The sequence below is a fragment of the Triturus cristatus genome, chromosome 2_2 (assembly GCF_964204655.1).
Source record: "Triturus cristatus chromosome 2_2, aTriCri1.1, whole genome shotgun sequence".
In the NCBI taxonomy this organism is placed as follows: Eukaryota; Metazoa; Chordata; class Amphibia; order Caudata; family Salamandridae; genus Triturus; species Triturus cristatus.
The window spans coordinates 973,399,002-973,471,090 of record NC_140582.1 but is presented as its reverse complement, the minus strand read 5'-3'; positions in this window follow the sequence as shown (position 1 = coordinate 973,471,090).

The window sequence follows — 72,089 nt, the reverse complement described above, 5'->3', positions numbered from 1 at the left end:
ACTAAGATACACTTAATCAGTCAGTTATACAATCAATTTTTTTTTTAAATCATCCATTGAGGCACTTATATACCTATTTATTCTTCCATCGACCTTAAGGTATACATATATAAAACATATTTAATTTTCAGAAAAACACACATTCACTGGATGATGTCATCAGTGATGTCATCAGTGATGTCATTTGAGATGTCATGAGTGATGTCACTGACCATGTCATGAGTGATGTAATATGTGACGTCATCAGCAGTGTATTGCGGGCACGCAAGTTATAGTTAGCTGAACTAACTATAACAGGATAATTTCAATGGTTTTGTACGAGTGAAATGTCCAGCTAACTATAACGCCCATGAAACCTATGGTTTTTTTCAGTGAATACATATATATATATACCACAATCCTGAAACACCAACCTCTCAGCGATAATCAGGTATGGACCACAGCGTACATTTCAACAAGGGATGTGCTTTATTCCAGTGATATGTGGCATCAAATCCAATCAAATGTAACGGCAAGTGCCCAGCATTACGTGTTTCGACCGCGTTGCCAAGGTCTTGATCACATGACGCGCTGGACCTCATAGCAACAATAAATAGTAATCAGGTGAAATTGATTAGGTCACTCCCCTCACACAATAGAGCTAGAAGATACTGGGCAGGCATGAGGTTTAAAAAAGCACACTCAATGCTTAATACCCAATAATTCTGCCATAGAAATAAACAAATAATTGAGGATCAATACAGTGGAGTCTTAATGTCAGAAAAAAACAGCAAATAACATATACATGTAAAAACAATGTATAATTAATTAAAACCAAGTGGTTGGTAGAGGCATAGTCCCACATGTCTCTCAAGTTAATATAAGAGGTAAAGATCCAAAATACATGTTAAAAATCAGTACTAATGTCATCCTTGGTAGCTCGTAACAAAATAGAAAAGTGCCGTCCAATAAAGAAAGTGCGAGTGCAAAAATAACAAAATCAACATGCGTTGTCAGCTATTACCCATCATAGTTGACAACAAGCAAATAAACAACGGAAGCCAGAGGTACGCCTTATTCATATGTACACTAAAGTGCAAGTGCACTGTAAACATATGTCAAAGTGCAAAATGATGGCAAAGAAGGGTATATACAAATAATTCCAACCAAAAAATGCAACTAGTATAGAATATACAAAGAGACAATGCAAGTGCAATATTTGAAACAAGATACTAGTGCAAACTATTGGATGTCAAAAACTGTTCAACATGAAAAGTGCAGGAAGCATACAGTACAAGGATACAAGAGGGATTATGATACAGCTTAAAACCCATTTAAAACCAGCTAAAACCATGTAAGACCAGGTAAAACCGGGTAAAAACTAGGGGTGGGCGTAATTTGCGTAGTCCCGCTACACAAACCTCTGTGAAACTGTAAAAAATCTCCGCGAGCATGCAGAAATCCCGTAAACATGGAATTGCTTGTTCGTGATGCTTTTTTCCTGTTCGCGAACGCTGTTTGGTGCTCGGGGGGGGGGGGGGGGAAACATCTTGCAAACACGCATTTTGGGAATGCGAACAAGCAAATAATTCCGTGAAGCCGCGGAATGCAAAATTTTGGGCAATTCCGCGTTCTCCGCGGAACGAAAAATTACCCAAATTCCGCGAGCGGAACGGAATTTACCACCCAGGCCTAGTAAAAACCAGGTAAAACTAGGTTAAAAACCAAGTTAACAACTGGGCGAAAAAACTGAAATCTAAAAGCCAAACTCCTACAATATTTAGAAGAACACCATAAAGTCACAGTAACACCAACCTATCAAAAATTATGCATGTCCTCTCCTGTGTTGAGGCCATACGGCATCTTGGTGTCTAATGTTAGAATATATTGGGACTCTAACTGATGAAGTTTCCTTTCTCTGTTCCCTGCTCTGAGTGACTTAGGTACTGAATCTATTACAAAGTAGCTCAAGGCATTAAGATTGTTATTATTTACAAGTTTAAAATGATGAGCGACAGGGTAACTAGAATCCGAATTAACTACTGCACGAAGGTGTTGAAGTATGTGATTAAAGACTTGCAGCTTAGTGCTGCCTACACACTTCAGATGGCATGAACATTCCAATACGTATACTGCAAATTCGGTTCTACATGTAAACATCCCTTTAATCTTAATGGGTTTTGGCTCAAAAGCAGCAGTGTATTCACTTGTATTTTTTCCAAATTTGCAAGCTCGGCATGAGCTACATTTGAAGAAACCTGTCCTTTTGGATAACCAGTTACTAGATGCATTCACCTCAGGGCTTGTTTTGACAAGTGCATCCCTCATCGAGTGCGCACATCTGAAGGTTAAAGATGGACGTTCTGGCAAAGTCTGAGACAAAGTTAAGTCTGTCTATGATTTTCCTTACTTGCTTCTCCTGGCTACTATAGGTGGTTTTCAGTCTCACTGAGTCACTCGATTTAGACAGATTATTTGAAATCTCAGGGTTGGTAGGATTGGTGTTAATAATGGTGTTCTGTAAACATTCCTCTCTTGAATGGCTATTGGCCATCACCAAAGCAGCCTTCAAATCTTTGTTTTGTATCCATGGGCACTAAACCTTTGGAGAGCTTCTGTCTGACAGAATTTCAGATCTGTGTCAAAGCTACAGATTCTCCTTATTCTTCAAAACTCCCCATACAGAATGCTTCTGATAAGATGGCATGGAGTACAGAATTGCCAGCTGTGCACTTTCTGTGGAGTTTAGTGTGGAAATAGCGTCATTTTCAACATACAACTCTACATCTAAGAACTGTACACATCCTTAACTTATGTTGGCAGTGAAATTCAAATTCAACACATTATTGTTAATGGTGTCAACAAAACACTTGGCCGATTCAATAGATCCTTTCCAAATCACACAAACATCGTCAATGAATCACCACCAATAAAGTATATGAGCATCATACAGTTCCTTGTGGGTGTTTCTGAGGACATGCTCCTCCCACCAGCCAACGTGCAAGCACGCATAGCTGGGACAGAAGAATGCTCCCAACGCCACACCACGTAGCTGTTGATTGACCTCTTTGTTAAACATGAAATAATGATTCATGAGGCATTGCTCGATCATTTTCAGAAGCATGGCATTGTGTTGGTAAAACTCAATACAGCGTTGGCCTAAAAAATACTTCACCGCTTCCAGCCCATCAGAGTGATGAATACTCGGATATAGTGAGCAGATGTTCATTACAATAAACAGACAATCCTCACTCCATGTAACAGTTTGTAGTTTGGACAGAAAGTGACCCGTATCTCTAATGAAGGAAGGAAGGTTCTCCACCAAGTCATGCAAAAAATAGACCACATATTTCGACATTGGTTCTAAAAGGCCTTGCTGTGCTGACATTATGGTCTCCCTGGTACTGGAGTAATGTTCTTGTAAACTTTGGGAATGAAATCGAGTATGGGTGTTAAAGGGTGATCGTTCATTAAAAAGCAGCATTCATTCTTACTTAGTAATCCCATTCGCTTTAATTTGGCCAGTTCTTTAAATATTGAGTCTTTGATTAGCCTGAGGTCAATAAAAGTAGCTTTTCTATAACAAGACATATGGTTAAGGTGACGTCGTGCTTCCTCCAAATAGAGGGCCCTAGGCCATAACACGATGCTGCCCACTTCATCTGCCTTGTTGATGATCACATTGCCTTTATCTTGTAACTCGCGCATAAGGTTGGTATATTGTATTTCTGAATATTTTTTGTTTATACAAAACCTTTTGATTATGTTTCTTTAGATCTTCAATGACACAATCGCTAAATGTATCGATTGCGTCTTTAGGCATTAGCGGGATAAAGGTCGAAGGTGGGCGAAAAGGGCTAGGTGAAGGACAAATTCCTCGGATGCCCATTTCTTGAAGCTCCTCTTGTGTAGAGCTAGTGATGTTTTCTTTATTCTGGGCCAACGAGTGCATGGATCTTAGTACGTGTATATCAGATACTAGAAGGGTTAGACTAGTCACGTCATGCAGCGCAATTTGAGAGGCAGCTTCATTTGCTTTACTCAATTTGAAATGTTTGAGGAGTTTGAGTTTGCAGATAAACTTAAATCCACTCGGGTTTGCACATATTTGAAACCATTCACAGGGCAAAAATAGTCCCAATGAAAGCAATTGTAATTCCGCAACTGTGAGCTCTATACCCGAGAGGTTGATGACAGTGTTGCCTGGATTTTTAGGATTAATCATCGTTGAGGCCATCTCTTTGCTCTCCCCCCTCTCCCTCTGTTGGTGCCTCCTGAGTTTGCACCTATGTTTCCTGCGATTGTTTCTCCTTCGCTGGCTTTCTTCACAGGGTTGCGTGGCCGCAATGTTTGGCTTGGATTAAAAAACCCAATTCTTCTGATGGCGAGAAGTTAGTGGGCAGCTCTGCCTGCATGCTGCCTCCCCTGCTGTCATCAGAATCAGTGCTGCTGCCCGCAGAACTGATAACTGTGTTTGATAATTCAATGCCTGGTTGACAAGGTACAGAGATACCAGAGGTTCTTGAAGCGAGAGCTTACCTTTTCACTGTGTCACATTTCCTCGAAAATGTAAACACTCTGCCCATTTCGTAATCTTGCTTGTCACGGGCAAATTTGAATATTACGCAAGCCTTTATTGTCTCTTCATGCTTTTTTAAGCATACATCAATTTCCTCTCTTCCCTTTTTAATTAGAGCCTTTTCTTCACGCCCTTCCAGTAGCTGGTTAGTTTTGTCAATTTCCTTTAGAATCTCAATCCTATCAATTTCCGCATATTTGATAAGGATGGATACCATGTTCATGGAAGCTTCTAGGTTACTGGTGGCACACTCCTTTAACATAAGGGGGTTAGGGTTCTCGAATGTTGGCGCTATCAACACCCTTAAACCTCGCGGTATCCTGTCCACTTCTTTGTATTTTTCTAAAGATTTTTTCTCTCACCATTTCGTCAGCTGCGTACGGAGCAGTTTTTCAAAACTTTTTAACAGCGTTTTGACATCATTGTTGTTATTGGTATTCTTACTTTGCCCCATTTGCCCATCCTCAATATCTGGCAGATTCAGAAATAAGGCATTAGCTACGGCCTCCCGGTCCCGCAGCGCGTCTGCTGAAGATGTCATAGTTCGATGCTCTGCACCGTATTGATATGCACGTCGGTGCCTGCTGAACCTGAATAGCAGACTCTCAAATAAATATGCACAATCCCTTCCACCCGCAAATGTCCTTGTTAAAAGCGATGAACCGGCTTACCGCTACAGAGCACGACTAGCTCCTCGGCGTCCCCTGACTCCTCTGAACCACTGAAACTCCCCAGGACACCACGGTTCTTTCGAATCCTGACTGCGGGGGGGGGGGCTGACATGAAAAATACTCCTTCCGGGTTAAGCATCAATAGCGTCCGCGATGTCGGCTGCGTACCGGTCAGCCACAGGTTGGAGGCAGGGTCTGTATGAACGAAGACAGCCGTACTTTGCCAAAGTTCAATGTAGAAACCACAAGTCGTTCACCGCTACCAAGGCACGGCTGCGAGACCTCAAAATTCCCTACATGCTTCTACACCTGGACCGCTTGAGAGTGGTCTTTAACTCTCGCACCACGTTTTTTGACACTCTGGAGGAGGCTTTTGCTTGGACAGACAAACGATGACCGGTTAAACCGCAAACTCCACCACATTGGGACTCTGACTCCTCGACAGGAGATCCCGGCCGCACACAGCTGAAACCCAAAGACAAAAGGTGCACAGATCCAGATCTACATGGCAATCCAAAAACAATGAACAAGATCCAGAGACCATGCTGCCCTCCAAGAAATAATGTTGTTATGTTTATGGTTTGGACTCTAAGGGACGATAACCTGGGTGCTCCTCTTAGCTCTACACTGGTGTTCAGGTTTAGCCTGGGCCGACTGCAGGGGTTTGCTCCAATCCCCCCAGTAGGACTTGGGACACTTTAGGGACTACAGGGATCCCTTGGGCAGGTTGTACCCCGTTCTCCTGTTGGGGGTGGAATGCAATACTTCCCGCGACAGATCCTTCTACTGTTTTGAGGTATTGAGGTAGGATGGGGGGGGGATGTTGTCTATGTTCTGGCTTGCCTTGTTCTCTCAGTTAAGTTCTGCGCAGCTGAAAAGCCCTTAGAATTATTTAATCCAGGTTAGTTTGATACAATGATTTACCTCATCATGACACAATGGCTTCAGAACCTATAGTACACTCCTCGGGGCAGCAGCTTTACATAATGAGCTGGAATACTAGGGGCATGCTGGACAAGATTCCGCAGGTGCAGTCCTTCGACAGGCCAAGCACATTGGGGTTGATGCTCTCTTGTTGCAGGAGACACATATGCTTGGCACTAAGGCACCCCTGTCTAACTCAATAAGGATTCATACATGCTTTTCATGCAGGATTTATTAGGTTTTCTAGAGGTGTTGCCATTCTGATTCATCATAGGGTTGCGTTCACACTGATACAGAAGTGGGCTGATATACATAATCGCTACATTTTTGTGCCTGGGGCGGTCGCTGGGGAGAACATTGCATTTGGCAGTGTTTACGCCTCCCTGCCCATTGGTTGGAGCTTTCTAGGCCACCTGATGGGGGTTTGGAATGCTCTGCCAGAAGGATTTTCGGTGTTTGGTGGTGATTGGAATGATGTCATGTCCTCAGTCGTTGATAGATGGAGCCCGGCAAGGGCGATCGTCTGGACCCCGATACTAAACTACAGACCCTAGCAAACATGGTGGGATGGGTTGATCCATGGCGGGTCCCTAATCCCACGAAGTCTAGCTACACCTACTTCTCCCACACACACACTTCATACTCTAGGCTAGGCTATATATTTGTTCCAGGCACATTCGTTCACAGGGTGCCGCCAGCAGCGATGCTACCTAGGGGCTTGTCAGACTTTCTCCTGTAGCCATTCATCTTCTGATAGGTCCGTGCAGGCCCCCTTTCAGGTGGCAGCTTTCAACCTGGAATTTACAGAACCCAACATACCGTGCTCAAGTCCATTGCACGCTCTCAGAATACGTCTTCCATAATGAAGGGCCGGTGACTTCGGCATGTACTTTCTGGGTGTCTATGAAGCCCACGCTGATCACCCGGGGGCGATATTAGTTTTTGTACCACTGAACGCAGACAATGCAGAAAGTCACCCATTCAGTTAAAAGCGCAAATTATGACCACAGAACGCCGAGCCCGTGGTGAAGACGGGGCCGCGGTGCGCCGGCAGCTGCGCCTGTTTCAGCAACAGTATAATAACGTATTGATGGAGGAGGCGTGGATGGCATGGCTTGCTACGCAAAGCAGAATATATCAGTGGGGTGATAAATCCAGGAAACTCCTGTATAGATTATGTCAACAAGCACAGGCGCATATTCCAATTGCAGGACTCCGAGTTTCCATAGGGGCCCTGGTGACGGACCCAGCGGTGCTTGCAGATAGCTTCGCAAGCTACTATTGTTCTCTATATACGGCCCGTGAGATTCTCGATACCTCTGAGATCGAGCAGTTCTTTGTAAAATTCCCTCCACGTGCCCTTTCTGAGGAGTCTCGGAACTCACTTGAGGCTCCGCTAATGCTGGAGGAACTAACCACTGCGTTGGCCGACTTACACTCAGCAAATGCGCCATGCCCCAACGACCTCCACTGCGAATTCTATAAAGCCTACATGGCCCTATTGGGCCTACATTGACTTGTGGCTATCCTAGAAGCCGCCCAGACCACATTCATGCCCCCAGACTAGAGGCATGCAGAAATTGTCGTGTTCCATAAACTGGGGTGCCCGACGGAACTCCATGCTTCCTATCGACCAATCTCTTTATTGAATATAGAAGAAAAGCTCATAGCCAAATTGCTTGCCACCAGACCACTGGCTCACCTCCCCGACCTGGTCCACCCAGATCAGGCCGGATTCATGCCTCGACATGCCGCACGTCACAACATTAATCGGGTTCATAATGCGATAGCTGCCGTGGACCGTCTTGGTCACCCTGCAGTTCTTCTTCTGGCCGACATCGGCCGTTCCTTTGATTCGGTCAGTTGGACTTATTTGTTTATCCTTTTGATGCATGTCAACTTTGGCCTCAAATTTCTGTCATATATGTGCATGCCATATCCTGAGCCAACCGCCTCTGTACGTATATCCGGCAGGGTGTCTTCCCCTTTCCCAATTAGTCAAGGCACCAGACAAGGATGCCCACTTTCTCTATTAATGTTTGCTTTCGCCATCGAGCTGCTGGCAGCGTGGGTTCGCATGAACGCCATCATTAGGGGCTTTGAGTGGTCAGCTGGGATCTCTGACAGAATTGCACTCTGACCCTCGGAGATTGGGACCTCGTATTCTACAGATTATGCAAGGTTTTGGTGAGACCTCTGGGCTTTTTTTTAACGTTAATAAGTCTACACTATGGCCTCTCCACAGGCCCATGTCTGATTACACATGGGTCTCGGACCTCTCTCAGATTCGGGAGGGCATGAAATATCTGGGGGTCTTTATAACCGATCGGAAGGAGATATCTAGAGCATGCAACGTTGATACGGTCCTCGCTAGGGTCAAAGTGGAGCTAAAGTCATGGGCTGGTTTGCCCTTATCCTTGTACGGCCGCTAAGCCATTTTTAAAATGATATCCCTTCCTCTGCTTTTATATAAACTACACAACACCCCTACCCTATTCCACAGACATGGTTCAGGCAACTGAACACTATGCTTAATGAGTTTCTTTGGGGTGGAGGAGCAATTAGAATAGCGCTCCGTACATGTTTCCTCTCTACCTACTGTAGGGGCATTGCGACCGCCGACATTCAGTCTTACTATACTGCTTCTCACTTACAAGTGCTTAATGATTGGTGGTATTGACCCAGAGACGAACTGGCCTACACGCTGGAACGATGGCTACTAGGCAATCTGTCACTCTACAAATACTTGTACGGTCATACTAACCCCTAAGCTCTTCCCCTGGCTGCTAAAGTGGTACGGGCACTATGGCAACAATCTCTTTGCCGTGTATGTTGGCTAAACCGTCTGACAGGCACAGCCTGGTATGGTGCAATTGTCTTCTTCCTCAGCTGCGACAGCTACAAGGGTTCCAGGGTTGGGACGAATTGGTATCGCCACACTAGCAAACGTTCTCCAGGGTATCTCTCTCAAATCCTTCTCGGACCTTCAAAAAGATTATTCCATCCCACGTACCCAGTTCTACAAATATCTACAATTCCGTCATGCTATTACTCCCTACCTCAGGGATCTTACCGCACTCCCCGAATTTAGTCCACTGGAAAGGAAGTTCCTTATGGGCGACCTGGTTGATCACAAAATATCTAAAATGTATCAAACACTAGTCACCCATAGTGTATCAACACTGGAATCCCTCAGGGAAGCCAGGCAAACGGATCTGGGTCCTATTGACAACAATGATTAGAGGGAGGCGTTGGAGTCACCCCCAGGGGCTGCTGTCTCCACGTGATTACGACTAATACAGTTGAAAAACCTACATAGAAAATGTTTACCCGATCAAAGCTTCACAAGGTAGGTGTTTGTTGCCTCCCCAGAGTGTCTCCATTGTGGAGTGGAGGAGGCCACCTTTATTCATACAGTGTGGACATGCCCAGTCCTGGACAGGTTTTGGAGGGGTGTGAACAGATATCTGGCTGAGGTGCTGGGTTGGGTTATACCAAGTACATCACGGCTAGCGCTACTACACATTGCAGATGTAGCGATCCTCCATTGTTACAGACATGCCTGAGTGCGCCACCACCTCTATAACACTATTAAGGACCCTTGGGGGAAGAAGAGAGCAGGGTGCAATACGACGGCACTACAACTCCCATAACACCACGGGGCACCGCCGAGAAATCGAACGGGAATATGAAACGACCCGCCCCTATATAAGCTCCACCTTACTCGTTGGTCAGTGCTTGACAATCCTACCAGAACCAGGAACTTCGCCGACGCTTCATTGCCGCTGTGTTGACCACAACGCTTCGACCACCGTTCCGCGGACGCTTTCCTTCCCGCTCGAGCCAGACTTCAGGACCTTCTCGAACCCGGAGCCTCCGCTGTGCGCGGACGCTTTCCTTCCCGCTCAAGCCAGACTTCAGTGCCATCTCGATCCGCAGCCTCCACTGTGCGCGGACGCTTTCTTTCCCGCAGGAATAGCGGTAGGCGTGGCTACGAATTCCGAGGGCGGACGCTTTCCTTCCCGCCTCGGAATCAAGAAACCCTACCCGCTCTCTGCTTCCGAAGCGGACCGTTTTCCAGGGAGACAGGTAAGGAGTGCTGAGGGCGTGAATTAATGCTCTAAGTACTCTCACAGACACGCCTTGCGCCAGGACGCTGATGCTTCCTTTTACCCTTGTATCGTAAGGGATTAGAACACAGACAGCGAGGTGGGAGGTCACGAAAGACATTGACACTTGCTTTAGACACACTGGTTGTGGTGTTAACAGCCAGGTGGAAGGTCAACACTCACACGTGAGAACTCCTTGACTCCAGGACGCTTCCTACCTTCTTTGACAATTGGCGCAGGCCACCCAAGAAAGAAGGGGAACCCCAAACACCCTAGAGATCACCTTCTGACGTAGGGTGAGTAAGTGGAGTACTCCCTACCAGGGAAAATCGTATATATAATGTAGTGTCTGCCGAGAAGGTATTAATACTTGTCTTCTACCCCTCTGCAGCCTCCTCACGGCCGTGTGTTCCCGGGACCTTCTTCCTCCACACACCTCTTCCCATCCCGAGTGACTCCCCTCTTCCCTGTTCCCCGAGGCGCTGCCCTCCATACAATTGTTCACTCTTTGGTGGGAGGTAGTGTCTAGGCGAATAGGGAGGCCTCTCTACAGGCTGTCGTCCCTGCTGGCTGTCACGTAAGGTTAGTAGCCTGCCTGTTACCTTGTGCTGCTGACATCCTGACAGATTGTCAAGCCCAAGTTAAAGGACCGGCCTGGACAATGGACACCAATGCGGTCTTGTCCTCCCTGCTGGAGAGCCTTACAGCACTTCAGCAGGAAGTACAGACCTCCAGGGGAGAAAACCAGGACCTGAGAAAAGAAATGAGCACGTTGCGTAGAGAGGTGGCCGGACTGTCACGTAGAGGCCCTGGGATAGGTTCCTATATTCGTGAAGCCACCCTTCCTCCGCCAGGGGCGGTTGGTCCCCCTCCTGTATCGGTCCCCGCAAGTGAGGGTGGGTTTTTTGTGGTACCTCCTGTTTCATCATCATCCTCAAGCCCGAACCCTACGGTGCACGTGAAACAAAACACAGGGATTCCGCTGGCACCTCCCGAACGCTTCCATGGAGACCCGAAGAAATTTGAAACTTTCCTCAATCAATGTAGACTCCACTTTCTATGCAAACCCACAGTCTTTCAAAGTGATGTAGCGAAAACAGCTTTTATGATGTCATACATGGGGGGAAATGCGGCCAGTTGGACCATACCGCTAATGGAAAGAAATGATCCCGCATTGCATTCCTTCCCTGACTTTTGTGTGGCAATGAGGAAGTTGTTTGATCGCAAATCGCACATGTTATCCCTTGACCGAGAACTGCTGACCCTTCGACAAGAAACTGATTGGCCGCCAGAAAAAAGAACCACTCTGTTCTATCAGGGTTTGAGGGGTGAACTAAAGGATGTACTCGCACAAGTAGTGCAGCTACCTGCCACCTGTGAGGAAATGATTGACCTCACCGTTCAGTTAGATCATCGGGTGCAGGAAAGGAAAGGTGACAAGAGTAGAAGTGACCCCCGGGGTTGGTACACTAAACCAAAACAAAGGACGGAAGAGCATCCTAAGGCGGTAGATGGGGCAGAACCGATGCAGATTGGAGGTATTCGCGGGCCCCTAACCACCGAAGAAAAAGAGAAGAGACGCAAGATGAAGTTGTGCCTGTATTGCGGCAAAGGAGGACACTTCATTCGAGAATGTAGAGCCAGAGCCCAACTACCCGAACGGCCATTAGCACCGAGACAACAAGCCGTGATGGGAATACAAGACTCGGCGGAAAACTGAAGAGCCCGTGCCAGAGGGAGATCACTGGTTCAGGTGAACGACGGAATCCGATCTCTTCAGTTCTAGCCAATACCTTGCAACCAGCGGTTGCGCATATCTGTGTCAATGTTACCTTGTGGGTTTCCACTGACGACCCCCGCGATGTGGATGCACTGTTAGATTCAGGTGCAACGGGCAATTACATGGATCACGGGTATGCATTAAGCATCGGAGTACCTTGGGAGACGAAGAAAAAACCAGAATACGTTAAGGCGGTCGACGGATCCGCGCTGACGTCAGGACCGGTTACATCGCATACTATTCCCATGTTAATGCATTTTAACGCCTGGCACCAAGAATACATCCAGTTCGATCTGATAGATGCCCCGCAATTTCGTCTCATCCTTGGCATGCCATGGTTGACACTCCATGATCCCACAGTGAGATGGGCGGAGAGAATAGTGTCCCTTGACTCAGAGTACTGCGCAAAGAACTGTCGTAACACACCATCTTCGGGGCACAGGTTCCCCGACACCCAAGCCAGCCTCCTTGCGATAGCTACTACACAAGAACGGATCTCTGTCACCCGTACACTGCCACAAGAGTATGAAGAATACCGACCTCTTTTCGATAAACAGACGGCTGCGCGGCTTCCTCCTCACCGGGAATACGATTGCCGCATCGACTTAATACCAGGAGCACACATACCGTGTAGCAGAGTGTATGCACTTACAGAACCCGAGACACAGTATCTAAAAAACTACCTGAAGGAGAACCTGGTTTCCGGCTTCATCGTCCCGTCCTCCTCACCAGCCTCTTCCCCACTTTTTTTTATACCGAAGAAAGACTGCGATGAGTTGAGACCCTGCATAGACTACAGAGCTATAAATAGCATAACCGTGAAGAACAGATACCCGATACCTTTGATTCCCGTCTTGCTGGATCAGCTCAAAGGAGCCCGTTATTTTACAAAGTTAGACCTCAGAGGAGCATATCATTTAGTCAGAGTAAAGAGTGGGGATGAATGGAAGACGGCTTTCCGGACAAAGTTTGGACTCTTCGAGTATAAAGTAATGCCCTTTGGTCTCTGCAACGCCCCGGCAGCCTTCCAATATTTTATGGACGAAGTGCTGAGGGGATTACTGGATACTATATGCGTGGTATACATAGATGACATACTCATTTATTCATCTAGCCTCCAAGACCATGTGAATCATGTGAAAGAAGTCCTTAAAAAACTACGTCAGCATGAGCTTTACGCAAAGTTGGAGAAGTGTTTTTCCACGTACAAGAGGTGGCCTTTTTAGGGTATATTATCAATGCCCAGGGCTTCCAAATGGAAACAGGAAAAATCGAGGCCATCACCCAGTGGCAAAACCCCCAACATGTAAAATCAGTGCAGAGCTTTTTGGGGTTTGCTCATTACTACCGTCGTTTCATTAAAGATTTCTCCAAGATAATACATCCTATTTCCAGTCTATTGAGAAAAAACACGCCGTTCAATTGGAGCAAGGAAGCAGAAGATTCCTTCCAACTTCTTAAAACTCGATTTACACAAGCCCCCATCCTGCGACACCCAGACACACAACTCCCCTTTATAGTCGAAATAGATGCCTCCCACAACGCACTTGGAGGGGTGTTGTCCCAAAGACATCCTCAAACTGGACAAATACATCCTGTGGCGTATTTCTCGAAAAAACTCACCCCCAGTGAGGTAAATTACTCGATAACCGACAAGGAGCTCCTGGAGATAAAAAGGGCGTGTGAGGAATGGAGGCACTATCTGTTAGGGGCCCATCATACAGTCAAGATCTACACCGATCACCGAAATCTGTTGTTCCTGAAAACCGCCAAGGCCCTCACCCCTCGCCAGTTGCGTTGGACTCTTTTCTTCACAGACTACGACTTTGTAATAAAGTACCGCCCGGGGCCTCAAAACGGCAAGGCCGATGCCCTTTCACGTAGCATGAATACGGAGAACGAAACACCTGATAGCGTCCCTGAGACTCCATTGATTTTGGCGGAAGGAGTGTTCCGACAACCATCCATCGCTCTCTTAACAACGACAGACTTCGTAGAAAACATTAGAACCGCAGTAAAGGGTATAGATGAACAAGAATGGCTCAAGGAAAACCCAAACCATAGGATCATGAACCTTGGTTTATTATACCCCTTCCATGCCTTATATGTTCCTATCCCTGATCTACAGATCCAGGTATTGCAGTGGGCACACGATTCCAGCCTCGGAGGACATCTAGGGATCCGCAAGACGATCGCCTGTGTAGAAAGAGCCTTCTGGTGGAAATCACTGAAGGAAGATACCAAGGAATACGTCCAGAACTGTTCTGTGTGTGTACAAGGGAAGGCGATACATGAAAAACCAACAGGAATGCTTCAGCCAATTTCCATCCCTCCTGGACCATGGCATACAGTGTCCATGGATTTCATTGTAGAAATGCCCCCCTGCCAAGGATACACAACGATACTGGTAATAGTAGACCATTTGACAAAGATGGGCCATTTTGTACCATTGACAGGACTACCTACATCCTCCGCACTAGCCCTTTTGATCCTACAGCACGTAGTTCGACCTCATGGGATTCCCAGCGTCCTCATCACGGACCGAGGAACCCAATTTACCTCCCGCTTTTGGAAAGCCTTATGTACTACTATGGGAATAGAAGCGCGCCTTTCTTCCAGCTACCATCCCCAAACGGATGGAAAAACGGAGCGCCTCAACCAGACTCTGGAGCAGTATCTCCTGTGTTTTACTCTACAAAACACAGCAAACTGGGTGCCATTAGTGTGGATGGCGGAGTTCGCCTACAACAATGCTGACCATGCCACATTGGGATGCTCCCCTTTCTTTTGTCTCAACGGATACCACCCAAACATGCTTCCTTTTGAGTGGCCTATTACCACCAACCTTCCGAGCATAAGGGAACATCATGAACACCTTAGAGCTGTCTTACTCGACGCCAAACAACATCTCATCGCAGCGCAAGCAGCACAGAAACGCTTTGCTGACATGAAGAGAACGAGAGAACCCGAGTATCACGTAGGAGACAGAGTATGGTTAGCCACAAAAAACCTACACTTAAAGGGAGTGGGGAAATTAAAGCCCAAATATATCGGTCCTTACAGCATTGAGAGAGTGATTAATCCAGTTGCCATGCGATTAACTTTACCTGTGGCATGGCACATACACCCTGTGTTCCACGTGTCCTTACTCCAACCCTGCCCCTCTACAGTGAGGTTGCCAGACAAGCCTCCTCCCCTAGATATTGATGGACAAGAAGAGTATGAGGTCCAACAACTCTTAGATTCCCGATTGGTGCGAGGGAGAGTACAGTATCTGGTAGAATGGAAAGGGTATGGGGTGGAAGACAGGACATGGGAACCCATACAGAATCTCAACTGCCCTGAATTACTTGAACAGTTTCACAGGAACCATCCAGGCAAGCCTGGTCGCCCGCCGGGTCGGCGGTCCTTGAGAGGGGGTTCTGTAGCGATCCTCCATTGTTACAGACATGCCCGAGTGCGCCACCACCTCTATAACACTATTAAGGACCCTTGGGGAAGAAGAGAGCAGGGCGCAATACGACGGCACTACAACTCCCATAACACCACGGGGCACCGCCGAGAAATCGAGCGGGAATATGAAACGACCCGCCCCTATATAAGCTCCACCTTACTCGTTGGTCAGTGCTTGACAATCCTAGCAGAACCAGGAACTTCGCCGACGCTTCATTGCCGCTGTGTTGACCACAACGCTTCAACCACCGTTCCGCGGACGCTTTCCTTCCCGCTCGAGCCAGACTTCAGGACCTTCTCGAACCCGGAGCCTCCGCTGTGCGCGGATGCTTTCCTTCCCGCTCAAGCCAGACTTCAGTGCCATCTCGATCTGCGGCCTCCACTGTGCGCGGACGCTTTCTTTCCCGCAGGAACAGCGGTAGGCGTGGCTACGAATTCCGAGGGCGGACGCTTTCCTTCCCGCCTCGGAATCAAGAAACCCTACCCGCTCTCTGCTTCCGAAGCGGACCGTTTTCCAGGGAGACAGGTAAGGAGTGCTGAGGGCGTGAATTAACGCTCTATGTACTCTCACAGACACGCCTTGCGCCAGGACGCTGATGCTTCCTTTTACTCTTGTATCGTAAGGGATTAGAACACAGACAGCGAGGTGGGAGGTCACGAAAGACATTGACACTTGCTTTAGACACACTGGTTGTGGTGTTAACAGCCAGGTGGAAGGTCAACACTCACACGTGAGAACTCCTTGACTCCAGGACGCTTCCTACCTTCTTTGACAATTGGCGCAGGCCACCCAAGAAAGAAGGGGAACCCCAAACAACGTAGAGATCACCTTCTGACGTAGGGTGAGTAGGTGAGTAAGTGGAGTACTCCCTACCAGGGATAATCGTATATATAATGTAGTGTCTGCCGAGAAGGTATTAATACTTGTCTTCTACCCCTCTGCAGCCTCCTCACGGCCGTGTGTTCCCGGGACCTTCTCCCTCCACACACCTCATCCCATCCCGAGCGGCTCCCCTCTTCCCTGTTCCCCGAGGCGCTGCCCTCCATACAATTGTTCACTCCTTGGTGGGAGGTAGTGTCTAGGCGAATAGGGAGGCCTCTCTACAGGCTGTCGTCCCTGCTGGCTGTCACGTAAGGTTAGTAGCCTGCCTGTTACCTTGTGCTGCTGACATCCTGACAGCAGAGGACATTGAGATCAATAGACATAAATGACATTTAATGTTCCTAGGTTTGACAGTAGCGAAACGTGACATAGCCCGCTTATGGAAGGCACCATCCCCCCTTTATTAGGGGTATGGAAGCGTGGATTTGACTTCTGCATGGGGTTAGAGGAACCGGTCATCAAAGCTTGTGGCTGCCCCTACAAACACGCATGCATATGGTAGCGCTGGGCAGATTTCAAAGGAATTATTCTGGCACCACCACTACAGCCCACTCTATTAGACTTGGAGGTTCAACCCCACAATTAAAAATGGCTTATACACACTGATACCGAATTGATGATGGGACTGTAACATCCAAATAGCGGATGGAGACCTGGACATTTCATAGGACAATACTCCGACCCTCTGTAACGCAGACGGTTTTTTCCTTATACCTAGTTTTGTTTCTTTCTTAAAATGTATAATATTGCTCATGTATGCCAATACTATATTTCACTTTATACACATACGTCATTGGTTTTGATTATATTGTGAGCAAGGAAAACATCAATAAAGTTTGTTCTTAAAAAAATGTGTAACCTTACTCAAAAGTTGAGTTTGTGAATCAAGCTTGGAGTTTGTGAATACCGAAAAGCAGTAAATCTTGTCATGATGTACTTTAGTTTCAAAGTTTGCCCGAGGCATAGTTGAAGGTAGTTTCCTAAAGAGTTTCGATTTAATTTCCTGATTTGTACTTTCCCCAATTCTCACTAAGACCTATAAACATGACAACGACTGTGGGCTCCTTTGAGTACATGTTTTCATTTGACCGGACTGTCTTGTAAAATGTTGTCAGTAAACCAACCTTCCGTATCAGTCGAGCGTGACTCAATCACTTGAATTGCTTCCGCAAAGCTACTGTGAACAATATTGCTTGTTATCCAAAGGATGAACTTTCTGGGAGGACATTCAGAGCATATTTCTTTTAAAACAAAGAATATCCCTGTTGTTCGCAGGTCAGTCGGTGAGGTACACAAGGTCCTGTGCTTGACTCTATCTTCCACAAAAGCCCTTTGTTTGAGTGCAGTCGCTTAAGTAACGGGAGACCGTGAACCTGATGCGAACCTGCTTGAATCCATGCTGATTGCTCACATGACTAAGACGCATTAGGAGAAGCTGAGGGAGAAAGTGCAGTTTGGATTGTAAACACAACGGAGTAAACAGCAGGTATTTCTTAATTGTGTCTCTGTGAGCAGCAATACCGCTCAGCGCCAACAATGTGTTTTGGTTTTATCCTTTCTTATTACAGCAACTGGCCGCTACAGCTGTTGCACTGCGTCCCCCGGCGGTGCCTGATTTTGTAAAAGAATAAGTGCCAGGGCCCGAAGTTTTGCTCGCAAGCCCGCGGCCGGTGCTCTTGAATGTTGGGGTTGCCGAATACCACGTCTGCCTAGTCTTGTTTCACTCATACACCATGCACTCTCTGCCGCTTTATTTTATTGTTTCTGGGTCTTCTTGCTGTCTTTATTGTCACTATTTTCTGTTTTTCACCTACTAATTCTCTCCCTTTTATATGTATTTCTCACTGTTGATCTTGGTCAAAGCCTGATGAGATAAAATAAGGGCCAGTCACAAAAACGGATGTCGATGGGCCTCACCTGCAACCACTGGCTCAAATCAGTGGCGGCTGGTGACATTTGAAAGTCGTGAGCCGTAAAAGTTCAGGATGAGTGCCCGGTGGTGAGTGAGCGTGCCAGAACGCCATCAGGGGGGTTCTCCCGTTGAGAAATTTTGAAGAAAAAAAAGTAAGCAAGTGGTGCATTTTCAAGCATATTTGAGAAAAGCAGGAATGTTAGTAAATCGATAGTGAAAGTGTAGTTATGACATCAATAAAGAGATTTCATATGATAATAATGTAGGTAGCTGCTTATTCAGCATAACCACAGAGGGAACCCACTGTCCAAAGAACCCATTCTTTCCCACTATTTTGTCCATCCGATCAGGCTGTGCCCCCCCAAGACATGTAATCCAGGCTCTATGCCCATCCAGTCTTTGGCCTCTCTGTTGAGTGCTAATATATCACAGCAGATTGGTAATCAGCTTGGCACTGCAGCAGGGTAGTATTGGTCCAATGCTGCCCTGCTGGTCGTCATCACAATTCATCAAACACATGGGCATGTGGGCACTCGGATAATGGGCCAGGAACTGAATAGCAGGGAGCTGTGGGCCACTTTTTTGCCCAGCATGGTGTTGGTTGGTTTGGCCTTAGGCTGTGTCTGTGCTGTTCAGATGGCACCAGCAGCCCAGCGTAAGGGCCTGAGCAGCCTTCCCAGACGCAGATGGGCCTCTGTTCTTATCTCCTCTTTACCAATCAGGAGGAGGTGTCATGTTTCTCCCTGAGCCGGCCCATTAGCCCAAGCCGGTTATAGAAAAGTGTGTGCGGAAGCATCGGGAATGCTTTTTTTGTGCAGTGCACACTGTCTTATGTTTGTGGGACGGTGGGTCTCCTTCGTATAAGGTTGCTGCGTGACCCAATTCTAGCGCCTTGAAACCAGTGGAGCGCTATGAAAATCATGCTTTAACTGATAGTGTTCTCAACCCGGTTAAATCACCTCGTTAGCACAACATAGGGGCCCATGTCATTCTCTAAACACCAAAAGTTACACTGCAGATCTCCATCTGCACGCGTGCTCGGCCGCTTCCACACACATAATTGCGGAACAGCAATCCTTCAGGGCAGCTTCTGAACAATGTGCCAACAGACTAGGGCAAATCCTATTAAACAAGGCACAGCCTCTCTGGCTGCCTCTCTTGCCCGCTTTCTCTCTCTCTGCCCCCACCCCTCTCCTCTCTCCCTCTGTGCCCTCTACAATCTCTCTTGCTCTCTTTCTCTCTCTGTCTCTATCCCCAACTCTCCCAGTCTGTCTACCTCTTTTGTGCCCTGTCCTCTCTTTCTCTTCTGTATCTCTCTCTCAATGTCTCTCTCTGGCTCCCTCACTCCTGCCCTCTAGTCTCTCCCCCACCTCTCTTTCTCTTGCCCTTTGCCCTCAGACTTGAGATCTTTCTGTTTACCATCTCGCACTTCACTAGTTCTTTCTCTCAATCATTCACCCTCCTCACTCTGCCGCCTCTCACACACACAAGCATACAAGCGTGCTCTCCTACTTTCCCTTCCATTTTGCTGCAGTCCGTCCCCACATTCACTGCCTCTAGCTGGTGAGACCTCCCTACCTGCCCTATGGCGTAGGCCTCTCTGTATACAAATTCCCGCTGCTGGGTTGCAGCAGTGGCGGGGTGCACGCACAGTTATTCACGCACACATCTTGTGCATCACTGAACCCTTGTGCTGCTGCGGCTTGAGACGGGCCCACCTTTCCTGCTGGTGTTCCGATCCCAAAGGCTGTGTGTGCACTGTTGCGTTGTTATGCAGCGCGGGCCTAGCAGCAACAGCGCGCAATAACGGAGACCACGCCAGTTTGATGGGTCGGTGCGCGAGTGCCCAAACGGGGCACGCCCCCTTTAATTATGCTTCGCGCGTACGCCACCGTCGTGGCGTACGCACGTCATTCGTGACATGGGCGCTCTAGCGGCAACTGCTAGAGCGCTGACTGCAACATCCCTATCCAACTTGGATAATGAAACTCGGATCAGGAGTCCCTCTTTTCAGTCACTTACTTGGCAGGCAAAGTCTTTGAGACGGCTGCTTGGCAGAGGGTTCCGTCGCAGCTCGTACCTGGCCGTCGCTCGGGTGTTGGTAGTCGCCAGGCCGTCACGTTCCGCGTCCTCAGCTTCGGAGCTGGGCCCGTCCCGGGCTGCCATCCCTTCGGGCTGGTCGGGCAGTGGTGACTGTTCTCTCACGGGGACTCAGACGTCCTCCTCTTCCTCTCCCCCGGACTCTAGTCGTTGTCTTGTGGCTGTGGGGATGCGTTTGAACCACGAGATGTTTCGGGTGGCTGATTTGTTTCCCCGGCGAGCCGTGACCATTGTCCCCCGGCGGCGTTCTACCGTCCAACTTCCCGGCTCGTATCGTGGCTTGAACTTTCCCCCCGGTCGTCGGTCCCTGATGAGGACATTGTCCCCTGGCCCAAGGGCACGCTCCCGACACCCTCTCGCCCGGCTCACTTGCTGGTTTCGGCGTGATCGTCGTCGCAGCGCTTGTTCCGCCTCAAACGGTGGGGGGGCCCACCCTGGGACTGTTGGTAGACCATCCCGGCGGGTCCCCTTCAGCATGAGGGCCCAGGGGGCTTGCTTGGTGGAGCAGTGGGGTGTGCTCCGATACTCTCCGAGAAAACGCTGAACTTCTCGCTCAGGGTCCAGCCGCTCGGCACTGGCAATGCGGAGGATCTTGTTTAGTGTCCTCATAAAGCATTCGACCTCGCCGTTTGCTTGAGGCCACTGCGGGGTGATCCGCCGGTGTCGTATTCCTTGGAGGGCGAGGAACTCCTTAAACTCGTGGCCTTGAAACGGCAGCCCATTGTCACTTTTTAGTTCTGACGGGCGTCCGAACATGTGGAATATCTTTTCCAGTGCTGGTCCTACAAACGTGAACGCGGTGGACGGCAGCGCCTCCACCAGGGGGTACTTGGAGAAGTTGTCCATCACTACTAGCGTTACTCTCCCATCGGGGAGGGTCCCAAAGTCAACGCTGATTTTGTCCCAGGGGTGTCTTCCTGGCTCTTCAGTTGCGATGGGGGCTGGATGTTCCGGTCCGCTCGTCATCTGACACGCTGGACAGCTCCTTACGATGTCACCCACCAGGGCGTCCAGTCCCGGGAACCACACCTTTTCTCGCATCCTGGCCTTCATTTTCTCTGTCCCTTGATGTCCCTTGTGGGCAAGGAGGGTGGCTTGACGGCGCAGCGCTGTTGGCACGACGATCATGGCTCCTCTCAGGACTATCCCGTCTCTGGTGGTGCTGAGCTCGTTCCGTACTCGCCAGATCTGCTGCAAGTCCGCCCTTTCTTCCTGTGTCCACGTGTTGGCAGACTGTAAGAAGTTGGCCCACGACCCTCGCTGTAGGGCTTCCCTGGTCTTGGTCATCACGGGGTCTTGTTCCGCGGCTTGCATAATCTCCTGTAGCGTCAGTACTTGTGGGCATGGCAGTGCCGCGATGAAGTCGAGGTGTGCTTCGGCATCGTCTTCCTCCGTTGTCCCCGCCGGGATGTGTTCGCGATGGCCCGGGTGTCTGGACAGGAAGTCGGCCGGGTTCTTGGCGCCAGGCCGGTACGTTATGGCCATGTGGTACTGTTGCAGTCCGATGGCCCACCGTTCTATTCGCGGCGGGGGGTGTGGAGCTGTTCCTCTGAACAGGGGTACCAGCGGTTGATGGTCCGTCACGACCGTGAACGGATGTCCACAGACGTACAGGTGGAAATGTCGACAGCCCCATCTTATGGCTAGTGCCTCCCGCTCAATCTGGGAATATCTCCGTTCGGTCGCTGTGAGGGCCTTGCTTGCGTAGGCCAACGTGGCCCACCGGCCTGGTTCTTGCTCTTGGGTGAGGACTGCCCCAAGTCCTACTGGGCTGGCGTCAACTATCAGCTCTGTCCTCCGTGCTGGGTCGAAATATACTAAGGTGGCCTGGTCGAGGAGCGCTGTTTTGACGGATTGGAACGCCGAGTCTTCTTGGGGCCCCCATTGCCATGGGGCGTCCTTCTTCGTGAGTTGTCGGAGTGGCTCGGCAATCGTTGCTAGGTTCGGAATGAACCTTCCACAGTACGTGGCCATCCCCAGAAAGCTGCGTACCTCTGCGGCGGATGTGGGTGCAGGAGCGTCCTTGATGGCTTGGGATTTTCGGGGATCCACTTGAATGCCGTCGTTTGTAAACGTGTACCCGAAGAACTCTATCCGCTGCTGAAACAGCTGGCACTTGTCTTTGTGGAGTGTGACTCCGTACTCTCTGAGGCGTGTCAGTGTGGCTCTGACCCGCCGATAGTGTTCGTCTACGGTTGTAGAGTGAATCAGGATGTCGTCACTCACATTCATGACTCCAGGCAGGCCTTGTAAGATGTCTCTGATAGTGTTCTGGAAGATCTCCGCCGCTGACGATGACCCGAAGTTAAGTCGCCGGTATCGTCTCAGTCCTAGGTGTGTGCTGAAGGTGGTGATGTACCTACTCTCATTGGCCAACGTTAGCTGGTGGTAGCCTGCGTTTAGGTCCAATTTGGAGAACCATCGCGCGCCGTTAAGATCTGCGATGATGTCATCCATGGTAGGCGTGATGTGCCTCTCCCTCTTGATGGCTTTGTTGGGGAGCCTCATATCGATACACACCCGGATCTTGCCTGGTTGACGAGGTTTTTCCGCGATTACCATCGGGGACACCCACGGAGTGGGGCCGGTGACTGTCTCTATGACCCCTTGTTCTTCCAGTTTCTTGAGTTCTTCCTCTACCAGAGGTCGTAGACAGAACGGAATTCGCCTGTGCTTCAGGGCTGTGGGCCTGACGGAGCGGTCGATGTGGAGTTTGACCGGTGGGCGTTTGATGTTCCCTAGGCCGGTGAATAATTCGGGGAACTGATCCAGAAGGTCGGCCGTTTGTGTATCTTGAACTTTCCGGAGGAACATCAGGAGCCCCAAGTCTTCAGCGGCATGCCCGCTCAGGAGGGTGTCTACCTCTTGATTGATGATGTGCACCTCAATGGTGATTTCGGCATCCTCCGTTCCCACCGGCACTGTCATTTTCCCTAGGAGGGGCAAAGGAACATCGCTGCCATAGGCATAGATCCGGGCCTTCGAGGTTTTGAGTTCTGGCTTTGGTCGGAGGCGGTTGTACTGCTGCACTCCCATAACAGTGACGGATGCTCCTGTGTCGATCACGGCGTTCACCTTTGATCCGGCGACCATGATGTCGCACCGAGGCTGAGGACGTCTTGTGCTTTTTAAGGCCCTGGTGAACGAGACCACGTACGTCTCTTCTTCGTCGTCGGACTCCGAGTCGTCCTCTTGTAGGGCTTGCGTGTGTCGAGGCCCTGTGTCGGTTCTGGAGGAGAGGGATAGTTGGGATAGTTGCCTCACCATGCCTCTTGTGGGCCTCTTCCCTCGAGCATCCTTCCGTGTGGCGCGCTTCCTGCAGACGGAGGAGAAATGGTTCAGGGTGCCAGGTGCACGTCTTCCCTTTCGCTGGGCAGGTTTTCCCTTGATGTTCTTCATACCCGCAGTAGTCGCATTGCGTCGGGGGCGACTGTCTAGCTGCTGGTCGGCGTTTCTTCTCGTGCGTCCGCACTGCGTCTGCGCGCTCCGTTTGGCCTGTAGGCGGGTGGAATGGGTGGCTAGGCGGTGGGGGGTTGTCATCCCCCATGGCACTGTAGTGGAGGGTGGCTCTGGGCGGTGGAGCAGGTGAACCAAGGCTGGACAACGGGCAGCACAGCCGGGGCCCCAGGCAACGGCTGGCACGTGAGCCTGGTTAGAAGTAGTGGCTTGGAGATGCAGGCCTGAGGCAGGGCTGGAGGGCGGGAATCTTCATCCGCTATTCACTGCAGGCAATGATTGGTGCACACGTGCTCACCTCGAGGAGCAGGCCTTGTCGGCGCCGGAATAGCTGGTGCGGCCGCAGGGCAGACTCGAGGGGGACCACTCGAATCAGGCGCGCGATCGCGGGTCTGCCGCGATGCGCTCAGCGGGGAGGTGGCGCCGTCAGCGGGTCACGCGGCGGGTCCGGCCGCCTCGTCGCCAGTGTTGCGTTGTTATGCAGCGCGGGCCTAGCAGCAACAGCGCGCAATAACGGAGACCACGCCAGTTTGATGGGTCGGTGCGCGAGTGCCCAAACGGGGCACGCCCCCTTTATTTATGCTTCGCGTGTACGCCACCGTCGTGGCGTACGCACGTCATTCGTGACATGGGCGCTCTAGCGGCAACTGCTAGAGCACTGACTGCAACATGCACTTAGAACCCATATACAGTATACACGCACCGTCCAGTTACAAGTCACACATCAGATGGGTCACATGTATATACCAACTCCAAGCCCCCATTTCATTTATTTACATTAAAGCTTTTCACACTTACGCAAAAATGAACATGATTCAATTCACTTTCATCTAGTCAAGCTATGCGCACACTCCTTTATTTAAAAAAATATGGAGCACAATAAACGTAACTGTAATAAAACCTACTTTAATTTGCAGGATGAGTTGGATGGGTCGCTAGAGGTGCGTTTTAGCTGCACTGGCTCATCTTATTTGAATTCGGAAGGTCCGTTACTTCTAATCTGTGGTACCCCCTGTGGGCAGAGCAGCTCAGGCCGGCAATTCAATTTGAGGCTGACAGGACAGAGAGCTTGGAAGGCCCGGGCTGTAATCCAAAATGCTCAGTTCAGGGTGAGACAACTAGCGTGCTGTTCTGGGCCATCAATAAAATCCTGCTGCTTGGTTCTTTCCTTCGATTTAAAACACTCAACAGTAAAAGCACAGTACATGCTGCTGTGACGTGGTTATTCCTTCAGTAGGTCCCAGCCTGCCAATCAAAATGAGCAACAGCAGTTGCAGAGGCCAATGACATGCCCAGTCTTTCCGTATCTCCATAGACCTACCCCGCCCCATTAACCTTAATGGCAGTGCTCCAGACACGTGCTGGGCCATTACGAAGAACGCTCAAATGGGTTTCTGCATCTCGCAATGAACAATCACCATTCCCATCACTATTGACCACACATTTCAAGCTTATGGTTGCAGGGTGAGCAAGACCACACCCGGACCAAGTGCAGGATCGTCAGAGGCCATTAGTTCGGACCCTCACCCCTCAGAAAAACAAAGAAAGAATCAAATAAAATGCAAACTTACATTTTATTTTAAGCTGCACAGTGTTATTTTTCATCCTCTTCTTCTTTCTCCTAAAAGGTGGGAGGGCAGCGCCCATTTGACCATTAATACCAGCCGCCCCTGGCCCCACAATATTCACACAAATTTTTATTATTAGTTCTATATATACACCTTTAATCAATTTTTGTATACATAGTAAATAACTACAACATTTTGCAGCAGTTTGAAAAAAAACATTAAAACAAATTTTAAAATATATTTTAAAATAAATATTAAAATGAATGATTGTTTTATGTATAATTAGTTAAAAGTAATATACAATGTTATTAAATTTGTTCTAGGTGTAGAACACATATATACATTTATTTTACATTAATCATATCATATAAGCATTTTAATATATTTTTTATGTTTCATAAACGTTTAAAGTTTTCCCAACACTTTACAATGGGAGATCTTCACCTGCTGGTGGAGATCTCTACTATGGAGGCCGAGACCTCTACCTCACAGGCAGAGATCTGCAACAAGTGTGCAGAATCTTAAAATAGAGTCATAAAGTTACTACTAGTAACTTTACAATCTTAAATTAGACCCCATTCCATGGTTCTTGTGGTGGAGATATATACTGCTACTCGGTTGAGTAAATATACACTTGGCAATGGTGAATAGCCAAAAGTAGTAAGTTTACTTAAAAGTCTAAGAGTAAATTTAGATTTGTAGATTTACTCACATGTAAGTTTACCTTTGTGAATAGCTCCCCTAACATTTCTAAGCATTATGGGGCAATCAGAAGTCTTTGCCAAGCTGACCACCAGGAAAAAGATGTAGCTAGAAAGGGATAGGTATTCTGAGTCAAGGTGCAAGGTACAGAAGAAGAGTAACTTCAGGGAGACAATGTACAGTCAAACATCTTTGTTTTAATGAGTGCGTATATTGTGACTCACTACCAAGGATAACATCCTTACAGAGAAAAGGGCAAGTTGTAGCAACACAATCAGCTGACAGCTGAGAGGAAAGAACATACGTTGCATGTCAGACCAACATAACAAGCCATATATAACAAGACGCAAAGGTAAAAATATATGGAGCAAACAAACAGGATTTATTGCCTCTATTATCTTCAATCAAAAATAACAATATTGTCAAGGAGCATTTTTATGCCTTTTGTGACCTTTTCCTCCTAAGCATGATCCTCTCAGGAAAACTTGACATCTTTTCATATGTATATTAAATCCCAGATAGGACAGTAGCTACATCTGAGAAATAGAAAAGGGAAGCTGTGCATTGGCTGCCTTATATTTGATTTCCATAAGTAGTTCAGCAGTCAATTGTTCATACACTCTATTGTTCTGAAGATTGAGTATAGGAAGACAATACAGACTTGATTTATCAAATGATTGTGTTGCTGATGCATCGCGCAGGGTGACACAAGGGCAACGCAATCCTAAAGTCAGATTTGCCAAGCCATACAATGCTACCTTGTGCGGCTCTGCATGGCTTGGTAAATCTGCAGTAAAGCAAGACAGCGCAAGTCACTGCCTTGCATTATTCTGCACCTGGAAGGCGTTACATGGGTGGAGAGGGGTTGTTTCCACACACCCACCCATGTATTTTGGCGCATTCAGGGATTTCCCAAGACGTGTAAACCTGGGAATGAATCAAAATTGTGCAATAGAGATGCAAAGAGGAGAAATGTCTTTATTTCTCCTTGTTGTTTCCTCTTTCTAAATGTGATGCATTCTGAAGCACACTTAGAAAGAGGAAACAGCCTCTAAGGATTGTTTTATGTGAGAAGGTGTCCCTTCCGGCACAAACACAATCCTGCCTACAAAGCAGGCACACTTGCACCATAGCGCAAGGATGCCTGCACTGGCGTTAGGCAGCACCTAGTGAACCAGCACAGTGAATGAGCAGGAACTCGTCATATCTTGGTAAATATAGCACATTCCTACCCTCTGTATTTGATGCAGCACAGCAAGATGTCTTGCTTCGTTATACTGCATCAATTATTGCTAAATCAAGGCTTTAGTGTACCAGATCTGGTAGACTTATGGAGCATGTAGAATGTTTATTGATCGTGATTAGGTCCTCAATCAATCAATCAAGGAATTTTAAAGCACGCTACTCACTCGTGAGGGTCCCAAGAAACTGAAACTGGGGGAGGAGGGGGGTGCAGGTCCGGATTATCCAAAGAGCCAGGTCTTGAAGCTCTTCCTGAGGGTGTGCAGAGTAGGGAAGCGTCTGATGTTGGCTGGGAGCTCATTCCAGGCCTTGGCAGCGATGTAGGAGAAAGCTCTTCCACCTGCTCTTGTTATGCGGATGCGCGGGGTTTCTGCTAGGGCGAGGTCTGCAGAGTGGAGGTTTCTTTGGGGTACATGAAAAAAGACTCTTTCGTTGAGGTTTTTGGGTCCGAGGTTGTGGAGTGATTTGTTGGCGTGGGTAAGTAGCTTGAAGGTTACTCTCTTCTCGACGGGGAGCCAGTGGAGGTCTCGCAGTTGTTGGGTCATGTGCTCATGTCGTGGGGTGCCGAGGACGAGTCTGTTGGTGCTGTTCTGGATGGTCTGGAGTTTGTGTAGCAGGGATATGTTGATTCCAGCGTAGCAGGCGTTTCCGTAGTCAAGTCTTATGGTTATGAGTGTGTGGTTTATGGTTTTTCTGGCTTCAGATGGGATCCACTTGACGGTCTTGCGGAGGATACGGAGGGAGTTGAAGCAGGTGGAGGCGGCGGCATTGATCTGGCGAGACATGGTGAGGGAGGAGTTGAGGATGATGGAAAGGTTCCAGGCGTGATTAGTGGGGGTGGGTGGGTTTACAAGGGCGGGAGGCTACCAGGTGTTGTCCCATGCGGTGAGGGAGGGTCCAAGGATCAGGACCTCAGTCTTCTCCAAGCTGAGTCTGGTGTCATCGGGGTTCTTCGTGAAGAAGAGGATGAGCTGGGTGTCGTCGGTGTAGGATCCTTGGGGTACTCCGCAGTTGATTTCTGTGGGTATGGAGAGGAGGGGTGGGAGTCTTATCCTTTGGGTTCTGCTGGTGAGAAAGTAGCGGATCCAGTCAAGGGTGGTTCTCCGTATTCCAGGGTAGTGGAGTCTGGCTGCGAGAGTGCGATGGGGGACGGTGTAGAAGGCTGCGGAGGAGTCTATCAGGATGAGGGCCTGGTTGAGGAGTGTGCAGTTGTCGTTGGTGTCGGCAAGGAGGGCTGTCTCGGTGCTGTGGTTGCTGCGGAATTCGGACTGGGAAGAGTCAAGAATGGCTTTCTCTTTGATGAAGGTGGTTAGCGGGTCCTCAAGATCAATATTCCTAAGAAAGCTAAAATGAGGTGGGCCATACTGGTTATAGCCTGTCACTGGCTTCAGCGCTAGTGAGGGAGGCTTCTCTACAATTACAGGTCTCTTTTGGAGCCCATAGAGAAATGCGTTCTTTTCATATAAAACTCTCTCACAACTATGCTCAGATTTTTGGAGTTCCTTGGCTAAAGAGATGCAATCCATTTACCAATTGGGACATTACAACAATCTTGTTACTTTTACAGTTTTCCCATGACATTTCTTATGCTTCAGGAGATTATTGGCTACGTATTCAAGATATATAAGATCCTGTAACAACTTTCAAACAGATTTTGGTTAATCTTTCTTCTGTGCCTCCCCAATATCATGCAAATGCCAGTTTTTTAAAACATGGCGTCTATTTGCTTCCTTCTCACAGGGAATATGATTACGCCATACTAACTGAGTCTAAGGCTATGGTATAGTTTGAACTCATCTAATCCCTGTCGAAATGAAGAAAAGGAAATACTGAACGATAATTTGCAGGAGGATTTGTAAAATGGTTTGCTTGTACAATTGTCCTCGCCAGCTGTGGCAGCTCTGTTTTTGTCCCAATGAAGGATCAAGGAATTAGACTCTTTGTTGATTATAGAGGTGTGAATCAAATTATAGTCAAGGAATGGTATCCCTTACCTTCCTTAAAAGTAATTTTGTAGTCGGTAAAAGAAGCACAAATATTGCCCAATCTTTTTCGTAGGTGCTTATCATCCCCTCCATGTAAAACATAATGGCAAATGGAAATATAATGTAAAGCTTTTCGCATTGTGCAATCTCCCTGCTATTTTTCAACATTCCATTATTTCTGATTTTTCTGATGTCCTAAATCATTTTGTACTGATTTCTATAAAAAGTTTTTTTATTTGTTTCTAAAATCTTTACAGGTCATTGAGAACATATGATAGGTTTCTGCAACTTATTTTAACGTGTAAGCCTGAGAAATATGAATTTCAAAAAGAGAAACTTTAGATTCTGGTTGAATGCATATGCTCTATCCCTGGACAAAAGAAAGTATCAGCCATCCTTGGACATCCTTCTAGCAACAATGTCAAGGACAACTAAAGTTTTCTTGGATTTACACACTTTTATTATTAACTTATTAAAGTCTTAACCAGTGCAATGACCTGTCTTTTATGGAATGAAAATATGAAAAGAGAGTTTTGTAGGAATTCTCGAGCTGAAAAGGAATATAATATGCACAAAAGAATATTCACCTAAGCACTAATTTGTTGCCATTTTCACACCCTAAGAACTTCATTGTAAAGACCGGTGCGTTAGAAAAAGCAGTGGGGGCCATATTACCACAATTGTAAGAAAGAGTTGGACGAGGACATTCACATCTTTAGTCTGTCATATAGTTTGTCAGAAAGTGAGCTGAACTATTTCCACTTCGCATTGTTACATTGCTTCCAGCAACTAACAGTCATATAAATAATCAGAAGAAACAAAGGCAATTTGTCTCAGAAAATCTGTGTAAATTTACAGCCATGTTGCAAGATAATGCTGACGAGTCTAGATCGACTTCATGTTCTTTTGCTCCTAGTATTAAGGTTTGGTTCTCTCAGCCTTCTTGTCTAATTACCAGTCAAGTTCAACCATCAAATTTTGGTGCTTTTCTCATTGCTAATCAGCTTAATCAATTAGCTTTTCACCTGAAGTTGCCTCACATCTGGAGAATATATCCTCTTTTTAATACATTGCAATTGAAACCATATGTTTCTCATCTATATCATCATCTACCTTCACAAAAACCATTAATCACGACACAAAGTCAACCAGAATATAAGGTTCAAGAAAAGAAACCTCTAATACGAGAATCTTTCAAGGTAATCTTAATTATTTCATACTTTGGAAAGATTATTCATCTATTGAATGTGGATCAGAAGATAGTACTTCAATCCACGCCCACTGCTATGAATCTGAAACATCAAGAGGGGCATACTGTTATATCTGGGAACCAGACTCATCAAAAGAGCCAGTGTGCTTACTTTGCCTTATATCCATGGAATAAAGGGCAGCATGTTTTAGATCCCTGCCCTCAGTGCAATGAGAAATCTTCATTCATGCCCAGCCAGCATCTGCATTTTTAGTGACCACAGTCAACCAGATGGTTGTGTTGTGTGGATCCCTGGGTTAAGAAAATGGCTGGTAAAGTGTGCAAGTATAGAAAAGAGAAATGACAACAGATATGGGGCTCTCCTTCCCTGCCAGAAATAGCTGGAAACCACCATTCTCATGGAGCAGTGGGCGTGACTAGCCTTGAATATTTTCCTATTCATGATTGTTGCCTTTCCAATGTTTGTTGCTTGAAGTTCTCAATACAAGATGCCATCAACCTCATTTCCTGTGACATAATTTCCTGCCTAACCTCTACACATAATGAGGCTTTACTTAGAGAAGAATATGTTACAGTGCATTAGTTCCTTTGTATTTTGCTAAATTCATTGTCCTCTTTGATGCATGCTTGTCCCTTATTATTGCTTACTTCTTCAGCAGAAGGATTCTTTCTTTTGGAAGTCTTTAATACGGGCACTTTCTTACCTGAATTTCACTCTGGGTCTTCTTCACAGAACTTGAGATTACCACCGGGTGAGAGCATCTGCACATGTAGGGGGAGGGATCAGTCTTCACATCATCAATGCTATTGAGAGTCAGCTAGGCGCTGGCATAGGCACAGGTACAGGCATAGGCACAGGATCGAGCATGGGCATTGAAGGGTCGGCAGAAAAAGCCACAGGAGGAGTGGAGAGCCAGATAGAAAAGATGTTCTTGAGTTTGAGGCAAGACATTTTGACAAAGTTCGAGATATCAGACACTAATCAGAGAGGGATTCAGGACAAATGCGAGACTCTGGAAGTAAAATTCGATGATATAGCACAGAGAATCGGAATCTTGGAAGGGGAAGTGAAGGTCTTGTTGGAAGCTGTGACTGAGAACTCAAAGGAATTAGAGAAGGTAAAAAGGCAGAATAGAGCACTAGAGGAAGACATGGATAGGTTGGAGATGCAAGCTAGACGCAATTATTTGAGAGTTCTTAAAGTACCAGAAGGGTCTGAGAAGGAAGATATCAAAACCTTCATATGTAAGCTGTTAAGAGAAGGAATCCTGAAAGTTAGACCGGAAATTGAGTTGGAAAAGGAGATTCAGAGAGTCCATAGGGATCCCTTTAAACTAAATCCAGCTAGGAAGGTACCGAGGAGAATTTTGATTAATTTCCAAACATACGCACTGAAGGAATTGGTGCTGGGAAGAGCATTGAAGGAGGGAATACTAAAATATGAAGATTTCAACTAACAAATAAGGTCTTATCTGGGTAAAAGAACAGCACAGAGGCAGTGGGAGTTGGGATCTCGAATAAGTGAGCGTAGGAGCAAGGGATCCCAGGTGCAGAGGAAATTCCCAGCACTGCTAAAAATAATGTGGCATAACAAGATGTACAACTTCTACAACGCGAATGGAGGGATGAGTGTCTTGGAATATAGCGTAGGAGGTGTAGCGACAGGGTGTAAGATATGTATATATGCGCTGGTTCCTCATCTTTCTTTTTTCATTTTGATATTTTAGTATTCTTTCTCTTCGGGAACGGGGGGTCACAAAGGGTGGTTTGCAGCATCCAGGGAGTAAAATGGGGGGTTCCAGGAGAAAGGGGGGGCACAGGGTGTGGGGAGCATAGGGGATAATGAGAAAAAATTGGTCCACAGGATGTTAAACTTGAAAAGGAAGGCGAGTAAATACAATCTTGGTTGCAGGTTAAAAGGGATGGAAGGTTGCAGGGAAAGTAGAGCAGAGTATGGATAATCCTAAGAAAATATGCTTTTGACATGGAACGTTAACGGGTTAAGGGAGAGAAAAAAGGCACATAGGGTGTTATAATTTTTAAAGGAAAGTGTTGCACAAATTATCTTTTTACAAGAGACGCATATAGAGAGGCAGGAGTGTAGACGGTGTTTCTGTAAGTCACGTTGGGTCCAAGAGGTGCTGTGTTCAGATCAAAGGGGGAGCGCTAGAAGTGTGGCCATTATTATGAGAATCAATTTAGGAATTAGGGTGGTGAAATATGAGACTGATGCTACGGGGAGATGGTTAATGGCCACTATTTTGATACAGGATAAACCTCTAGTCTGTGCTGTTTACTATGGGCCCAACGAGGATAATCAGGGACCTTTAGTAAAGCTTGAAGCCTGCCTTTTGGAAACAGAAGCTCCCATATTTTTAGGAGGAGATTTTCACCTGGTCCTAAATAAGGAATTAGACAGAACGTCACGTGTGAAATATGTCACCCCCCTAAAAGCATTTGCTAGACTAAAGAGCATGATAAAAGAATGTAATTTGGTGGACATCTGGTGTAGCAAGAATGAGGGAATAAGAGATTTTACGTATTACAGCAAAATGTATAGACATCATTCATGCATAGACTACTTTCTCGTGGACCAGGCCCTATATGCAGATATAGAAGTAGTATTGCATATTCCAGCAATTTTATCTGACCACTCTGCAGTAGTAATGTCTGTGAACCTCCACCAAAAGGAGGGGCAAAGGAGACGGACGCTAGACAGGACTATATTACTGGATGAGGAAGTGATAAGAGATTTGGGGGAGGAAGCAGAGGAATATTTTAAGGAAGCAGAGGAATATTTTCAGATAAATATTGGCTCTGCAAATGAGCAACTGGTCTGGGACGCCTTTAAGGCTTATTTAAGGGGAATTCTGAAGTCCATAACAGGGGGGAAAAAAGATAGCAAAACAGTGCGAGGAGAGCAGAATAAGGGAGATCAAAATGAAAGAGAGGGACCTACAGAAGGCCTCCCTAGAAGGTACAAGCAATTTGTCTATTTTGGCTAAAGACCTAGAGGATTTGCAGGCTAAATTTCAGGCTCAACTGGATAAAAAACGACTTGAGAGATGGAAGGCGAGTAATCTCCAACATTTCGCTTATGGAGAAAAATGTAGCTCTCTTTTGGCCTGGAAGGTGAAAGCAGACAGAGCCAGAAATACAATAAAAAGCTTCAAAAGCAGAGAGTCAGGGGAGGTGTTGTGTGCGAATGGAGATATATGCCAGGAGGCCAGAGGGTTTATGAGTGAGCTTTATAACAAGACTGTATCGCCAGACCAAGAGAACATTAATACGTGGTTAAGGCAGGAAAAGCTTCCACAATTGGCTGAAGAACAGAAGAGAGCTTTGGGAAGGGAGATAACAGAAGAGGAGGTTAGGATGCAGTGCAGAAAAATGGTCTGGGGAAAGCAGCCGGACCAGGTGACCTTCCAGTTGAGGTATACCTATGCATTTTAGATAAAGTGGTGCCTGCTTTAACGTCTATGTGTAATAGATTGTATAGTCTGGGAGAAAACATTCCTAGCTCATGGTCAGAAGCTACGATCACATTAATTTTAAAACCTAACAAAGATCCACAGAAGGTAGACTCCTATAGACCTATATCCCTTTTAAATGCCGACTACAAGATCCATTTGGGCATTGTGGCATCACGAGTAGTTAAGGTGATAAAAGAGGTTGTGCACTCTGATCAAAGGGATTTTATCCCCAGGAAGCAATTAAATGAGTTAACCTTTCAGATGATAGGAGCAGTGGATATGGCGGAAGTACGAAAGATCCCCTTGACAATAGTGGCAGTAGATGCTGCCAAAGCATTTGATCAAGTGAACTGGAAGTATCTGTGGGAGGTTCTAACTAGTTTAAATTTTCCGATTAATATGGTGAAGGCGGTGAAAAACCTGTTTCGTTAACACAAGGGGCACTGTTCCTGTATGCGGGGTGCAAAAGTCACTCACGCATGAGGGTGCAATTAGTCACCCGTGCAATGAAAGAAAAGGGTGTGGGGATAGAAGAAAGAAATTAAGATATCCTAGGTAAAAATGGGGGCCCATTCATGAAGTGGAACTACCACTTGTACTCTGTTGCCCTCACACACCCCAAGGGGTGTCATGCTTCATCATCGGGCTGTTGCTCCTCGTGGGGCTGGCGCTGCAATTCCCCACGGGTCCCCCGAATGGTCTCTTTATCGGAGATCTTTTTAGGCCTGCCGGATGGTGCATGTAGGTGTGTGGGGTATGGGTCCAATTGAGGGTGAAAGAGGTGCGTGCAAAGTAGTGAGATATTTAATAAAGGGTAGACATGCAGCAAATGTATGGATAGTAAACCCTTGGCAGATTGCCTGCTAATTAAAAACTTGCCCCGGAAACACACTATGTCCGGGTGTCAAAAGGTCATAGGTCGACATGTTTCGCGCCTGTGTCGCCTTAAGGGTCGTTGGCGCTTCTTCAGGACCAGAGCAATGATATATAAAGTGCACGTGATAAAAATTCCGAAACCCTCTAAATCAAAAAAAGGGGCGGGGCAGTAACCTGATTACCATTAGTACGGTTACAGCTGCATGGTGAAAGAACGCTCCTGATAAGAACCTAGGAGAAGGAACAGAAAGAGCAATTAAGAGCATCAGTAACAACTTGATGTCTCATAATGTGACACATCTGTATTCACATCAATAAAAACAATAAGCAAAGAAACAGGCACAGGGGGCATATAAGTACATTCAATAGGGCAGTTGCCCAGTGTGGTATTATTGAAACACCATGCCATTTGATAATGTCAATATCGGTACCACTCGTAACCCTCCCAAGTGGGGATTATGCCTTACAGTAACAGCAGCTAGTAAAACGAGTGTTGCTTCGCCTATTGGCGGTGCCGTGAGGTCATTGGTTATGAAAGGTGCTTACCTCATAATGTTATGAGGATACCTCCGCCGGCAAGAGCAGGGAATGCCCGCAACATTACTGGGCTGTAAAAAATGGAAATGGACACAGAAATGCAGGAACAGAAACCCAGCACAGGCTTTCTTGAGCCAAACGCTCGCCATGTCTGAATTAATGCCACGGGAATCTACTTACTGTATCAGAACCCTAGTGCCAAGGTTTTGACTAATGGAGAGTTATAGAATTGGATCAACATAACAGGAAGCACAAGAAAGGGATGCCCCCTGTCTCCGCTCCTATTTAATTTATATATAGAGCCTTTTGCTAATGGGATTAGGGCGGATACTGTGATTCTCCCCTTCAACTTTAATGAGTTTGAGGTAAAATTGGGACTGTACGCAGATGATCTGATTCTCTATACAGTTAATCCCCAAGAGGCAATACCTAGTTTGATGAGAAAAGCAGAGGTTTTCGGTTTAATCTCTGGTTATAAGGTTAACATAGATAAAACTGAGATTATGCCGTGGAATCAGGGAATAAGCATCCAGGGAGCCAAAGCTCAAATGTGTTATTTGGGGGTGATCATTACGCAGAAGTTGGAGGATATCCCGAGAGCAAACTGGAAGAAATTAAGCCAGGAGATAACGTCTTCATTGCTGAAATGGGCAAACCTACCATTAAATATCTATGGTAGGGTAAACCCCATAAAGATGGTTATACTCCTGAAAGTCACATTTATTTTTAACTCCATCCCTTTAACTTTTAGAAAGGAGCATATAGCCAAGCTGCAGGGAAAATTGGTTGTTTTATTTGTGCTGAAAAGGGCCCAAGGATAGCCTGGAGGAAGCTGAAGCGGAAACTGGGGGCAAGGGGATTGGCACTACCAGACCTGCTTGCCTACTGTCATGCTTTCCATTTCAAAAACTTCCATATGCTAGCAAATAAGCCTGACAGGTCATCATTGGGCTTACTGTATTCAGCAATGCTTGGAGAGGTTAGTCAAGGCCAGCATCATTTTCTGTTTCAGTATGGGGAACTGAAGTTCTTTAAAAAGGTCAGATTGAAGATTTTAACTACGGCATTAAGAACATGGATATATGTCCGGAAACAATTGCGAATTACATATTACTCTACACGGGCACCAATTTGGGAAACCCCGGGCACCCCTGACTGTTTGAAAGATCAATTGAGCCAACCATTAAAAGATGGGGGCATTTTCTACTGGGCAGATCTTATGATAGATGGTAGTTTAGTGAGCTGGGAAATGCTTAGTGACCTGACTAGGGGGAAACTGACAAGGTTAAAATATTATCAACTGGGCTCCTGGTGGGCAGCACAAAGCTGGGAACTGGAGGAGGAAGACCCTAAGCTAGATCAGCTAACAAGAACAGAGAACTGGAAGAAGGAAATGTCTTACTGGTATCGGACCTTGGTAGAGGCAGAAGATACTCTAGTGACCAATATCAGAAAATTATGGCAGAAAGAGCTTGAAGATGAGGAAGCAGATACCATATGGGCTGATTCTTTTGATATGTTACGAGTGGTTGTAAAACCAGCTTCACTCAAGCGTAACTATTTATTCACTGTTCACAGAGTTTATTGGTCCCCGATGAAGTTGTCAAAGGTTACAGGCAATAAGTACTGCTGCCCCAGATGTAAGCATGAAGGAGCGGATTATCTACACATGTTTCTGGAATGCCCAAAAATTGTCCAATACTGGCTGGAGGTTTGTAATTTCCTAGGAGAGGTCCGAGGTAAACAAATTAAGGTAAGCCCACACTTGGTATTATTTGGGCCTCAGCAAGACGAAGAGCTGGGGAAGGAGGTTGGCTCCAAGTTTATTTTCTATGTGGTTGCACTGGCAAGGCGTGAGATCTGTAAGAAGTGGAAATCAGAAAATCCCCCATCTTTTGCTGAGTGCCTAAAGAGTGTAATACTAACAAGTGAATCTGATATGGCCTGTGATCCAGGAAGTAGGGATAAGATCTGGACTCTACTGTTGGAATGGAGAGAAAAAACAAGCGGGTCCAATGATTAAGCCGAATGTGCCGGTGGCTCTAGTGTCTCCAAAAATCTTTCCAAGGGCTACACAGAGAAATGGAGACGGGTTCAGAAATGGCACTCTTCTTAAGGAGTACTCCTTCCTCTCTCTGATGGCCTTCACACTCAGTATAGAGAGATAGGAAGAGACTCAACATGAGAGTTGGCAAAATGAGCACTATAAAAAAAATATATACATATTATCTTTTATTGTATCCCAATTGCAGGTGAGATCCTTACAGTCATCTTTTGAGTATAAGCAATATACATTTTTGCAACATGAGAAAGTTGATAAGCACTAGGAAAATGTACACAGATTTCAAAAGCCTGATATAGTTATATATTTTTCCTGGAGCAGTGGGTGTAACTAGTCTCAAAGATTTTCCTGTTGAAGATGGTTGCTTTTATAATCCAAGATTGTGTCAACTTCTTTCCCTTTGACATGATTTCCTGACTATTCCACACATAAGGAGGCTTTGGTGAGAAAATGTTGTGTCCTTTGCATTTGTTACACTATTTTGGATTGCATTCATTGCCCTCTTAGATGCATTTTTGCCCCTGATTTTGGCTTTCTTCTTCAGCAGCAGGATTCTTGTTGAATTCATTCTTCCAAAAAACCTTATGCTGTGCTCTTTCTCACCCACATTTCAGTTGGGCTTTGGTGGCTTAATTGTCAGCTTCTGTATCATCGTTTAGCATCAATCAAGAAATACCAATATTATCAGCAAAGTTGTTTTCTTCCCTTTTGCCAGGTAACCAAACATGGTAGCCATAAAAGTACTTGAAGACTTAAAAATTGTAGAATGTTATGAGCAATACCATAACCATACAATCTTAGGGAGCAAATTTACAAATATGCAGCCTCTCTATGATGGCCTACTCTTCTTCAACTATTTTATCAGCTTTATCTTTTTGAATCACAGGTTTCATTGTCTAACCTATAGCACTATTTAAAGTATTTCAAGTACTGTATTGAGGCCTATAGCTGGTCTTTGAAAATCTGCTTCTTAATTTCTAGGATCAATTGTTTTTACATTCAATTTGATAAGTTCATTAAATTGATCATCTCTTGGGCTTAAAAACAATCTTTTTAGTTTTTAAAGAAACCAATGTTCTAAGTTATGAAATGAGTGATATTTATCTCACTCCGCATTCCTACTTTGAAAATGATACAAGATTTGATAGTTCACTATAGATATTAAAGCACATTTCCTATAATATCCTATTGCTACAGTTCCCATACTAATATACATTGAACTTGACCAAGGAGTATTCATGTTTTTTAAAAGTTCAATATGTTGTTGTATGTCATATGCAGGCCCATTGTCGTTTTCCGTATGTTAGCATGAGCACGTTGCAGACTGTCCTCTGCTGTGTACACGTTATATATGAACATCTTTTGCTTTGTGCCACACTGTACTTTGACACAGAACCTGCTGTTGTTTTCGCATTCTGTTCTTTCCTGGGATTTAGTCTGCACACCGTAGACAAGGTCAAACAACAATGCCCCTTGTGATTTTGTTTTGTCAGGCATTAGCACCTAGACAAAACACACCAATGCAGCTGTTGTTTGGGAACACGCTCTTTGTCATATAGCTATGCACACTATATGCACACAATAGGTAACACACACTTGGAGAGGGGTGTTTTCCAGGGAAGAGATCTTGACAGTACCTGAGATGTAGAACTTTCATCTGTGCATGCTAAGGTATGGGGTCTGCTGCCAACAACCAGAGATCTTTTGATATATAATCACTTTGCTTCTGTAGGAGGGGCGAGGGCTTAGGCTACCCTGTCTTTATATGACAGTTTCTTTTATGACTTATGGACTACTTACTATGCTGACCGTATTTGTGTTAGGTATCTTCTTACTTATTGTGGCACGTGTACTGCATACCAGAGCACAATAGTTAAAATAAACATTTTAAACTTTACCTGTGTCTCTGTCAGATCTTAGTGTGGACTAGTACGAGTGTGAGAGCGAAACAGTATGTTCTGCAACCGCGATTCCTGAAAGGGTCGGGAGTGTTCTGAGGTGTCTAATCACCTGTTTCTCTGTATGTGAATAGGAGGGTAAGTGAGACACTATAGCTAGTAGGTCCTGGGCTCATGGGTAATCAGGTGGTAGGATGGCTCAGTCCCTGCCTACTTGAGTTCTATGATCCCAAGCATAGTTCTGTTACTCCACAGAATCCCGGCATCAATTTAACATTGCCTCCTACTGGAGCCGGCATTGCTTTGAGACCCAAGGAACTGCTAACATGCAGCTCCCTGGATCTCAAAGCAATTTGTTTGTTTCCCCACCACAATGCTAAACAGCCATGTCATGCATTTCCCTGCACTACGTGGCAGATACCACGCGGTGCCTGCCACTTAGTGCAGGGAAATGTAGGAGGGTACCATGGATACCCTCCAGTGCACCACCACCACTCCCCACCAAAAGGGAAGCCTATCCCTGCCAGCCTTTTCATGGCAGTTTCACCGCCATGGAAAGGCTGGCTTGAGCCAGCATTGTAATTTGGCGGATGGTTCCTGCTAGGCACTGCCACCATTTACAACATGCAGGCAAGTCCGCCAGGCAATCGGAACGATTGCCTATGGTGGAACCGTGGTGGGCGGTCTTTGCAACCGTCATGATACCAGAACGATTCCCCCTCCATCATAAGGTGGCGGAGGGAAAACTGCTGTCCGATGGCGGAGGGCCCGCCACCTCATGGCTGGAAGTGGTGGACTCTACACCATCGTAATCACCCCCATAATTATTTTCAAAATCAAACATTAAACATCGCCAAAATGTACAATTTATTAATTATTGTATTTAATTTTATTTCATTTTTATATATTTTTAAAATATCATTACACAGTTTTATGAAAAAAACAATAATACCATCTCAAAACAAGACAACTCCACATTAAATATTACTTTTTTGTGGGGGATTTTTAATTTTTTCATTTTCACAACTATAATACCATATTAAAACAAAAATCATAATATTGTAATTTTTTCCAATTATTATTTAAACATTTAAACATTACTCCACACAATTTTGTTTTTACATTTTAATTTAAATATATTTTTATTTAAAAACTACCCCCTCATCACCTGTAACCCCAACATCCCACCCCTAAAATCCAAATTTCAATGTATTTATTATAAAATATAAATGTATTTTCAATTTTTTAAACTTTTTTTTAAAACACTACCCACCCTTATCCCCTATAACCCCAACATCCCGCTCCTAAATAAAAAAAAGATGTGTTAATATAATTTAATACATAAAAAAAAATGTAATTTTGTTTTTTTAAAACACTCCCCACCCTTATGCCTTATAACCCTAACATCCTGCTCCTAAAAAACATGTTAAAATGTCTTTAATATTACTTTAAAACATTTTAAATAAAAAAAATGGAATAAACATTCTCCACCCTTATCCCCTATAAACCCAACATCCCGCTCCAAATGATTTTTCTATAAAACATATACAAGTTATTAAAAAATTATGAATACATTTACAAATATATACCATAATCAAATTAATATTTTATATTAACAATGATTTCTTAATCGATATTCTTAACAACGATATTTTGTACAACACACTAAATCGATATTTTTGACACCGATATTATACACAACGATATGTTTGACTTCTGACATTTTAAACTCGATATTAGAGAACAACAATATTACAAACTCAATATTATGTCTACTTACCCTCCTCACCAACAAACACAGACACCCAGACAATCATAGACGTAGTCAGACAACCAATCAATCATCCATAAAACATTCATGTATCCACTAACACACGCATACACCCACTTAGACATCAACTGACAGAGAGATACACACATTCACACAACCAGTCACTCACCCATACATTCACTGAGACACCTAATCACTCACTTATAGTCAGTCACGCACCTACTGAGTCATCCATACAGTCACTCATACATCCACTGATTCAACAATACACCTTGGTATATATATTTAATACTCATAAACTTAAAAAAAACACTCACAGTCACTGGAGTATGTCATCACTGATGTCATCAGTGATGCATTTGAGATGTCATCTGTGATATCATCAGTGATGTCACTGACCATGTCACAAGTGATGTATTTTGTTATAAGCAGTGAATTGTGGGGTCACGAGTTATAGTTAGCTCAGCTAACTATAACAGCTGAATTTCACTGTTTTTTTATGAGTGTAGTGTCAGCCTAACTATAACGTCCCTGTAACCTTTGGTTTTTCCATGAATTTCTAAGGTTTTTTAAATGCTAATTCCTAACTATAACGTCCCTTAAACCTGTGTTTTTTTCAGTGAATATATATATATATATTCACTGAAAAAAATAAAATTTTATAGGGGCAATATAGTTAGGCTCACATTTCACTCGTACAAAACCATTAAAATTCAGCATTTTTAATTCCCTGAGCAGATTATAAACTACACCCCTGCAATGCATTGCTTACACTCACAGATGAAATGGTCAGTGATATCATTGGTGACATCTCAAATGACATCACTAATGACTGCAAAAGAACAATTGATAGAATGCAGAACAATGTCTTACATTCACCCCAGTACAGAGATCTTGGCCTAAATCCATCATTTTCTTGCTCCCCATGCCATTCCAGTTTAACCCAGCCATATGCAAATCAGTCTTGACCCTGTGCCCAATGGGAACAGTCCAGCCCGAACTGCCAGGCCAGGTTCTCCCTGAACTGGAAATGGCATGGAAAGCACAGGACCCACATCTGGGCATACCCGTCCCACTCGGGATCACAAATGCAAAAAGAACAATTGATGGACTGTATGCAGAACAATGTCTTACATTCACCCCAGTACAGAGATCTGGGTCTAAATCCATCATTTTTTGGCTCCCCATGCCATTCAAGTTTGATCACTGATGACATCATCCATTGATTGTGACTGTTTTCGAAACGTTTATGAATGTTAGAGATATATACTAAAGTACTCCAAAAGTTAAATTAGTATACTTTGTGCACTACTGAGTGAAATTATTTCTAGCATATATTATGTGACTAGCTGTGTATGTGTGTAAGTGGGTGTCTGAGTGGCTGTATGGGTGTCTGAGTAGGTGAGGCACTGAATAGGTGAATACGTGGCTGTATGAGTAGCTGTATGGGTGAGTGAGCGGCTGTGTAAATGGCTCTATTGGTGAGTGAGGGAGTATGTGAATGGCTCTATGGGTGAGTAAGTGGCAGTGTGAGTGGTTGTATGGCTGGGTGAATGACTGTGTGAGTAGCTGTATGGGAGAGTTAGTAGGTGTTTGAGTGGCTTTATGAGTGGGCTTGTGAGTGGGTGTCTGAGTGGCTGTATTAGTGAGTAATTGGGTGTGTAAGTGATTGTGTGAATGAGTGGGTATGTGAGTGGCTGTATGGGTGAGTGAGTAGTTGGGTGAGTAGCTGTGTGGGAGAGTGTGTGGCTATGTGAATGGCTGTATGGGTGAGTTAGTAGGTGTTTGAGTGGCTGTATGAGTGGGCTTGTGAGTAGGGGTGTGAGTGGCTGCATGAATGAGTGAGTGGGTTTGAGTGGCTCTATGAATAAGTGAGTGAGTGTGTGAGTAGTTATATTGGTCTGTGAATGGGCATGTGAGTGGTTGAATATGAGAAGTTGTATTGGGGTATGAGCGGGTATGTGAGTGGTTCTGTGGATGATGTCATGAGTGGTCATTTGAGATGTCATCAGTGATGTTATTGACCCTGTCATGAGTGATGTAATATGTGAGGTCATAAGCAGTGCATTGCTGGGGCATAAGTTATAGTTAGCTCAGGTAACTTTAATTCCTGATTTTCAATCATTTCATACAAGTGAAATGTGAGCCTAAGTATAACGTCCTGGTAACATTTATTTTTTTCAGCGAATTTTTAAGGTTTTTTCAATTCCATATCCTAATTTTAACGTCCCTGTAACCTTTGTTTTTTTCAGTGAATTTCTAAGGTTTCTAAAAAATATTTTTCATCTAGTTTCCATCCTCTACATAGCACTGAGTCCACTGTGCTACTGGCGTCTGAACCAGTGTGTCAGATTATGGATGAGGGGGAGACTGCAGCTATCCTGATGTTGGATCTTAGTGCCCCCTTTGACATGGTGTCACACAATATTCTGTTGAAGAGGCTTTGAAGCTATGGGATTGGTGGCCCTGCGCTGCATGGGCTGTCTTCATTCCTTTCAGGCCGCACCTTTCAGGTCACTCAGGTACTGTTCAAGTCCTCGGGGTGTCCCTTGCAGCAGGGATCCCACAAGGCTCTTCACTTTTTAATGAGTATGTACGCCCCCTTAGTGGAGGTCATCAAGCGGTATGGGTTTTCAAACATTACATACTCTAATGACACACACATTGTCATTACCCTGTCAAAAACTGCAATATTGTGGCCTCCTCTCTCCACGAATGCCTCTTGGAAGTAGTGGTATGGATGGACTCTAACTATCTTAAACTTAATGCAGGGAAGAATGAGGTAGTAGTTTTAGGCAACCACATCAACATCTGGTCTAACGCTTGGCGGCTTAATGATCTAGACTCGCTACCTGTAATCAAGGATAAGGTTAAAACATAGACCTCTGGTTTGATGACAAACTATCCTTTGATGCTCAGATCACTGACCTTGCTGGGAAATGTTTTGGGATATTGAATCCCTAAGGAAAATCCTCCATCTCTTACCAGAGGCCGCCCAGAAAACGGTGATCCAAGCACTGGTGTTCTCAAGGCTGGATTATTGCAATATCCTTTATCTGGCTGTGGCTCTGACTTCAGAGATTACAACGAGTCCAAAACAAGATGGCTCAGACACTGTTAAAGTTTCCCCAGCAGACTTCTTTGAGACCCGCATTGCACAAACTACACTGGCTGCTAATAAAGCAGAGCCTCCTTTTCAAAGCACTTTGTTAAGTTTTTTAAGGCTCTTTCTTCTCACTGTCTTCACTACTTTCAGTCAATGGTGATTTTCTATGTGCCCACAGAAACCTGAGATCAGTGGCTGCCAAACTTGAAACTGTCGAAAAATTCAAAAGGGGAATAGTGGGAAGTAGTTCCTTTGCCTATTTGGCTCCTAAAGCATGGAATGACTTAACTATGGAAATTCGGCAACGGGTCTTCCAAATTTCAGTTCTGAGATAAACTAAAAACCTTGCTCTTCTGTTTAGAGAAGCTCCCCCCTAAACTTGGTTATCTAGTGCCTATTGTGTCAGCTTCCTAGCGCTGGGACACTCCATTCTGGAGTATCCATGTGCTTTACAAATAGTTTAATTATTATTATTATAACTGTAACCTGCAACCTTTGATAGTGGGTGTGTGAGCACCTGTGTGGGTCTGTGAGTGGTTGTATGAGTATCTAGATGAGCCTGTGAGTGGGAGCAGGCATTTCGCATTGGTTGCATGGGTCTGTAAGTGGGTGTGTGAATGATGGTGTGGGTTTTGGGCATTTGCATGCTTAGGAGAATTATGAACTCTGCTCCTCTCTGTGGTTTAGGGTAGGTGTGGGTTTTTGGGTGTCAATGTATTTGTAAGGTTTAGAGTCGGTGTGGGTTTTTGGATGGCATGATAGTTTTTAGGGTTTAGGGTGGGTATGGGTTTCCGGGTGGCAAGAGTATTTTTTGGGGTGTATGGTGGGTGTGAGTTTGTAGGTGGCATGGGTATTTTTAGAGTTTAGAGCCGGTTTGGGTGCTTGGGTAGCAAGATCATTTTTAGAGTTTAGGGTGGGTATGGGTTTTTGGATGCTTAGGGTATTTTTAGGGTTTAGGGTGGCTGTGGGTTTTTGGGTGGCAAGCTTATATTTAGGGTTTATGGTGGGTGTAGGATTTTTTGCTGGTAAGGGCATTTTTTTGGGTTTAGGGTGGGTGTGGGATTTTAGGTGGCAATGGTATTTTTAGGGTTTAGGGAGGCTGTGGGTTGACAAACTGCTTTTACATGCCAAGGGAAGCTGGCAGTGAGAGTGCACAGACATGATTTGCACTAGTAGGCCCGACCCATGTTTAAAAACTATTTGTCTGGATAGATGACGATGTTGTGTCACTACTTGACAACATATATGAGTGAGTGCATGCATCCACATATCGCAGTGGCATGAGATGTTTAAGTAAGTGTGCTTGTATCTTACTGTCTGTTTCAGAACCTATATGGCTCTCCAAATGTATATGAGTGGCTGAACAAATAATTCAGTGCCTGTGTTAGGGATCAGAGGGGAATGCATGTATGTCTGCAACTGCCTTTCATACTGCTGCATACATAAGTAGTTTCTTCCGAGTATGTGAGCGAATGTATAAGTATCTGTGTCACTGTGTGACTGGGAGATAGAAAGGCTATATGGCTTGGAAACATGTATGCCAGTTGCATTATGGCTGTTATACTCTATGTAGTACTTAGCATAGGTGTCTGCAAGTGCATGAGTATCTTACTGAAACTCAAAAGGGCATTTCTGAGTCTTTTAAGCATAAAGTACCTTGCTTTATGGCATACATACAGCATATCTCAGTGCTGAGTTATGTGTACTAAAACGTGGATTTAAGACTTGACAAATAGCTTTTACATGCCAAGTGAAGTTGGCAGTGAGGATGCACTGACGGGGTCAGTACTAGTAGGCCTGACCCATGTTTAAACACTGGATATTTAACTATGCCTACCACTATTATACTACACATGTGACTCAGTATTAGTTTAAAGGGCATGTCTTGCCATCTAAGGGCAAACAGACCTGCCCTATAATTTACCAACACCTACCCTAAACGGTATCTAATACATAGCTGTCGAGTTTCACAGGTTCATACTATATGTATACCTACAGTGCATGCTTTTTCCTTTGAATTATGAGACTTGTAGTCCTCTTTTAAAACTGAATAAATAGGACAACAAGTTCCACAGTTCAAAGAAAAACATTCTGTGTGACCAGCAGTTCATGCATAGATATGAAAAACTTTGCAGAGTTTCTAATACATTGTTAAGTATAAGTTTAACCCTTAGCAAGCAGCTTTTTTCTAGTAATTAGAGCATGCAGTAAAACAACACATATGCAATATACAGTTCCAGGGCAACACATTGTGAACCAAATTCTCATACACCTAGACTGTGCCTCAAACAAACAGATACATACGCACACATTTACAAAGCGTCTTACTCACCTATTAATAAATATATGAAAACGCTCACACTATCACTCATAGATCATCTTATAAAGTTTCGCTACTTTTCTATATATTTCATACTCACTTTTAACAAGCTCACATATACATATACCTTTCCAATCAATGTTTCTCTCAAAATTAGATGTAATTTACATACCTGAAAATTGAGTTCATTGCTGACATTTTCTTCGCTCTTATTAAGTAGATACAACACTCTCAGGAAATGTGAAAACTGGGCATTAGAATGGCACACTACTCTCATACAAAGCATCCATTAATGGCATCCTTTTCAACTTTGCACTCTCTCATACTGCGGAAGGTGGCAAGTAAAAACATATATTTCATATTTTCGTTTTGTGACTCCACTTTTAAATCGTTAAAATGTGTTAACTCTTTAATGCACTTTTACATAGAAGCCCAATATGGGCTATATTTAGATGACATTTGCGTGATATTTGTGCTACATTTGGCTCTTTTCTCTCTCATGGCCATCTTGGGAGACTTATTTGATATGAAAATCCCTAATCTCCTTATTTACTTCAGTATCCTCAGTATAAAATGCTCAGAGTTTTCCACTTTGATTCCATCAAGATGGCGATCAAATGTGCCACAATTTTGACATAAATTATGAATGTTTGCAATCTAGTTGCTCATTAGAACACTGTAGTAAACTGCTGATCACCAGGGAGTTAACTGGCAGTTGAAAGTGCACTGGGTGTTGAAAGTGCATGTTTCAGTCTACATCATGTTAAAAAGTTTAAATGAAATAGAAGAGGAAAATATTTGAGAACTCACTTAAGATGTATCCTATTGTTTGTTTCTACAGCACTAACCATAGTTTATATGACAAAATGAACCCTCCTCATTTTGTTCATTCCAAAATTAAATATTTCAAGTTTTACCAGTCTGATTCAATCAAGATGGCTTCAGGTGTGCCATACTTTTGTCATAAGTAAGACTGCTAGATTTCTAGTTGTTCTTTAGAACACTCTGGGAGGCAGCAGTAGAACACAAGGGAATCAACTGATAGGCTGCTCATATTGAAAGTACATGTTCTACTGAGAATGTCAGACTTCATTCTCATATGGCTGAGAAAGATAGTGTGAATTTACAGAAAATATGCTCTCATTTTAGCTTCTGGAGCACCTTCCATAACTTCTATGGGAAAATAATACATGATTCATAAAATACCCGCAGAAAGCTTTTTCACAGAATAAAATCATTTTAGCAACAAATTATTGTAATTAAAATCTGTTATCACCCTTTATATGTTCTCCTTTTTGTGACTCTCAAAACCCACCATTCACTATAATCCATTTCAATGCGGTGGTATCATGTATATTGGTCCCAAGTTGGCTGCCATCACTTTCTGGCTGAAGTGCTGACAGCAATCAGATCTCACCATGAGATATGTGCTTAGGCAGATATACACATTTAGATTTCCTTCAAACTACAGAATGGATTTATACCAAATAACAAAAAGCACAATCTGCGGACCAAAAGTTAGCTTTCAGCCAAATTTGGGGCAATTCCGTCCAGAGGTTCGGGTTGAAGGCTTGTCTAAAGACTCTATGGAAATTAACACAAGAACCACACTTTTTTTTAAAACCCCCTTTTCTCAGCTCCCTCTTAATGAATCACCACAAAACTTCTTTCCATGCACAACAAAATTCACTGGGGCACTTATTTAAATTTTTGGGGGGGGAGATTCGTCAAACAAAGCCCAAGATATAAGCAAGTCAAGAAATGTTTTTCCTATGGAAACATTCTCCTAACTATACCTACCTACTGTCGACGTGTCAGTGGAATATATATATATATATATACATATCACAATCTACCTTGCACTACTTACTCCATATTTTTGTGTGTATATATATATATATGTATATATATATATATATATTCACTGAAAAAACCACAGGTTTCAGGCACGTTATAGTTAGGAATTAGCATTTAAAAAACCTTAGAAATTCACTGAAAAAACCATAGGTTTCAGGGGCGTTATAGTTAGCTGGACTTTTCACTCGTACAAAACCATTGAAATTCCTCCGTTATGGTTAGTTCAGCTAACTATAACACGCGCGCCCGCAATGCACTGCTGATGACGTTGTTGATGATGACCTCAGCTAGGCCTACCAGTGCAAGGGGTTCGCCCTTCTCTGCACAGAGTCCTCAGACCAATAGGAAGAAGTTGGCACAGAAACTGGAATAGAAAATACAAAGTTTAATAAACCTCATGAGGTGGAACCACATTCATACAGCACCCTGTGGTGCTGAATGAATGTAGCACACAAAGTAGAAGAACCATGGGTCTTTTATACCCACAGAGGGGCTCAAAAAAGAGGGCGGTACAAGCATACATAGGAGAATTACATACATAGATGGTCATACAGAAATGCACAGTCAACAGTAAAGGAGGAGCTAGCAGTTGCTGACTCTGGTAGAAACAACCTGACAGCTACAGGTTAAAAACAGATGTATGGACAGTTAGATTCTTCTGCACATGTGCAGAGTAGCAGAGTCTAAGTATAGCCAGTCCTTTAAACAGAGCACAAGGGTAAACAACAGTGAAGAAGGAAACAGCCCTTGGTGAGCACATGGCAGACAAAATGGCTGCCAGAAATACAAAATGGATTCCACAAAATTGACAAGATAGCCTCTAAATACCAGATGGATTCCGCTAATGCTAATCCAATCGCAGCCAATTTACAACAGACGACCCTTTTAACATTAGCTGAAGACATCTCCCATAATCCAGTAGGAAAACAAAAAAAATATGCACATTAATTTTTAATTTTTTTTTTTCTCTTTTTCCATAAATTTATCAATATCCTAATTCATTGCTAGGTGGGCATTTCTCATTCTAAATATTGTTAAGCTGGTATGTATAAGGTATAAGCAGGAGTACAAAGGGAACAGAGCATTGGGTCATACAGATAGCAGGAGAGAGTAATTACTATTATCAGAAACAGAACTATTAGCTTTCTAGTCCTAAGCAAATCCTAGAACCATCCAGTAAAAACATTTTTAAGGCTCCTATGCATTTCAGTGACCATCAATTTCAATATCAAAATACCCAACAGTACATATCTAATAAAAACATTTTAACTAGACTTTTCCAGTGTTTCCTTTATGAGGGCTAGAATATCAATCAAGAAAAGGGTAAAGTAACATTTATCGCAGAATAAACATTATTCCCAATACAATTATGAAAGCAGTCAGACATATTATTACAAAAATGATCCTGGATCCAGAGGACCAGGAGGACTACACAGGACCATGAGAATTAGGACAAAGAGCTGCAAAGGGCTGCTCCTCCTCAAAAATGGGACGACCAATGGGGTACATTTTCAACAAAAAAGAAAAAGAAGTCCTTGGGAAATTAAAGCCGCTGTACAACCAACCAGAGGGGAGTCTTCTCCCTGTGTCCGTTTGAGCCTCACAGGCAGGCTCTTGTTGTTCCCACGGTGGAGCTGCACGACTCGCAACTCAGGAATCATGCCTAGTTTCAAGGGAAAAGTTTCTTTTTTCAGGATAGGGCAATCACCCACCAGGGCAAATGCTCCCAGCGATCCTGTCCAGTGTCTCAGGCAGTGCACCAGTTTTCTTCATTTCAATCTAACAGGCACCAGAGACACAGCACCTGTACCCTGAACTCAAGTCCTTCCCTAACTCCTGTATTGCTCTGCTGGCACACTGCTCTTTCGTTGGGGCCATAGATTGCATTCAGTGTGCCCAGGTATCTCTTGACCAACAAAGGTGAAAACTTTACAGCCACTTTGGGACCAGGATTCAGAGGCCTGATGCTAGGATCTCCGAAGCAACCCTTGTTTAAAAGGGGGTTACCTCAAGCAAAAACTTTCTTGCTGATCTGGGCGGTTTGTGACTCTCAGCTGGGCATCAAAAACTTGATCCACGATTTCTCCTTTCTGATTTGTGACCCCGTCTTTCGCCCAAGACAGTGACAGGGGTACACACTTCACATCCCAGTGCTTCCGGCCTTCTACCTTCACTGAGGTCCTGGTTGCCAGCAATGCCTGTGCTGGTTACCTTCACTTTGACTTCAAGATGGACTGGTGCTGACTCTCCAAGCTGGATCTGATGTCCGTGCCCCTCTGGCAATGGTTGTAAGGCAGCAAATATCTATTGGTGGACAGAACAAAAGGTCTTTAGACAAGGCACAGAAATAATCTATCAACAGAGAGGATAGTCTCAGAATACTTCCTAGTCTAGGGACGCCCCATATATTAGCAAGGCACCCAAGAACCACTTTCATCTATGTGAGAGTAAAAGAAACAACAGCCTGGACCTATTGGCAAGTATAAAAGGAACTCTTTGGTGAACTGACAAGAGTAATACGTCACCCAATCCCAAGCAGCCAAGGAAGTCTGTGTTCATTTACTAAATTCTGAGGAAAAGAGAAAAACAATACAGACATACTCCAAATCCTTACATCTGTATATTCCTATCTTAATCATCTAAAGACCCTCAAGAAAAAAGGAAATGTTCTACACTTTTACTCTTAGACTTTGCATTACTTGTACAGGACTGCAGACACTTATAAAATGATTTCTCTTAATAAAAGCACCTACATTGTATGCTTAGGACCATGCTCTCATGTTATAGGAGCAACAGGAAAATCTAAAACTGCTACTTTAACAGGGATTCCTATTACATAAAGAACTAAAAACTTCAACATAATGGGTACATTTTCTTCAGCAGAACATCTTGTGACACACAGACTCCTATAAAACAATATTTTCCTCAAAAATGTTTGCTAAGGATCACATGGGCATCTTCTCTGCATTCTACGTTTCACAATCCAAACTATGCAACATCAGCTCTAGTAAGGACTGTCAGTTTATTTACACAGACTAGCTAATGAAAACTGAATGTAGCATGAGAATAACAAACAATAGTGGTGTTATCACCTGAGAATTTTTAGAACAAAAACTACCCACAGCTAGTTCCCCTTAAAGATCAAATAAGGAAACCACAATCTAAACTACTCATCCTTTCATCATTTTATCAGACAGGATGGGCAGTAACATAGCAAATTTATTTATTCATTTTATTAATGCTAATAATGTTTAAAACAGTATTACTGAATAGCCAATTAAATGTCTCATGGCTATTTCACAGACAGTTTAGACAGGCTCAAAAGAAATTAGGAAAAAGAGAGAGAAAACATAAGTTTGCCTACCCTTAATTTGTAGAGGAGCTAGCCTCCTCCCCCCATTTTTGACAGTAGGAAACCTGTAACAGGTTTCATTCTGTCAACACTATCAACCCCAATTTGTAGCAACTGGGCATAAACAAACTCTGAGGACCTAATAGCACATTCAGCTAGCTAAAGAACATATTCCTTTAGCAAATGTACAAGTGTAACACGAGGGCACATGAATTCAAACTAAATCCCATTGCTTCCTTAATTCAGCCCTAAAAGCATTAGTGCTATACATATGACAGAGCCATTGTCTTAATAAAAGCTGACTTATACCATTATTATTATGCAACCTATTCATGAGAGTGAACAAAAACTTGCTTTTGCCAAAAAAAGTAAGCAAAACCTCTTTTTGTCCCTGCCCTGCCATTTCGTCTTTCAAATGTCGAAATGTCAAAGCAAACGTTGCGCTGAGCCCTGCAGGCTTCTAAATGTAGGACTTCGGCCTTTAACCTATGCAGCTGTCCCATCTTGCGTGTAAGGTTTTCATGGGGGTGTCCTAATTCAAAATGACCCAGGAGACGGAAAGAGCAACAGCAAAACCCACTTCCTTCGTGTCTACCAGCAATTCAGAGGTAAGCTTAATAACTTCTGCCAGTTTTTTGTACATATTTATATTTGTAAGCAGTGTGCCGAGTGCTTGTCTAACAGTATAGATGTCAGCTATTCATTCTATACTTACATATGTGCATTTGCTGGAGCCTAAGGCAGTTAAAAAGCTGCTCTGATTGGAATAACCTCATTTAAATAGTGAATTTTACTCAATTTCGACTTTGATGTTTGGGGCACTTAAAAATGAATATCCTACAAGGTTTTTGCATAATAGTCATCCCCAGAATGTCCCCTACATATCCCAGAGATGTGGCATCAGAAATGTATAATGTATACCCTTATAAAAATGAGTTTTGTACGCCTGGGTAAAGTGACATTTCACATCTAAGTGACCCCCTATTGCTGTATAGCATGGCTTAAATTCAATTTGGATGCTAGGTGGTCACAGTATCATTATTAGGCATTATAAATATTAAAAAACGAATTTAATGCACCTATTTTAAATAAAAAATGTTATATAATCAAAAGAATTTTTTTTAAAATAAATCTAATCATTTTGATGAGTCCATATATGAAAAGCGAGCTGCATCCCTTGCCTATCATATTTAAACGCATTCATTCACAGCCCTAAGAACAGAAACTTAACTTGAAAGTCTGCGCCACTTTTAAAAGACAGTCATTATTATTTAACATCAAAAACCACTCTTATCCTTATTTAAAAAGGCATTAAGAAAATAAATCCCTACTGTCAATCTGTCCTCTGTTTATCAAAAATAATGAAACTATATTTCTAACTTTTAAAACAGCAGTCTGAAATGCCGCATTTTACACCGTGTTTGACTTCAGCTGTTCTCTGTGGCCGGAGTCAGAAATACCCACGTGCTGGCACAGCTGCTCGACACGTAAAGGCGTCAAATTCACACGCCTTTCAAGTCAGCCTTGCCAGCCAGCACAAATCTGTAGTTCTGTAATGTGTATTTTGGGTCAGCAACAACCAATTCACTCAGATAATGTAAATGCCTTTTAATACCTAATACAGAAGGATAAATGCTGTGACATTTTGAATCTTTTTTGAAGCTTTTTTATTCCTATTAAATGTGTATTCTAATTTTATCTTTAACATTGTGGCAATTTGCACACATGTATAATGTCTTACTCTGTAAATTTAATGATAGCGTGCAGCTATTTAGCATATATTATATAATTCATTGCTGGATTCTTTTAAAATGTATTTCATTTTAATGATATTTGGCATAACAGAATGATGACATTTTCAAAACGGTGTCATATACTCAGAACACATAATACAGGGCACTTAAGGCTAGCCATTCTTGCACCAAGAGCGCAATCGCTACTTACAAGTACCACTAATGACAAACCACAGACATTTAAACACACATTTAACCCACAGATCAATTCTTAGGACAGAAACAAGAGACAGCCCACAGACTGTACTTAAACCAAACCATTTGTAAATACTAGTTGTAAGTCATATTCACTAGATTTGGCTGGCAGAACACCAAGAAAAAAAACGCTCTGCATATTACCACTTATTAATGTTACTAAGTGCACAGACCAGGATGCTTTCTATGTACATATTTAGTTCCTCGGGATACTAGTCACCAAAGAATAAATACTTTTTTATACCTAAACCTAGTTAAGTATCCCCTCTAGGGGAGCCGGCTAATTATATACAAGTTTAAAAATGGTACATCCAAGAAAGCAACACATTCATAAACTCACCTGGGGGAAAACAAAAAGACCATCACGCATTTGCTTACAATTAACTGCTTTGTTCTTCAGCTCTAATGCTTTCACATAAATGTTCTTTCGCTGTTCTTTTTTCAATCAAGGCTTGCTCACGCTGCATTCGTTCACGCACTTCTTTCTCCCACATTCGTACACAATCAAACATCTCTTGCCTAGTCTTTCGCTTAAACATACATTGTTCCACATACTCAATCTTTTGTAAATCAAATGACCCATACATAGGCCAACGCAACTCAGGATCCTTACGAGTGTATTTATTCCATAATGCGCTGTACATTATAGAAGAAAGACCATACTTAATATACATATCCCTATTAGGCGTCCCCTCCGGGGGCCCAGTTGTGCTTCATCTAGTTTCAAATTCAAATTGGTACCACTACAAAAGCTACACATCCTATGAAGTGTGCTAAAAACAGGCATGCCAAAAATAGTGCAGAATATGCAGTATTATAATCAAAGTAGCACTTAAGGTACCTTTAGTACGATGTGCCGTTCAAATCAATTCAGATAGAGAAAATTCTCCTCATTACCTGCCTATATAGATTGCAATCCATATATAAATCTCATGACAAACCAAGTTGGCCAACACAAATCTCCAAATCCAAAAGCCACAGTAAGCGTTACTAAACTACCTTACCAATCCCAGGCATCAAAACCAACAGCAAGCGCCACAGAAGGACACTTACCAATCACTTGGTGTCCAGGTTCCAACTGCTAAGTTCTAAAATCGACCAAATGGTCACTGAACGGCGAATCAACAGAAGAGATCTCAGTCGAGGACCGGCACCACCTGGATGGTCAGATCAGAAGGAAAGGAAAAACGCCGTGGTTGCCAAGACTCGGATCTCATCGGGCAGCGATCGCGTCCAGAGCGAGATTCCAATCCTTCGTCGTGACCAATCCTTTCGGCATCCGAGTCACCGATGAGCCCCAGTAGTTGGGCGCCAATTTGTTGATGGTGACCTCAGCTAGGCCTACCAGTGCAAGGGGTTCGCCCTTCTCTGCACAGTGTCCTGAGACCAATAGGAAGAAGTTGGCACAGAAACTGGAATAGAAAATACAAAGTTTAATAAACCTCATGAGGTGGAACCGCATTCATACAGCACCCTGTGGTGCTGAATGAATGTAGCACACAGAGTAGAAGAACCATGGGTCTTTTATACCCACACAGGGGCTCAAAAAAGAGGGCGGTACAAGCACACATAGGAGAATCACATAATTAGATGGTCATGCACAGTCAACAGTAAAGGAGGAGCTAGCAGTTGCTGACTCTGGTAGAAACAACCTGACAGCTACAGGTTAAAAACAGATGTATGGACAGTTAGATTCTTCTGCACATGTGCAGAGTAGCAGAGTCTAAGTATAGCCAGTCCTTTAAACAGAGCACAAGGGTAAACAACAGTGGTGAAGGAAACAGCCCTTGGTGAGCACATGGCAGACAAAATGGCTGCCAGAAATACAAAATGGATTCCACAAAATTGACAAGATAGCCTCTAAATACCAGATGGATTCCGCTAATGCTAATCCAATCGCAGCCAATTTACAACAACGTCACATATTACATCACTCATGACATCTCAAATGACATCACTGATGACATCATCCTTGTGATAGAGTGGCAGACCTCCTCTCCCCCTAATATAACCTTTGATACACACATTCAAAAATAGAAACTACAATTTTCAAAACAATGGACATACCAATATCAGTTACAACAACCTATTCAGTAATTCTAAGATCCACATACACAGTCACTCATTCACCAACAGTCCTATACAGTCACTCATACATGTACTCACTCATCATATGTACTCATACACCTATACATCCTGTTACACAACGCCACTCATCCATAGAGTTACTCACACACAAAGTCACTCATGCTAATAAAGAATCAAACATCCATTTACTTGCATATACAGTTATACACACACCACCACACTTACTTCTACAGAAACTTACACATACTTAGTCTTTTAAACAATCACTTATAGAAACACATACTTATTCATACAGGAACTCTTTCAATCTCTCACTCTCACATATACTCACTTATATACACCAATAGTCACATATACTAGTTTAAAACATATGTAGTTACTCATAAAGACACTATTGAGACAGTCATTCACTCACTAACATACCCATGCACACACTCATCCACCCATACAGTCCTGCACGCATGCTGTCTTCAACACATACAAACAGTGAGTCACTCATTCATGCACCTATGCACTATGTAATACCCCCCACCGAACCATGCAGACACTCATACTTATACTCAAAAAACCAACTAATAACCTATATAGACACTCATGTAGCTACTAACCAACCCATGCAGCCACTTATACACAAAGTGAGAGACTGATACAGATATTTACATATTTAAACATTACTCACTAAGCCATGTATTCACTAAGATACACTTAATCAGTCAGTTATACAATCAATTTTTCAAAAACAAATCATCCATTTAGACACTTATATACCCATTTATTCTTCCATCGACCTTGAGATATACATATTTAAAACATATGTAATTTTCTGAAAAACACACATTTACTGGATGATGTCATCAGTGATGTCATCAGTGATGTCATTTGAGATGTCATCAGTGATGTCATGAGTGATGTCACTGACCATGTCATGAGTGATGTAATATGTAATGTCAGCAGCAGTGCATTGCGGGTGCGTGAGTTATAGTTAGCTGAACTCACTATAACGGGGGAATTTCAATGGTTTTGTACGAGTGAAAAGTCCAGCTAACTATAACGCCCCTGAAACCTTTGGTTTTATCAGTGAATTTCTAAGATTTTTTAAATGCTAATTCCTAACTATAAGGTGTCTGAAACCTATGGTTTTTTCAGTGAATTTCAAAGGTTTTTTAAATGCTAATTTCTAACTATGCCTACAGAGATAGGACATGTGAAGAAAGAAGAAAAAACTGACAGAAAAAAAAAATGAAATGCAGAAAGAAGCAACAGAAGTCCTCAAAGACGAAGAAAAGTGCAGGAAGAAGGATAACGTGCAGAAAGAACAAACAGAAGAGCAGAAAGAAGCCTTGTTGCAAAATCATCCTGTATCCTCAACTTTTTCAGACGGATACTGGTGTTAACTGAGTCTGACTAACCAGTCCTAGAGCCAGTGCTATGTTAACCCCTTCGATGCGTGTGACGGAGCGGTTCCGTCATGCGCGTCGGTCGCGCTGTGCGGATGACGGAACCGCTCCGTCACGGCCCCGCCCGTGCATGAATCCTTCAGCACAGCGCGGTAATCCGCGCCGCGCTGAAGGGGTTAAAAGACACTCAGAATACAGTGAAAACACCTACATACACTAGGGATCACTATGTGTTGGGGTCCCCCTGTGATCAGCATGACCTCCTCTGTAAGCCCCTAGTATATAATAGGGCAGGGGATTAAAACTACCTCTTAAAACGCGCCACAGGGCGTGTTTGCACACGTCACCTCAGGCCCCGTCCCCTCACTTCCCCACTGTGTAAACATGCCCTGTGGCCGTTTTAACTTGGGAGATTAAGTCCCCTTGAATCCTGAGGGTCCCTAGGGTCCAACTAGACCACTAGGCACCTCCAGTAAGCGCCACAGAGCTGCGTTGCAGAGAGAGGTAAAAAGGGGCACGGCCTAGACCACCTCTCTGCAAAGCAGCGCAGTGGCACTTACTGGAAGTACCTGGTGGGCTAGTTGACCCCCAGGGTCCCTCAGGATTGAAGGGGAATTATTTCCCCAACTGAAAACGCGCAACAGGGCTTCTTTGCACACGTTAACTCAGGCCCCGTCCCATCCCTTCACCACTGTGTAAACACGCCCTGTGGCCGTTTTTAGTTGGGAGATTACGTTTATTTGAATCCCTAGGGTCCAACTAGCCCACTAGGTACCTCCAGTAAGCGCCACAGAGCTGCATTGCAGAGAGGTGTAAAAAGTGGCACGGCCTGGACCACCGCTTACTGGAAGCACTCGGTGGGCTAGTTAGCCCCCAGGGGCCCTCAGGATTGAAGGGGAATTATTTCCCCAACTTAAAACGCACCATAGGGCGTGTTTGCACACGTCACCTCAGGCCCCGTCCCCTCCCTTCCCCACTGTTTAAACACGCCCTGTGGCCGATTTTTAAGTTGGGAGATTAAGTCCCCTTGAATCCTGAGGATCCCTAGGGGCAAAATAGCCCACTAGGTACGTCCAGTAAGCGCCATTGCAGAGAGGTGTAAAAAGGGGCACTGCCTGCAACACCTCTCTACAACGCAGAGCAGTGGCGCTTACTGGAAGCACCTGGTGGGCTAGTTGGCCCCCAGGGTCCCTCAGGATTGAAAGGGAATTATTTCCCCAACTTAAAACGCGCCACAGGGCGGGTTCATACAGGTCACCTCAGGCCCCGTTCCCTCCCTTCACCACTGTGTAAACACGCCCTGTGGCCATTCTAAGTTGAGAGATGATGTCCCCTTGAATCCTAATAGTTCCTAGGGTCAAACTAGCCCACTAGGTACCTCCAGTAAGCGCCACAGAGCTGCATTGCATAGAGGTATAAAAAGGGCCGTGGCCTCAGAACACCTGTCTCCAACACAGCTCCCTGGCGCATACTGGAGATACCTGTTGGGCTAGTTGGCCCTCAGGGACCCTCAGTATTGAAGGGAAATTAATTCCCCAACTTACAACTGTCCAGGGGGCTCATTTGCAGAGTGATGCAAGGAGGGGGCATGGCCTCCGGCGCGATGCCGGTCTTTTATTTATTTAATTTTTTTAAGAAGGAGGGCTGTGTGCCCCCCCTTCTTTTTCTAATGTACTGTCCCTGGGGACCCGATCCCCCAGGGCCTGCACCCTAATTTTTTTTGTTGAAAAAAATTAATTTGGCCCTCCCAAGGCCTTAATCGGCCCCGGGGACCCCAACCCCCGGGTCATGGCCTTTTTTTATTTATTTATTCTTTAGGAGGGGTCTGCGTTGCCCCCCTCCTCAGGCCACTTATGGCCCCGGGGACCCCATCCCCCGGAGCTGGCCTTTGTTTTTTATTATTTAAAAAAGATTTATATTTATAGAAACACCTAGGACATGCTGGACAAACCATATGTACCTATCACCATGACGATTTGTGTGATATTCATTAAAAGGCGACTATGCATAGAACGAATCCACATGTAATGTATTTACACCGCTAGTGAAGCTCTGACGTGTCTGACGCCCTACCGTGCCTAATCCCGGCGCCCCCGCCGGTAGGTACTCTCCAAGTAAACACCCTTGTCATTTATTTATACAAACATGGGTAGCTATTGACGGGCACATTTAATATACACGCACACCAAGCCATTCAAAGGGGATTCGCCAAAAATTCGACCAAACTATGCAAGAAACCCCCCTCACGGTTAATAAAACACACATCCACCGCCGGATGTGTAATACTTTTTATTTTACTCTGGAAAGGAGATGAACCTCACTTGAGAGTCACGGCATGCTCCTGGCTGAGTCCAATGCTGTGTTACACCCACCAGTGCCCGCCGAGTGCCTCACACCTCTGTGTTGTATTCCACCAGCTAGTGCGTATGCTATGACACTCTCTAGCCCATGTGCACTGTAACACCACCCCGTGAATATGTCATGCCACACTTGCCTTCGCACGGGTTATATTGCCCCATCTAACGTGCCTTCCTCGATGCCTATGTTATAACGCACAGCGCTATGCCATACATATTACAATCTGGGATCCATATCTTTGTCATAGTGCATATGCAACATTACACTCCCAAGCACATATTTTATATTACAACTTTAGAGACTAGTTAGGTTACACAACACTGCCCTGTGCATATTACACTCCAAGGCGCATATCGCATAGCACGCGCTAGTGCCTGTGCTATCTTGCACTCTCCAACTAATCTGTCATTGCGCATAATGTATTGCATATTATATTTCATGCCCAGGTTCATCTTATATCACACTTTTTGGTGCATAGTTTCTACCATATCTAGTTTTCATTTTCAATCGTGCTCTCAGGACTATGTTCTATATAACACTGCGTCCACCTACCCTTTTCACAGGCATTACATTTTGCGATGGGGGTGGAGGGTCAGGTGGTGTTTCTGCCAAGTGAGCCCGGAGTCACAGTCACAAACGTCCTCTTCTTCCTGAATAAAAGTGAGATTATGCTGCATCTCTTCATATTTTAAGTAGTTCGCACAGACACACATTTTAAAAACAATAAAGTTCCTAATACCCACCTTCTCTGAACAGTTAGCTTGCTGCCCCATACACCTCCTCCCTATCCTCTGTTGTCTGAATCCATGGACTAGCCTACTCCCTCCTGCCATGCATGGTCTGATGTGCTGCCACTGCCCTCCATTTAGCATGATGTACCAGTCCATTCCTCCTGCCCTCCATTGCCCAATTCTATGACCCATCATTGACCTCCTGCTTAGCCTCTGTGCTTAGCTTGCTGCCCCTATTCTCCTTCCCCCTGCCCTCCGATGTCTTTGTGCATGCCCCTGCTCCATCCTTTTTGCCCACCATGTTCCATGGACCTGCCACTCCTATCTACTCTGAGTGTTCTGTTGAGCTGCCACTCCCCCCCCACCTGCCTAGCATTGTCAGATGACTGTAACCTGTCCCTGCCACCTCCACCCTGCCTGTCCACATGCCATGCCCCTATCCCCTTCCTCCTGTCCTCCATGGTCCATTTTACTGGCGGTGGATGGGGCAGCAAGCTAACTGTTCAGAGAATGTGGGTATTAGGAACTTTATTGTTTTTGTAATGTGTGTCTGTGCGAACTACTTAAAATATGAACAAGTATGCAGCATAATCTCACTTTTATTCAGGAAGAAGAGGACGTTTGTGACTGTGACGCCGGGATCACTTGGCAGAAACACCCCCTGACCCTCCACCCCCCATCGCAAAATGTAATGCCCATGAAAAGGGTAGGTGAACACAGTGTTATATAGAACATAGTCCTGAGAGCACGATTGAAAATGAAAACTAGATATAGTGTATGGAATAAACTATGCACCAAAAAGTGTGATATAAGATGAACCGGGGCGTGAAATATAATATGCAATACATTGTGCGCAATGGCAGATTCATTGGAGAGCGCAAGATAGCACAGGCACTAGTGCGTGCTATGCGATATGCGCCTTGGAGTGTAACATGCACAGGGCAGTGTTGTGTAACCTAACTAGTGTCTAAAGTTGTAGTATAAAATGTGTGCTGGGGAGTTTAACATTGCATATGCACTGTGACAAAGATATGGATCCCAGATTGTAATATGTATGGCATAGCGCTGTGCGTTATAACATAGTCATCGAGGAAGGCACGTTAGATGGGGCAATATAACCCGTGCGTAGGCAAGTGTGGCATGATATATTCACGGGGTGCACATGGGCTAGAGAGTGTCATAGCATACGCACTAGCTGGTGGAATACAACACAGAGGTGTGTGGCACTTGGCGGGCACTGGTGTGTGTAACACAGCATTGGGCTCAGCCAGGAGCTCGCCGTGACTCTCAAGTGAGGTTCATCTCCTTTCCAGAGAGTAAAATAAAAAGTATTACACATCGGGTGGTCGATGTGTGTTTTATTAACCGTGAGGGGTTTTCTTGCATAGTTTTTGTCGAATTTTTGTCGAATCCCCTTTGAATGGCTTTGTGTGCGTGTGTATTAAATGTGCCCGTCAATAGCTACCCATGTTTGTATAAATAAACGACAAGGGTGTCTACTTGAAGAGTACCCACCGGTGGGGGCACCGGGATTAGGCACGGTAGGGCATCAGACACGTCAGATCTTCCCTAGCGGTGTAAATACATTCCACGTGGATTCATTGTATGCGTAGTCGCCTTTTCATGAATATCACGCAAATTGTCATGGTGATAGGTACATATGGTTTGTCCAGCATGTCCTAGGTGTTTCTATAAATATATAAAAAAAATTACATAATAAAAAACAAAGGCTGCCCCAGGGTATGGGGTCCCCGTGGCCCCCCTCCTAAAGAATTTAAATTTAAAAAAAGGCCATGACCTGGGGGTTGGGGTCCCCGGGGCCGATTAAGGCCGTGGGAGGGGGACCACACTGCCCCCTTCCAAATAAAAACAAAAAAGAAATTAGGGGGAAGGCCCTGGGGGATGGGGTCCCCAGGGCCAATAAATTAGAAAAAGTAGGGGGCCACACAGCCCCCTTCTTAAAAAAATAAAATAAATAAAAGACCGGCATCGCACCGGAGGCCACACCCCCTCCTTGCAGCACTCTGCAAACGTGCCCCCTGGCGAGTTGTAAGTTGGGGAATTAATTCCCCTTCAATACTGAGGGTCCCTGAGGGCCAACTAGCCCAACAGGTATCTCCAGTATGAGCCAGGGAGCTGCGTTGCAGACAGGTGTTCTGAGGCCACGCCCCTTTTTACACCTCTCTGCAATGCAGCTCTGTGGTGCTTACTGGAGGTACCTAGTGGGCTAGTTTAACCCTAGGGACCCTTAGGATTCAAGGGGACTTAATCTCTCAACTTAGAACGGCCACAGGGCGCATTTACACAGTGGTGAAGGGAGGGGACGCGGCCTGAGGTGACGTGTGCAAACACGCACTGTGGCGCGTTTTAAGTTGGGGAAATAATTCCCTTTCAATCCTGAGTGACCCTGGGGGCCAACTAGCCCACCAGGTGCTTCCAGTAAGCACCACTGCGCTGCGTTGCAGAGAGGTGGTGCAGGCCGTGCCCCTTTTTACAACTCTCTGCAATGGCGATTACTGGACGTACCTAGTGGGCTATTTTGCCCCTAGGGACCCTCAGGAGTCAAGGGGGCTTAATCTCCCAACTTAAAACGGCCACAGGGCGTGTTTACACAGTGGGGAAGGGAGGGGACGGGGCCTGAGGTGACGTGTGCAAACACGCCCTATGGCGCATTTTAAGTTGGGGAAATAATTCCCCTTCAATCCTGAGGGCCCCTGGGGTCTAATTAGCCCACCAGGTGCTTCCAGTAATCGCCACTGAGCTGCGTTGCAGAGAGGTGGTCCAGGCCGTGCCACTTTTTACACCCCTCTGCAACGCAGCTCTGTGGCGCTTACTGGAGGTACCTAGTGGGCTAGTTGGACCCTAGGGACCCTCAGGATACAAATGAACTTAATCTCCCAACTAAAAACGGCCACAGGGCGTGTTTACACAGTGGGTAAGGGATGGGACTGGGCCTGAGTTAACGTGTGCAAACAAGCCCTGTGGCGCGTTTTAAGTTGGGGAAATAATTCCCCTTCAATCCTGAGGGACCCTGGGGGTCAACTAGCCCACCAGGTGCTTCCAGTAAGCGCCACTGCGCTGCGTTGCAGAGAGGTGGTCTAGGCCGTGCCCCTTTTTACATCTCTCTGCAATGCAGCTCGGTGGCACTTACTTGAGGTACCTAGTGGTCTAGTTGGACCCTAGGGACCCTCAGGATTCAAGGGGACTTAATCTCCCAACGTAAAACGGTCACAGGGTGTGTTCACACAGTGGGGAAGGGAGGGGATGGGGCCTGAGGTGACGTGTGCAAACACGCTCTGTGGCGCGTTTTACGAGGTGGTTTTAATCCCCCTGCCCGATTATGTACTAGGGGCTTACAGAGGAGGTCATGCTAATCACAGGGGGACCCCAACACATAGTGTTCCTTAGTGTATGTAGGTGTTTCCACTGTATCCTGAGTTTCTTTTAAGATAGCACTGGCTGTAGGACTGGTTAGTCAGACTCAGTTACCACCAGTATCCTTCTGAAAAAGTTGAGGGTACAGGATGATTTTGCAACAAGGCTTCTTTCTGTTCTTCTGTTTGTTCTTTCTGCACGTTATCCTTCTTTGTGCACTTTTCTTCGTCTTTGCGAACTTCTGTTGCTTCTTCCTGCATTTCTTTTTTTTCTTTCTGTGCGTTTTATCTTCTTTCTTCACGTCCTATCTCTTTAGGCATAGTTAGAAATTAGCATTTAAAAAACCTTTGAAATTCACTGAAAAAAACATAGGATTCAGACACGTTATAGTTAGGAATTAGAATTTAAAAAAACTTAGAAATTCACTGAAAAAAACATAGGTTTCAGGGGCGTTATAGTTAGCTGGACTTTTCACTCATACAAAACCATTGAAATTCCCCCGTTATATATCTATAACTCACGCGCCCACAATGCACTGCTGATGACCTCACATATTACATCACTCATGACATGGTCAGTGACATCACTCATTACATCACTCATGACATCTCAAATGACATCACTGATGACATCACTGATGACATCATCCTTGTGATAGAGTGGCAGACCTCCTCTCACCCTAATATAACCTTTGATACACACATTCAAAAATAGAAACTACAATTTTCAAAACAATGGACATACCAATACCAGTTACAACAACCTATTCAGTAATTCTAAGATCCACATACACATCCACTCATTCACCAACAGTCCTATACAGTCAGTCATACATGTACTCACTCATCATATGTACTCATACACCTATACATCCTGTTACACAACACCACTCATCCATAGAGTTACTTACACACATAGTCACTCATGCTAATAAAGAATCAAGCATCCATTTACTTGCATATACAGTTATACACACACCACCACACTTGTTTCCACAGAAACTTACACATACTTAGTCTTTTAAACAATCACTTATAGAAACACATACTTATTCATACAGGAACTCTTCCAATCTCTCACTCTCACATGTACTCACTTATATACACCAATAGTCACATTTACTAGTTTAAACATATGTAGTTACTCATAAAGACACTATTGAGCCAGTCATTCACTCACTAACACACCCATGCACACACTCATCCAGCCATACAGTCCTGCACACATGCCGTCTTCAACACATACAAACAGTGAGTCACTCATTCATGCACCTATGCACTACGTAATACCCCCCACCGAACCATACAGACACTCAGACACTTATACTGATACTCAAAAAGCAACTAATAACCTATTAGACACTCATGTAGCTACTCACCAACCCATGCAGCCACTTATACACAAATTGAGACTGATACAAATATTTACATATTTAAACATTACTCACTAAGCCATGTATTCACTAAGATACACTTAATCAGTCAGTTATACAATCAATTTTTCAAAAACAAATCATCCATTTATACACTTATATACCCATTTATTCTTCCATCGACCTTGAGATATACATATATAAAACATACTTTAATTTTCAGAAAAACACACATTCACTGGATGATGTCATCAGTGATGTCATTTGAGATGTCATCAGTGATGTCATGACTGATGTTACTGACCATGTCATGAATGATGTAATATGTGACATCATCAGGAGTGGATTGCGGGCGCGCGAGATGTAGTTAGTAGAACTAACTATATCTGAGGAATTTCAATGGTTTTGTTCAAGTGAAATGTCCAGCTAACTATAACACCCCTAAAACATATGGTTTTTTCAGTGAATTTCAAAGGTTTTTTAAATACTAATTCCTAACTATATCAGGCCTGAAACCTATGGCTTTTTTATTGAATTTCAAAGGTTTTTTAAATGCTAATTCCTTACTATATCAGGCTCGAAACCTATGTGTTTTTCAGTGAATATATATACATATATATAAATATATATATTATCTACTGGCGGTCGCCAGTAGATAGTTATAGTTAGGACCGAGTTTCCATAGGAAATCTGAAAATTCTATTTTGAATAACTTTAGCGCCGGTTGACGAATCCTCGCGAAATTTTCAAAACTAATGGGGCCTCCGCTCAGCTCCTACCCTAAAAGTCTCGGGGTGATTCATCAAGCGGGGGCTGAGAAAAAAGGGGGGTCCCAAAACGCGTTTTCCCCATGCATTTTCCCATAGGACCTTTAGTCGAAGGTACAGCCCGAATGGCTGAACAGAATTACTTGAAATTTGGCAAAGAGGTAGTCCTCAGGTCAGGCATGTGCCTTTTGCATATATGGTGTCAATCTGTTCAGTAGTTCCTGAGAAAATTGCAGTTAAAAGTAAATAAATATCTATAAGCGTGCACCGTGCGCGCACCATAACGTGCGCGAGCGTAATTCTGATTGGTGGTTACATGTCAGTCAACATTCGAATCGGTCGAAATCAGGAAGTGTCGGCCGCCATTTTGTGTGTTTTGTGTGTGACAGTGAAAAAGAAAGGTGGAGAACATGAAAAGGGGGCAGGGTAGAGAGTTCCTGACCCCCTAGCCTTTGTCAGGGGGTCCCTGAAGGACCCCGAAGGGTGAAAAAAACATTTTTTTTTTTCAAAAAATCGCGGGGTGCGCGCACGGTGGCAAAAAATTCATAAAAAACATAGATTTAAAAATCATGTGTAAGTGTTTAGCTCTAAAAAGAGCCGTTGTGTTCATTGAGTGTTTTTTGGTACCTACATGTAAGTACCGATGCACAGTCTAAAGTTCAAGAGGAAGACTCTGTTCCCTTCATCTGTGAAATGTACACCATCTCCTCTATTAATGCCACTCAGAAGCATTGGTTCATAGTAGTTTCTGTTCCAGAATCTTCAAACACCACACCCACTCCCCTCACTATTTCTTCTTATTTCCTGGGACAAGGAGGTGAACAGCTATCAATTTTACTTGAAAATGGCAGAACAGCAGTCTTCTTCAGGGAGTGAGGAGGAGACCTGGATGCACTCTGAAGGTGTCTTTCAGTAGAATGACAACATGAAAAGAAAGGTAGTTGTAAAATGGAGGCTTACATGCTTTTTTTTAAATAAAAAGAACTCATTGGCTGTTTCACACCATTCTACACTAAAAACTAGATTTTTAAAAGCATGTTTTGTATTGGTTCAGAAAAATGTGTTCCCACAGAACACTACTTTGTATTTGCTGTTAGGTTTGAAAAATCAAGCACTCTTGCTATTTGGATTAGAAACATTGTGTGCTGAACTTCTGACCTCTCTGCTCACACCAGTGTTCCATGATCTGTTGCTATGCTAGCAGGCAGAAGTCGTGTTGGGGGTAGGAATCATTTGGAAAGGGTTGAAATTTCCAACCAATAGAAATGTGTGTTTCCATTTGAAAAAATGTGGGAAGCAATGTGATTTGAAGTTAACGTGTATATGTGTGAAAAAAGAGAGGGAAAGTTTGCCATTTACTGGTTCTGGTGAGAGGTGTACAGTTCAGAGATTCTGGCTCTGATAATTTGCTGTGTGAGTGCCACATTTCTTTCTCAACTAACTACTTTTAAAGGTGAGTTATGAATTTGAGAGGGGATGTATGTGGTGTATTTTGATATAAATAATAGAAATGTGTTTCTTCTTTTAAAGTTGTGTTTTACATTTTATGTTTTGGAAGATATTTAACTGCCTTGAACTTGTAAGATATTATGGAGTATGTCTTCACCATAAGTTACTGGTATCACCCAGGAATACTGTTTTGTGCCTAGAATCACATCATGAGTCTGTGTGCACACAGGAATTGTTGTCAGAGATTTAATTTGTGTTGCTCTTGTTCTGTAAGACTTGCACTCATAGGAAAGGGGCAGCTTGTTTTCTTGAACTGTGATGGTTAGCATTCAGCAGACATCACTATCTCACAGATGCGAGGCAAATGCTAACACATTTTAAAACAACAGGGTAGATTTTCCTTCCACTCCTGCAGTGGGTGAAGTAGTTCCTACATGTTCAAAAGCCCAATTAACCCTTACCACATGTGCTCTTACATACATGTATGCAGTCTTCATGCAGTTGTGCAAGTGTCCATGCAGATCTCTCTTGCACCTGACAATACACAGTCTCCAGAAACACACTCTTAGCACACAGCCAGGTGCTTCTCTTGCACTCCCATGCTTACTATTCAGCACTGTGTGGTATTTCAGATAGCAGTGTGTAACGCTAACACATTCAACATCACCAAGGCTCATTTCCTTTGCTCTAGTCTAATCACTCACCCAGGTTCCACATGCTCATGGTCTCAAGTAGCTGTTAGGACATGTGCTCTTTTCTGCCTCTCTAAACTATAAGGAAAATGTGTCAGGCTGTTACAGTAATTATCACTTGCTCTACCACAGTAGTAAATGTGCTTTGAAATTGCCAATCAAATATTGTTTTCTGCCTAGAATCACACCATGAGTCTGTGTGCACACAGGAATTGTTGTCAGAGATTTAATTTGTGTTGCTCTTGTTCTGTAAGACTTGCACTCGTAGGAAAGGGGCAGCTTGTTTTCTTGAACTGTGATGGTTAGCATTCAGCAGAAATCACTATCTCACAGATGAGAGGCAAATGCTAACACATTTGAAATCAACATGGTAGATTTTCGTTCCACTCCTGCAATGGGTGAGGTAGTTCCTACATGTTCAAAAGCCCAATTAACCCTTACCACATGTGCTCTTACATACATCTCTGCAGTCTTCATGCAGTTGTGCAAGCGTCCATGCAGATCTCTCTTGCACCTGCCAATACACAGGCTCCAGAAACACACTCTTAGTACACAGCCAGGTGCTTCTCTTGCACTCCCATGCTTACTATTCAGCACTGTGTGGTATTTCAGATAGCAGTGTGTAACCCTAACACATTCAACATCACCAAGGCTCATTTCCTTTGCTCTAGTCTAATAATTCACCCAGGTTCCACATGCTCATGGTCTCAAATAGCTGTTAGGACATGTGCTCTTTTCTGCCTCTCTAAACTATAAGGAAAATGTGTCAGGCTGTTACAGTAATTATAACTTGCTCTACCATAGTAGTAAATGTGCTTTGAAATTGCCAATCAAATATTGTTTTCTGCCTAGAATCACACCATGAGTCTGTGTGCACACAGGAATTGTTGTCAGAGATTTAATTCGTGTTGCTCTTGTTCTGTAAGACTTGCACTCGTAGGAAAGGCTCATATGATAGGATTTGAAAAGCTAAAAAAAAAATATAGTTATACATTTAACTTACATAAAGGTATTTGTTTTTTAGTTTCTTTTAGGTATTGGTGAACAACACTGAAATAAATTAAACATGCCTATAAAATCAAGAAAGAGAAAAGAACAGCAAAAACATCTATATTTGAAGACAACTGGACAACACAAATTAGTTGAAGAACCTCATGTTGGAAAAAAGAAAAAGTCTTCTGGTAAGCAGACTAAGGATTTTTTTTAAAATATCTTCAAACATAGAAAAGCTGTAAAAAATATATCCACTGCAAATAGTGTTTCAAGTAGAAAACAACAACACAATAGAGAGAAAATACTAAATGCTAATGTACAATCAGAAGCAGGAAAGAATGACTTAAAAAGAAAAACAGAATTTCAAAACATTCGTAGAAAAATGTTTCAGAGAAGAGTGATGTTCAATTTGCTAAAAGTTGTGAAAAAATATAGGAAGAAAGCAAAATTTTATAAGAAAAAGAAACATATTGAATCAATTGTTGCAAAGGCTTTTGAATTAAAAAGAAAACTATTCATTTTAATTTTGAACAGGATCCGTACATTAGATAAAATAGTCAATGTAATGAAGTCAAAAAGCAAAAGGAAAAGAGTAGTGAAAAAAAAACTTTTGTAAAGTGTTCTTAGGAGAATGGAAGCATAGTTCAAGTACTGAACCATTTTTTAATGAAGAGAGTTATCTTCAAAGTAATAGTTTGCTGCACGCAGTTGACACCAGTGGTCGAGCTTATGAAGTTAAGGATGGTTGTGTAATGGAAAAGGAGAAAATGGTTCCAAGAAATGAGGAAGAAGTGTTAGCTGATGAGGTTATGGGGAAACGTCCTAAAGCCCCAGTGTACACTTGGAATTGTAGTAGTATTTGTACTGTACGACAAGAATCTATTGATAAATTATGTGACTTTCTAAGAGAATATAGTAAAAAAAGTGTTAAACAGAAGATTAAGGTGCTTCAAAGACTAGATCCATGCAGAGTGAGAAAGAATACTGGTTTGCAAGGACATTCTCTGGCTTGTCTTTCTAGGAAAGTTTGTCAAAGTGTTTTTCACCATTTTAGGATGCTGGCAGTTCATCATACTGAAATGAGAAAGTTTGTGAGAAGATTGTATTTTGCTAAAAGTCCAGCACTAAAGTTACATGAGTTAAATAGTGCTCTGTTCCGTGGATCTGTATCAGATGTGAAGAAGATTTGTGAGAATATTGAGTTTTGTTACTTTGGTCCAGAGCAAGAAAGTGCAGTAAATGACACAGTTATTGAAGAAAATGTGGAAGAGAATGTAGACCCCACTGTTAGTAAACAATTTGAAGATCAAATGACAAAATTTACTATCATCTCTAATGAAAGACCAAATATTACTTGTATTTGTTGCCGGAGAAGCCATTATAAAACTCAAACAAGGAATGTTGATCTCTATAAAAAAGTGAAAAAGAAAATAATTATGAGTGGAAGGATTTTGCTACATATTTGTTTCTGGAAAATTGTTTTGATTTGGGTGAAGATCCGCGTATTTGTAAATACTGTTATAACAAGTTAGAAGAAAATAAAATGCCAGCTAGAGCTGTACATACTAATTTAGAATTGGTTGATATTCCTGCAGAACTTAGTGATTTAAATACGTATGAGTCTATACTCATTCAATGTGTCCATCCGTTTCAGACTATAGTTCGTATGGAGCCCAAAACAGGTAAATTACCTCCTTCAGATTTACAAAGAGGTTTAAAAGGAAGAGTTGTCTATTTGCCATTAGATTTGAAAAAAAATATTGAAACAATTGATGCAGATAGTTTGGAAACTGAACCATTAGTTATTCTGGTTAATGGTGTACCTACAAAGAATAAGAAAATTTGGCAGGAGCTAGTAGATGTACGAAATGTACAAAGAGCAAATTTATATTTGAAAAGAAATAATAAGTACTATGAATCAATTTATATGGATGAAGATGAAGAAGTTTTACTAGCAGACACAGGAATACCAACTGGGCAAATTGAAAAAGTGGATAAGTCAAAAGAAGAAGAAATTTATGAACATTTCAGCATACATCCTCTTCATTCTAAAGAAGTTATGGGAAACACTATTGATCTGTTTCAGATGAAAAAAGCAAAAGGAACTCCCGTGCGTGTATGGGAGGAGAGCTTGGAAGCTCGTTGTTTTCCCCAGCTGTTTCCTACAGGAAAAGGTGGACGATATGATGAACGTCCAGTACAGATTCCTGCTTCTGAGTATCGGACTACAAGATTATATGCAGAAGATCCAAGATTTCGTCAAAGTATTCCTTATTTGTTCCATCTTTTATTTGAAAGTGACTTGTCTGCACTATCTTATGCAATAAATCACATTTTAAAAACTGGAGTACATCTACATAATGTGTCTGCAAAGGATTTTATGAACAAAGTGCAACAGCGAGATGATCATTTGGAATCTCAATTGATTAATATGATGGCTTGTCAGCGTGGAACTAATGAATATTGGTACCGACGCCATGGAGAATTGAAATGTATGTTACGGAATGTAGGAACTCCTACATGGTTCCTTACCCTAAGCTGTGCTGAGTACGCTTGGGATGATTTACTGGATTTTCTTCGAGAGGCAAATTCAAATATTGAAAACATCCAATACAAGACAGCAGGAGAATTGTGCTCATTGGATCCGGGTAATGTTTGCAGATATTTCAATCATAGATTTGAGGCTATGATGTCCTTCATCTGCAATAAAAAAAATCCACCTCTTGGAGAAGTTGTGGATTTCTTTTGGAGAAAAGAGTACCAAGCAAGAGGTGCTCCTCATATTCATATGCTGTTGTGGATCAAGGATGCCTCAAAATTTGGAACAGATTCTGATGATGCAGTTTTATCTTTCATTGAAGAATATGCAACATGTGCTATACCTAAAAGCACAGAAGAAAAAAACTTAAAAGAGCAAGTTTTACGTTTCCAAAGTCATCGATGTGGAAAATACTGTCGACGAAAGTACAAGAGTAAAGATAAATTCTACACAAAATGTCGATTGGGATTTCCACGACCTGTTCTTTCAAAAGGAAGAGTAAACAGTTTTATGTCAGCTGTGCGACATACCATTA